This window comes from Spermophilus citellus (assembly GCF_964194105.1).
Source record: "Spermophilus citellus genome assembly, chromosome: 15".
Classification (NCBI taxonomy): Eukaryota; Metazoa; Chordata; class Mammalia; order Rodentia; family Sciuridae; genus Spermophilus; species Spermophilus citellus.
In genome coordinates this window covers 13,553,318-13,625,406 of record NC_138195.1, presented here as the reverse complement: position 1 = coordinate 13,625,406, position 72,089 = coordinate 13,553,318, and positions in this window count along the sequence as shown.

Genomic DNA, 72,089 nt, shown 5'->3' with positions numbered 1-72,089 from the left:
GGAAGCTTGGCAACCCCTTTCCATGAAAGTGATTTGCGCCAGTCTCTGCTTAGGACTACTTCAATAGGAAACAAACCATAGAGATAGAACTTGGAACTACTTGATTGTGTCAAGTTTCAAAGAGCTGGCACAAACCGTGTTTTATTTAGAGTTCCAACTACATGTATCCATATAGGAGAAAATAGCGTGTATCCTAAAATTAAAACTGTTACTGCAAACGAACGGTTTAACCTAGAAGAACGAAATTTGGTGAGCCAAGTGGGATTGGGGTACTGATCATTACCTGAAAGTGTCATCAATATTGGTTGAAAAAATGTGTGCAGAGATTTCAGGAAATTCGTAGTTTTTTGGAAGCTTGGCAACCCCTTTCCATGAAAGTGATTTTTGCCAGTCTCTGCTTAGGTCTACATCCTTAGGAAACAAACCATAGAGATAGAACTTGGAACTACTTTATTGTGTCAAATTTAAAAGAACTAGCACAAACCGTCTTTGATTTAGAGTTCCAACTACACGTATCCATATAGGAGAAAACAGAGTGAAACCTAAAAATTAAAACTGCTACTGCCACCGAACGGTTTAACCTAGAAGAACGAAATGTGGTGAGCCAAGTGGGATTGGGGTACTGATCATTACCTGAAAGTGTCATCAAGATTGGTGAAAAAATGTGTGCTGAGATTTCAGGAAACTCGTAGTTTTTTGGAAGGTTGACAACCCCTTACCATGAAAGTGATTTGCGCCAGTCTCTGCTTAGGGCTACATCAATAGGAAACAAACCATAGAGATAGATTTTGGAACTACTTGATTGTGTCAAGTTTGAAAGAGCTAGCACAAACCGTGTTTGATTTAGAGTTCCAACTACATATATCCATATAGGAGAATACAGAGTGAAACCTAAAAATTAAAACTGTTACTGTCAATGAATGGTTTAACCTAGAAGAACGAAATTTGGTGAGCCAAGTGGGATTGGGGTACTGATCATTACCTGAATGTGTCTTCAAGATTGGGTGAAAAAATATGTGCTGAGATTTCAGGAAACTCGTAGTTTTTTCGAAGCTTTGCAACCCTTTTCCATGAAAGTGATTTGTGCCAGTCTCTGCTTAGGGCTACATCAATAGGAAACAAACCATAGAGATAGAACTTGGAACTACTTGATTGTGTCAAGTTTCAAAGAGCTGGCACAAACCGTGTTTGATTTAGAGTTCCAACTACATGTATCCATATAGGAGAAAATAGCGTGTATCCTAAAATTAAAACTGTTACTGCCAACGAATGGTTTAACCTAGAAGAACGAAATTTGGTGAACCAAGTGGGATTGGGGTACTGATCATTACCTGAAAGTGGTAGCAAGATTGGGTGAAAAAATGTGTGCTGAGATTTCAGGAAAATCGTAGTTTTTTGGAAGTTTAGAAACCGCTTTCCATTAAAGTGATTTGCGCCAGTCTCTGCTTAGGGCTACATGAATAGGAAACAAACCATAGAGATGGAACTTGGAACTACTTGTTTGTGTGAAGTTTCAAAGAGCTAGCACAAACCGTGTTTGATTTAGAGTTCCAACTACATGTATCCATATAGGAGAAAATAGAGTGAAACATAAAAATTAAAACTGTTACTGCCAACGAACGGTTTAACCTAGAAGATCGAAATTTGGTGAGCCAAGTGGGATTGGGGTACTGATCATTACCTGAAAGTGTCATCAAGATTGGGTGAAAAAATATGTGCTGAGATTTCAGGAAACTCGCAGTTTTTTGGAAGCTTGGTAACCCCTTTCCATGAAAGTGATTTGCGCCAGTCTCTGCTTAGGGCTACATGAATAGGCAACAAACCATAAAGATAGAACTTGGAACTACTTGATTGTGTCAAGTTTGAAAGAGCTAGCACAAACCGTGTTTGATTTAGAGTTCCAACTAAATGTATCCATATAGGAGAAAACGAGTGAAAAATAAAAATTAAAACTGCTACTGACAATGAACGGTTTAACCTAGAATAACGAAATTCGGAGAGCGAAGTGGGATTGGGGTACTGATCATTACCTGAAAATGTCATGAAGATTGGGTGAAAAATGTGTGCTGAGATTTCAGGAAACTCGTAGTTTTTTGAAAGCTTGGCAACCCCTTTCCATGAAAGTGATTTGCGCCAGTCTCTGCTTAGGGCTACATCAATAGGAAACAAACCATAGAGATAGAACTTGGAACTACTTGATTGTGTCAAGTTTCAAAGAGCTAGCACAAACTGTTTTTGATTTAGAGTTCCAAATACATGTATCCATATAGGAGAAAACAGAATGAAACCTAAAATTTAGAACTGTTATTGCCAACGAACGGTTTAACCTAGAAGAATGAAATTTGGTGAGCCAAGTGGGATTGGGGTACTGATCATTACCTGAAAGTGTCATCAATATTGGTTGAAAAAATGTGTGCAGAGATTTCAGGAAATTCGTAGTTTTTTGGAAGCTTGGCAACCCCTTTCCATGAAAGTGATTTTTGCCAGTCTCTGCTTAGGGCTACATTAATAGGAAACAAACCATAGAGATAGAACTTGGAACTACTTGATTGTGTCAAGTTTAAAAGAACTAGCACAAACCGTCTTTGATTTAGAGTTCCAACTACACGTATCCATATAGGAGAAAACAGAGTGAAACCTAAAAATTAAAACTGCTACTGCCAACGAACGGTTTAACCTAGAAGAACGAACTGTGGTGAGCCAAGTGGGATTGGGGTACTGATCATTACCTGAATGTGTCTTCAAGATTGGGTGAAAAAATATGTGCTGAGATTTCAGGAAACTCGTAGTTTTTTCGAAGCTTTGCAACCCTTTTCCATGAAAGTGATTTGTGCCAGTCTCTGCTTAGGGCTACATCAATAGGAAACAAACCATAGAGATAGAACTTGGAACTACTTGATTGTGTCAAGTTTCAAAGAGCTGGCACAAACCGTGTTTGATTTAGAGTTCCAACTACATGTATCCATATAGGAGAAAATAGCGTGTATCCTAAAATTAAAACTGTTACTGCCAACGAACGGTTTAACCTAGAAGAACGAAATTTGGTGAACCAAGTGGGATTGGGGTACTGATCATTACCTGAAAGTGGTAGCAAGATTGGGTGAAAAAATGTGTGCTGAGATTTCAGGAAAATCGTAGTTTTTTGGAAGTTTGGAAACCGCTTTCCATTAAAGTTTTTTGCGCCAGTCTCTGCTTAGGGCTACATGAATAGAAAACAAACCATAGAGATGGAACTTGGAACTACTTGATTGTGTGAAGTTTCAAAGAGCTAGCACAAACCGTGTTTGATTTAGAGTTCCAACTACATGTATCCATATAGGAGAAAATAGAGTGAAACATAAAAATTAAAACTGTTACTGCCAACGAACGGTTTAACCTAGAAGATCGAAATTTGGTGAGCCAAGTGGGATTGGGGTACTGATCATTACCTGAAAGTGTCATCAAGATAGGGTGAAAAAATATGTGCTGAGATTTCAGGAAACTCGCAGTTTTTTGGAAGCTTGGTAACCCCTTTCCATGAAAGTGATTTGCGCCAGTCTCTGCTTAGGGCTACATGAATAGGTAACAAACCATAAAGATAGAACTTGGAACTACTTGATTGTGTCAAGTTTCAAAGAGCTAGCAGAAAACGTGTTTGATTTAGAGTTCCAACTACATGTATCCATATAGGAGAAAACAGAGTGAAACCTAAAAATTTAAACTGTTACTGCCAACGAACGGTTAAAACTAGAAGAACGAAATTTGGTGAGCCAAGTAGGATTGGGGTACTGATCATTAACTGAAAGTGTCATGAAGTTTGGGTGAAAAAATGTGTGCTGAGATTTCAGAAAACTCGTAGTTTTTTGGAAGCTTGATAACCCCTTTCCATGAAAGTGATTTGCGCCAGTCTCTGCTTAGGGCTACATCCTTAGGAAACAAACCATAGTGATAGAACTTGGAACTACTTTATTGTGTCAAGTTTGAAAGAGCTAGCACAAACCGTGTTTGATTTAGAGTTGCACTAAATGTATCCATATAGGAGAAAACGAGTGAAAAATAAAAATTAAAACTGCTACTGACAATGAACGGTTTAACCTAGAATAACGAAATTTGGAGAGCGAAGTGGGATTGGGGGACTGATCATTACCTGAAAATGTCATGAAGATTGGGTGAAAAATGTGTGCTGAAATTTCAGGAAACTCGTAGTTTTTTGGAAGCTTGGCAACCCCTTTCCATGAAAGTGATTTGCGCCAGTCTCTGCTTAGGGCTACATCAATAGGAAACAAACCATAGAGATAGAACTTGGAACTACTTGATTGTGTCAAGTTTGAAAGAGCTAGCACAAACTGTTTTTGATTTAGAGTTCCAAATACATGTATCCATATAGGAGAAAACAGAGTGAAACCTAAAATTTAGAACTGTTATTGCCAACGAACGGTTTAATCTAGAAGAATGAAATTTGGTGAGCCAAGTGGGATTGGGGTACTGATCATTACCTGAAAGTGTCATCAATATTGGTTGAAAAAATGTGTGCAGAGATTTCAGGAAATTCGTAGTTTTTTGGAAGCTTGGCAACCCCTTTCCATGAAAGTGATTTTTGCTAGTCTCTGCTTATGGCTACATTAATAGGAAACAAACCATAGAGATAGAACTTGGAACTACTTGATTGTGTCAAGTTTAAAAGAACTAGCACAAACCGTCTTTGATTTAGAGTTCCAACTACACGTATCCATATAGGAGAAAACAGAGTGAAACCTAAAAATTAAAACTGCTACTGCCAACGAACGGTTTAACCTAGAAGAACGAACTGTGGTGAGCCAAGTGGGATTGGGGTACTGATCATTACCTGAAAGTGTCATCAAGATTGGTGAAAAAATGTGTGCTGAGATTTCAGGAAACTCGTAGTTTTTTGGAAGCTTGGCAACCCCTTACCATGAAAGTGATTTGCGCCAGTCTCTGCTTAGGGCTACATCAATAGGAAACAAACCATAGAGATAGAACTTGGAACTACTTGATTGTGTCAAGATTCAAAGAGCTAGCACAAACTGTTTTTGATTTAGAGTTCCAAATACATGTATCCATATAGGAGAAAACAGAGTGAAACCTAAAATTTAGAACTGTTATTGCCAACGAACGGTTTAACCTAGAAGAATGAAATTTGGTGAGCCAAGTGGGATTGGGGTACTGATCATTACCTGAAAGTGTCATCAATATTGGTTGAAAAAATATGTGCAGAGATATCAGGAAAATCGTAGTTTTTTGGAAGCTTGGCCACCCCTTTCCATGAAAGGGATTTTTGCCAGTCTCTGCTTAGGGCTACATTAATAGGAAACAAACCATAGAGATAGAACTTGGAACTACTTGATTGTGTCAAGTTTAAAAGAACTAGCACAAACCGTCTTTCATTTAGAGTTCCAACTACATGTATCCATATAGGAGAAAACAGAGTGAAACCTAAAAATTAAAACTGCTAATGCCAACGAACGGTTTAACCTAGAAGAACGAAATGTGGTGAGCCAAGTGGGATTGGGGTACTGATCATTATCTGAAAGTGTCATCAAGATTGGTGAAAAAATGTGTGCTGAGATTTCAGGAAACTCATAGTTTTTTGGAAGCTTGACAACCCCTTACCATGAAAGTGATTTGCGCCAGTCTCTGCTTAGGGCTACATCAATAGGAAACAAACCATAGAGATAGAATTTGGAACTACTTGATTGTGTCAAGTTTGAAAGAGCTAGCACAAACCGTGTTTGATTTAGATTCCAACTACATGTATCCATATAGGAGAATACAGAGTGAAACCTAAAAATTAAAACTGTTACTGTCAATGAATGGTTTAACCTAGAAGAACGAAATTTGGTGAGCCAAGTGGGATTGGGGTACTGATCATTACCTGAATGTGTCTTCAAGATTGGGTGAAAAAATATGTGCTGAGATTTCAGGAAACTCGTAGTTTTTTCGAAGCTTTGCAACCCTTTTCCATGTAAGTGATTTGTGCCAGTCTCTGCTTAGGGCTACATCAATAGGAAACAAACCATAGAGATAGAACTTGGAACTACTTGATTGTGTCAAGTTTCAAAGAGGTAGCACAAACCGTGTTTGATTTAGAGTTCCAACTACATGTATCCATATAGGAGAAAATAGCGTGTATCCTAAAAATTAAAACTGTTACTGCCAACGAACGGTTTAACCTAGAAGAACGAAATTTGGTGAACCAAGTGGGATTGGGGTACTGATCATTACCTGAAAGTGGTAGCAAGATTGGGTGAAAAAATGTGTGCTGAGATTTCAGGAAAATTGTAGTTTTTTGGAAGCTTGGCAACCCCTTTCCATGAAAGTGATTTGTTCCAATCTCTGCTTAGGGCTACATCAATAGGAAACAAACCATAGAGATAGAACTTGGAACTACTTGATTGTGTCACGTTTCAAAGAGCTAGCACAAACCGTCTTTGATTTAGAGTTCCAACTACATGTATGCATATAGGAGAAAACAGAGTGAAACCTAAAAATTAAAACTCTTACTGCCAACGAACAGTTTAACCTAGAAGAACGAAATTTGGTGAGCCAAGTGGGATAGGGGTACTGATCGTTACCTGAAAGTGTCATCAAGATTGAGTGAGAAAATGTGTGCTGAGATTTCAGGAAACTCGTAGTTTTTGGAAGCTTGGCAACCCCTTTCCATGAAAGTGATTTGCGCCAGTCTCTGCTTAGGGCTACATCAATAGGAAACAAACCATAGAGATAGAACTTGGAACTACTTGATTGTGTCAAGTTTCAAAGAGCTAGCACAAACCGTGTTTGATTTAGAGTTCCAACTACATGTATCCATATAGGAGAAAACAGAGTGAAACCTAAAAATTAAAACTGTTACTGCCAACGAATGGTTTAATCTAGAAGAATGAAATTTGGTGAGCCAAGTGGGATTGGGGTACTGATCATTACCTGAAAGTGTCATCAAGATTGGGTGAAAAAACATGTGCTGAGATTTCAGGAAACTCGTAGTTTTTTGGAAGCTTGGCAACCCCTTTTCATGAAAGTGATTTGCGCCACTCTCTGCTTAGGACTTCTTCAATAGGAAACAAACCATAGAGATAGAACTAGGAACTACTTGATTGTGTCAAGTTTCAAAGAGCTCGCACAAACCGTGTTTGATTTAGAGTTCCAACTACATGTATCCATATAGGAGAAAACAGAGTGAAACCTAAAAATTAAAACTGCTACTGCCAACGAACGGTTTAACCTAGAAGAACGAAATTTGGTGAGCCAAGTGGGATTGGGGTACTGATCGTTACCTGAAAGTGTCATGAAGTTTGTGTGAAAAAATGTGTGCTGAGATTTCAGGAAACTCGTAGTTTTTTGGAAGCTTGGCATCCCCTTTCCATGAAAGTGTTTTGCGCCAGTCTCTGCTTAGGGGTACATGAATAGGAAACAAACCATAGTGATAGAATTTGAAACTACTTGATTGTGTCAAGTTTCAAAGAGGTAGCACAAACCGACTTTGATTTAGAGTTCCAACTACATGTATCCATATAGGAGAAAACAGAGTGAAACCTAAAGATTAAAACTGTTACTGCCAATGAACGGTTTAACCTAGAAGAACAAAATTTGGTGAGCCAAGTGGGATTCGGGTACTGATCATTACCTGAAAGTGTCATGAAGATCGGTGAAAAAATGTGTGCTGATTCCAGGAAACTCGTAGTTTTTTGGAAGCTTGGCAACCCCTTTCCATGAAAGTGATTTGTGCCAGTCTCTGCTTAGGGCTACATAAATAGGAAACAAACCGTAGAGATAGAACTTGGAACTACTTGATTGTGTCAAGTTTCAAAGAGCTAGCACAAACCGTGTTTGATTTAGAGTTCCAACTACATGTATCCATATAGGAGAAAACAGAGTGAAACCTAAAAATTAAAACTGTTGCTGCCAACGAATGGTTTAATCTAGAAGAATGAAATTTGGTGAGCCAAGTGGGATTGGGGTTCTGATCATTACCTGAAAGTGTCATGAAGTGTGGGTTAAAAAATGTGTGCTGAGATTTCAGGAAACTCGTAGTTTTTTGGAAGCTTGGCAAACCCTTTCCATGAAAGTGATTTGCGCCAGTCTCTGCTTAGGGCTACATCCTTAGGAAACAAACCATAGAGATAGAACTTGGAACTACTTTATTGTGTCAAGTTTGAAAGAGCTAGCACAAACCGTGTTTGATTTAGAGTTCCAACAAAATGTATCCATATAGGAGAAAACGAGTGAAAAATAAAAATTAAAACTGCTACTGACAATGAAAGGTTTAACCTAGAAGAACGAAATTTGGTGAGCCAAGTGGGATTGTGGTACTGATCATTACCTAAAAATGTCATGAAGATAGGGTGAAAAATGTGTGCTGAGATTTCAGGAAACTCGTAGTTTTTTGGAAGCATGGCAACCCCTTTCCATGAAAGTGATTTGCGCCAGTCTCTGCTTAGGGCTACATCCTTAGGAAACAAACCATAGAGATAGAACTTGGAACTACTTTATTGTGTCAAGTTTGAAATAGCTAGCACAAACCGTGTTTGATTTAGAGTTCCAACTAAATGTATCCATATAGGAGAAAACGAGTGAAAAATAAAAATTAAAACTGCTACTGACAATGAAATGTTTAACCTAGAAGAACGAAATTTGGTGAGCCAAGTGGGATTGGGGTACTGATCATTACCTGAAAATGTCATGAAGATAGGGTGAAAAATGTGTGCTGAGATTTCATGAAACTCGTAGTTTTTTGGAAGCTTGGCAACCCCTTTCCATGAAAGTGATTTGCGCCAGTCTCTGCTTAGGGCTACATCAATAGGAAACAAACCATAGAGATAGAACTTGGAACTACTTGATTGTGTCAATTTTCAAAGAGCTAGCACAAACCGTGTTTGATTTAGAGTTCCAACTACATGTATACATATAGAAGAAAACAGTGAAACCTAAAAATTAAAACTGTTACTGCCAACGAACGGTTTAACCTTGAAGAACGAAATTTGGTGAACCAAGTGGGATTGGGGTACTGATCATTACCTGAAAGTGGTAGCAAGATTGGGTGAAAAAATGTGTGCTGAGATTTCAGGAAAATTGTAGTTTTTTGGAAGCTTGGCAACCCCTTTCCATGAAAGTGATTTGTTCCAATGTCTGCTTAGGGCTACATCAATAGGAAACAAACCATAGAGATAGAACTTGGAACTACTTGATTGTGTCAAGTTTCAAAGAGCTAGCACAAACCGTCTTTGATTTAGAGTTCCAACTACATGTATCCATAGAGGAGAAAACAGAGTGAAACCTAAAAATTAAAACTCTTACTGCCAACGAACAGTTTAACCTAGAAGAACGAAATTTGGTGAGCCAAGTGGGATAGGGGTACTGATCGTTACCTGAAAGTGTCATCAAGATTGAGTGAGAAAATGTGTGCTGAGATTTCAGGAAACTCGTAGTTTTTTGGAAGCTTGGCAACCCCTTTCCATGAAAGTGATTTGCGCCAGTCTCTGCTTAGGGCTACATCAATAGGAAACAAACCATAGAGATAGAACTTGGAACTACTTGATTGTGTCAAGTTTCAAAGAGCTAGCACAAACCGTGTTTGATTTAGAGTTCCAACTACATGTATCCATATAGGAGAAAACAGAGTGAAACCTAAAAATTAAAACTGTTACTGCCAACGAATGGTTTAATCTAGAAGAATGAAATTTGGTGAGCCAAGTGGGATTGGGGTACTGATCATTACCTGAAAGTGTCATCAAGATTGGGTGAAAAACATGTGCTGAGATTTCAGGAAACTCGTAGTTTTTTGGAAGCTTGGCAACCCCTTTTCATGAAAGTGATTTGCGCCACTCTCTGCTTAGGACTACTTCAATAGGAAACAAACCATAGAGATAGAACTAGGAACTACTTGATTGTGTCAAGTTTCAAAGAGCTCGCACAAACCGTGTTTGATTTAGAGTTCCAACTACATGTATCCATATAGGAGAAAACAGAGTGAAACCTAAAAATTAAAACTGCTACTGCCAACGAACGGTTTAACCTAGAAGAACGAAATTTGGTGAGCCAAGTGGGATTGGGGTACTGATCGTTACCTGAAAGTGTCATGAAGTTTGTGTGAAAAAATGTGTGCTGAGATTTCAGGAAACTCGTAGTTTTTTGGAAGCTTGACAACCCCTTTCCATGAAAGTGATTTGCGCCAGTCTCTGCTTAGGGCTACATCAATAGGAAACAAACCATAGAGATAGAACTTGGGTCTACTTGATTGTGTCAAGTTTCAAATAGCTAGCACACACCTTGTTTGATTTAGAGTTCCAACTACATGTATCCATATAGGAGAAAACAGAGTGAAACCTAAAAATTAAAAGTGTTACTGCCAACGAATGGTTTAAACTAGAAGAACGAAATTTGGTGAGCCAAGTGGGATTGGGGTTCTGATCATTACCTGAAAGTGACATGAAGTGTGGGTTAAAAAATGTGTGCTGAGATTTCAGGAAACTCGTAGTTTTTTGGAAGCTTGGCATCCCCTTTCCATGAAAGTGATTTGCGCCAGTCTCTGCTTAGGGGTACATGAATAGGAAACAAACCATAGTGATAGAATTTGAAACTACTTGATTGTGTCAAGTTTCAAAGAGGTAGCACAAACCGACTTTGATTTAGAGTTCCAACTACATGTATCCATATAGGAGAAAACAGAGTGAAACCTAAAGACTAAAACTGTTACTGCCAATGAACGGTTTAACCTAGAAGAACAAAATTTGGTGAGCCAAGTGGGATTGGGGTACTGATCATTACCTGAAAGTGTCATGAAGATCGGTGAAAAAATGTGTGCTGATTCCAGGAAACACGTAGTTTTTTGGAAGCTTGGCAACCCCTTTCCATGAAAGTGATTTGCGCCAGTCTCTGCTTAGTGGTACATGAATAGGAAACAAACCATAGTGATAGAATTTGAAACTACTTGATTGTGTCAAGTTTCAAAGAGGTAGCACAAACCGACTTTGATTTAGAGTTCCAACTACATGTATCCATATAGGAGAAAACAGAGTGAAACCTAAAGACTAAAACTGTTACTGCCAATGAACGGTTTAACCTAGAAGAACAAAATTTGGTGAGCCAAGTGGGATTGGGGTACTGATCATTACCTGAAAGTGTCATGAAGATCGGTGAAAAAATGTGTGCTGATTCCAGGAAACACGTAGTTTTTTGGAAGCTTGGCAACCCCTTTCCATGAAAGTGATTTGCGCCAGTCTCTGCTTAGGGCTACATGAATAGGAAACAAACCATAGAGATAGAACTTGGAACTACTTGATTGTGTCAAGTTTCAAAGAGCTAGCACAAACCCCTTTGATTTAGAGTTCCAACTACACGTATCCATATAGGAGAAAACAGAGTGAAACCTAAAAATTAAAACTGCTACTGCCAACGAACGGTTTAACCTAGAAGAACGAAATTTGGTAAGCCAATTGGGATTGGGGTACTGTTCATTACCTGAAAGTGTCATCAAGATTGGGTGAAAAAACATGTGCTGAGATTTCAGGACACTCGTAGTCTTTTGGAAGCTTGGCAACCCCTTTTCATGAAAGTGATTTGCGCCACTCTCTGCTTAGGACTACTTCAATAAAAAACAAACCATAGAGATAGAACTAGGAACTACTTGATTGTGTCAAGTTTCAAAGAGCTCGCACAAACCGTGTTTGATTTAGAGTTCCAACTACATGTATCCATATAGGAGAAAACAGAGTGAAACCTAAAAATTAAAACTGCTACTGCCAACGAACGGTTTAACCTAGAAGAACGAAATTTGGTGAGCCAAGTGGGATTGGGGTACTGATCGTTACCTGAAAGTGTCATGAAGTTTGTGTGAAAAAATGTGTGCTGAGATTTCAGGAAACTCGTAGTTTTTTGGAAGCTTGACAACCCCTTTCCATGAAAGTGATTTGCTCCAGTCTCTGCTAAGGGCTACATCAATAGGAAACAAACCATAGAGATAGAACTTGGAACTACTTGATTGTGTCAAGTTTCAAATAGCTAGCACACACCTTGTTTGATTTAGAGTTCCAACTACATGTATCCATATAGGAGAGAACAGAGTGAAACCTAAAAATTAAAACTGTTACTGCCAACGAATGGTTTAATCTAGAAGAATGAAATTTAGTGAGCCAAGTGGGATTGGGGTTCTGATCATTACCTGAAAGTGTCATGAAGTGTGGGTTAAAAAATGTGTGCTGAGATTTCAGAAAACTCGTAGTTTTTTGGAAGCTTGGCAACCCCTTTACATGAAAGTGATTTTTGCCAGTCTCTGCTTAGGGCTACATCAATAGGAAACAAACCATAGAGATAGAACTTGGAACTACTTGATTGTGTCAAGTTTCAAAGAGCTAGCACAAACCGCCTTTGATTTAGAGTTCCAACTACACGTATCCATATAGGAGAAAACAGAGTGAAACCTAAAAATTAAAACTGCTACTGCCAACGAACGGTTTAACCTAGAAGAACGAAATTTGGTAAGCCAGTTGGGATTGGGGTACTGTTCATTACCTGAAAGTGTCATCAAGATTGGGTGAAAAAACTTGTGCTGAGATTTCAGGAAACTCGTAGTTTTTTGGAAGCTTGGCAACCCCTTTTCATGAAAGTGATTTGCGCCACTCTCTGCTTAGGACTACTTCAATAGGAAACAAACCATAGAGATAGAACTAGGAACTACTTGATTGTGTCAAGTTTCAAAGAGCTCGCACAAACCGTGTTTGATTTAGAGTTCCAACTACATGTATCCATATAGGAGAAAACAGAGTGAAACCTAAAAATTAAAACTGCTACTGCCAACGAACGGTTTAACCTAGAAGAACGAAATTTGGTGAGCCAAGTGGGATTGGGGTACTGATCGTTACCTGAAATTGTCATGAAGTTTGTGTGAAAAAATGTGTGCTGAGATTTCAGGAAACTCGTAGTTTTTTGGAAGCTTGACAACCCCTTTCCATGAAAGTGATTTGCGCCAGTCTCTGCTTAGGGTTACATCAATAGGAAACAAACCATAGAGATAGAACTTGGAACTACTTGATTGTGTCAAGTTTCAAATAGCTAGCACACACCTTGTTTTATTTAGAGTTCCAACTACATGTATCCATATAGGAGAAAACAGAGTGAAACCTAAAAATTAAAAGTGTTACTGCCAACGAATGGTTTAAACTAGAAGAACGAAATTTGGTGAGCCAAGTGGGATTGGAGTTCTGATCATTACCTGAAAGTGACATGAAGTGTGGGTTAAAAAATGTGTGCTGAGATTTCAGGAAACTCGTAGTTTTTTGGAAGCTTGGCAACCCCTTTTCATGAAAGTGATTTGCGCCAGTCTCTGCTTAGGGGTACATGAATAGGAAACAAACCATAGTGATAGAATTTGAAACTACTTGATTGTGTCAAGTTTCAAAGAGGTAGCACAAACCGACTTTGATTTAGAGTTCCAACTACATGTATCCATATAGGAGAAAACAGAGTGAAACCTAAAGATTAAAACTGTTACTGCCAATGAGCGGTTTAACCTAGAAGAACAAAATTTGGTGAGTCAAGTGGGATTGGGGTACTGATCATTACCTGAAAGTGTCATCAAGATCGGTGAATAAATGTGTGCTGATTTCAGGAAACTCGTAGTTTTTTGGAAGCTTGGCAACCCCTTTCCATGAAAGTGATTTGTGCCAGTCTCTGCTTAGGGCTACATCCTTAGGAAACAAACCATAGTGATAGAACTTGGAACTACTTTATTGTGTCAAGTTTGAAAGAGCTAGCACAAACCGTGTTTGATTTAGAGTTCCAACTAAATGTATCCATATAGGAGAAAACGAGTGAAAAATAAAAATTAAAACTGCTACTGACAATGAACGGTTTAACATAGAATATCGAAATTTGGAGAGCGAAGTGGGATTGGGGTACTGATCATTACCTGAAAATGTCATGAAGATTGGGTGAAAAATGTGTGCTGAGATTTCAGGAAACTCGTAGTTTTTTGGAAGCTTGGCAACCCATTTCCATGAAAGTGATTTGCGCCAGTCTCTGCTTAGGGCTACATCAATAGGAAACAAACCATAGAGATAGAACTTGGAACTACTTGATTGTGTCAAGTTTCAAAGAGCTAGCACAAACTGTTTTTGATTTAGAGTTCCAAATACATGTATCCATATAGGAGAAAACAGAGTGAAACCTAAAATTTAGAACTGTTATTGCCAACGAACGGTTTAACCTAGAAGAATGAAATTTGGTGAGCCAAGTGGGATTGGGGTACTGATCATTACCTGAAAGTGTCATCAATATTGGTTGAAAAAATGTGTGCAGAGATTTCAGGAAATTCGTAGTTTTTTGGAAGCTTGGAAACCCCTTTCCATGAAAGTGATTTTTGCCAGTCTCTGCTTAGGGCTACATTAATAGGAAACAAACCATAGAGATAGAACTTGGAACTACTTGATTGTGTCAAGTTTAAAAGAACTAGCACAAACCGTCTTTGATTTAGAGTTCCAACTACACGTATCCATATAGGAGGAAACAGCGTGAAACCTAAAAATTAAAACTGCTACTGCCAACGAACGGTTTAACCTAGAAGAACGAAATGTGGTGAGCCAAGTGGGATTGGGGTACTGATCATTACCTGAAAGTGTCATCAAGATTGGTGAAAAAATGTGTGCTGAGATTTCAGGAAACTCGTAGTTTTTTGGAAGCTTGACAACCCCTTACCATGAAAGTGATTTGCGCCAGTCTCTGCTTAGGGCTACATCAATAGGAAAAAAACCATAGGGATAGAACTTGGAACTACTTGATTGTGTCAAGTTTCAAAGAGCTAGCACAAACCGTGATTGATTTAGAGTTCCAACTACATGTATCCATATAGGAGAAAATAGAGTGAAACCTAAAAATTAAAACTGTTACTGCCAACGAACGGTTTAACCTAGAAGATCGAAATTTGGTGAGCCAAGTGGGATTGGGGTACTGATCATTACCTGAAAGTCTCATCAAGATTGGGTGAAAAAATGTGTGCTGAGATTTCAGGAAACTCGTAGTTTTTTGGAAGCTTGGTAACCCCTTTCCATGAAAGTGATTTGCGCCAGTCTCTGCTTAGGGCTACATGAATAGGCAACAAACCATAGAGATAGAACTTGGAACTACTTGATTGTGTCAAGTTTCAAAGAGCTAGCAGAAAACGTGTTTGATTTAGAGTTCCAACTACATGTATCCATATAGGAGAAAATAGAGTGAAACCTAAAAATTTAAACTGTTACTGCCAACGAACGGTTAAAACTCGAAGAACGAAATTTGGTGAGCCAAGTGGGATGGGGGTACTGATCATTACCTGAAAGTGTCATCAAGATTGGGTGAAAAAATGTGTGCTGAGATTTCAGGAAACTCGTACTTTTTTGGAAGCTTGACAACCCCTTTCCATGAAAATGATTTGCGCCAGTCTCTGCTTTGGGCTACATCAATAGGAAACAAACCATAGAGATAGAACTTGGAACTTCTTGATTGTGTCAAGTTATAAAGAGCTAGCACAAACCGTCTTTGATTTAGAGTTCCAACTACATGTATCCATATAGGAGAAAATAGAGTGAAACCTAAATATTTAAACTGTTACTGCCAACGAACGGTTAAACCTAGAAGAATGAAATTTGGTGAGCCAAGTGGGATTGGGGTACTGATCATTAACTGAAAGTGTCATGAAGTTTGGGTGAAAAAATGTGTGCTGAGATTTCAGGAAACTCGTAGTTTTTTGGAAGCTTGGCAACTCCTTTCCATGAAAGTGATTTGTGCCAGTCTCTGCTTAGGGCTACATGAATAGGAAACAATCCATAGAGAAAGAACTTGGAACTACTTGATTGTGTAAAATTTCAAAGAGCTAGCACAAACCGTGTTTTATTTAGAGTTCCAACTACATGTATCCATATAGGAGGAAACAGCGTGAAACCTAAAAATTAAAACTGTTACTGCCAACGAACGGTTTAACCTAGATGAACGAAATTTGGTGAGCCAAGTGGGATTGGGGTACTGATCATTACCTGAATGTGTCATCAAGATTGGTTGAAAAAATGTGTGCTGAGATTTCAGGAAACTCGTAGTTTTTTCGAAGTTTTGCAACCCCTTTCCATGTAAGTGATTTGCGCCAGTCTCTGCTTAGGGCTACATCAATAGGAAACAAACCATAGAGATACAACTTGGAACTACTTGATTGTGTCAAGTTTCAAAGAGGTAGCACAAACCGTGTTTGATTTAGAGTTCCAACTACATGTATCCATATAGGAGAAAACAGAGTGAAACCTAAAAATTAAAACTGCTACTGCCAACGAACGGTTAAACCTAGAAGAACGAAATTTGGTGAGCCATGTGGGATTGGCGTACTGATCATTACCTGAAAGTGTCATGAAGATTGGGTGAAAAAATATGTGCTGAGATATCAGGAAACTCGTAGTTTTTTGGAAGCTTGGCAACCCCTTTCCATGAAAGTGATTTGCGCCAGTCTCTGCTTAGGGCTACATCAATAGGAAACAAACCATAGGGATAGAACTTGGAACTACTTGATTGTGTCAAGTTTCAAAGAGCTAGCACAAACCGTGATTGATTTAGAGTTCCAACTACATGTATCCATATAGGAGAAAATAGAGTGAAACCTAAAAATTAAAACTGTTACTGCCAACGAACGGTTTAACCTAGAAGATCGAAATTTGGTGAGCCAAGTGGGATTGGGGTACTGATCATTACCTGAAAGTCTCATCAAGATTGGGTGAAAAAATGTGTGCTGAGATTTCAGGAAACTCGTTGTTTTTTGGAAGCTTGGTAACCCCTTTCCATGAAAGTGATTTGCGCCAGTCTCTGCTTAGGGCTACATGAATAGGCAACAAACCATAGAGATAGAACTTGGAACTACTTGATGGTGTCAAGTTTCAAAGAGCTAGCAGAAAACGTGTTTGATTTAGAGTTCCAACTACATGTATCCATATAGGAGAAAATAGAGTGAAACCTAAAAATTTAAACTGTTACTGCCAACGAACGGTTAAAACTCGAAGAACGAAATTTGGTGAGCCAAGTGGGATGGGGGTACTGATCATTACCTGAAAGTGTCATCAAGATTGGGTGAAAAAATGTGTGCTGAGATTTCAGGAAACTCGTACTTTTTTGGAAGCTTGACAACCCCTTTCCATGAAAATGATTTGCGCCAGTCTCTGCTTTGGGCTACATCAATAGGAAACAAACCATAGAGATAGAACTTGGAACTTATTGATTGTGTCAAGTTATAAAGAGCTAGCACAAACCGTCTTTGATTTAGAGTTCCAACTACATGTATCCATATAGGAGAAAATAGAGTGAAACCTAAATATTTAAACTGTTACTGCCAACGAACGGTTAAACCTAGAAGAATGAAATTTGGTGAGCCAAGTGGGATTGGGGTACTGATCATTAACTGAAAGTGTCATGAAGTTTGGGTGAAAAAATGTGTGCTGAGATTTCAGGAAACTCGTAGTTTTTTGGAAGCTTGGCAACTCCTTTCCATGAAAGTGATTTGTGCCAGTCTCTGCTTAGGGCTACATGAATAGGAAACAATCCATAGAGAAAGAACTTGGAACTACTTGATTGTGTAAAATTTCAAAGAGCTAGCACAAACCGTGTTTTATTTAGAGTTCCAACTACATGTATCCATATAGGAGGAAACAGCGTGAAACCTAAAAATTAAAACTGTTACTGCCAACGAATGGTTTAACCTAGAAGAACGAAATTTGGTGAGCCAAGTGGGATTGGGGTACTGATCATTACCTGAATGTGTCATCAAGATTGGTTGAAAAAATGTGTGCTGAGATTTCAGGAAACTCGTAGTTTTTTCGAAGTTTTGCAACCCCTTTCCATGTAAGTGATTTGCGCCAGTCTCTGCTTAGGGCTACATCAATAGGAAACAAACCATAGAGATACAACTTGGAACTACTTGATTGTGTCAAGTTTCAAAGAGGTAGCACAAACCGTGTTTGATTTAGAGTTCCAACTACATGTATCCATATAGGAGAAAACAGAGTGAAACCTAAAAATTAAAACTGTTACTGCCAACGAACGGTTAAACCTAGAAGAACGAAATTTGGTGAGCCATGTGGGATTGGCGTACTGATCATTACCTGAAAGTGTCATGAAGATTGGGTGAAAAAATATGTGCTGAGATATCAGGAAACTCGTAGTTTTTTGGAAGCTTGGCAACCCCTTTCCATGAAAGTGATTTGCGCCAGTCTCTGCTTAGGGCTACATCAATAGGAAACAAACCATAGGGATAGAACTTGGAACTACTTGATTGTGTCAAGTTTCAAAGAGCTAGCACAAACCGTGATTGATTTAGAGTTCCAACTACATGTATCCATATAGGAGAAAATAGAGTGAAACCTAAAAATTAAAACTGTTACTGCCAACGAACGGTTTAACCTAGAAGATCGAAATTTGGTGAGCCAAGTGGGATTGTGGTACTGATCATTACCTGAAAGTCTCATCAAGATTGGGTGAAAAAATGTGTGCTGAGAGTTCAGGAAACTCGTAGTTTTTTGGAAGCTTGGTAACCCCTTTCCATGAAAGTGATTTGCGCCAGTCTCTGCTTAGGGCTACATGAATAGGCAACAAACCATAGAGATAGAACTTGGAACTACTTGATTGTGTCAAGTTTCAAAGAGCTAGCAGAAAACGTGTTTGATTTAGAGTTCCAACTACATGTATCCATATAGGAGAAAATAGAGTGAAACCTAAAAATTTAAACTGTTACTGCCAACGAACGGTTAAAACTCGAAGAACGAAATTTGGTGAGCCAAGTGGGATGGGGGTACTGATCATTACCTGAAAGTGTCATCAAGATTGGGTGAAAAAATGTGTGCTGAGATTTCAGGAAACTCGTAGTTTTTTGGAAGCTTGACAACCCCTTTCAATGAAAATGATTTGCGCCAGTCTCTGCTTTGGGATACATCAATAGGAAACAAACCATAGAGATAGAACTTGGAACTTCTTGATTGTGTCAAGTTATAAAGAGCTAGCACAAACCGTCTTTGATTTAGAGTTCCAACTACATGTATCCATATAGGAGAAAATAGAGTGAAACCTAAATATTTAAACTGTTACTGCCAACGAACGGTTAAACCTAGAAGAATGAAATTTGGTGAGCCAAGTGGGATTGGGGTACTGATCATTAACTGAAAGTGTCATGAAGTTTGGGTGAAAAAATGTGTGTTGAGATTTCAGGAAACTCGTAGTTTTTTGGAAGCTTGGCAACTCCTTTCCATGAAAGTGATTTGTGCCAGTCTCTGCTTAGGGCTACATGAATAGGAAACAATCCATAGAGAAAGAACTTGGAACTACTTGATTGTGTAAAATTTCAAAGAGCTAGCACAAACCGTGTTTTATTTAGAGATCCAACTACATGTATCCATATAGGAGGAAACAGCGTGAAACCTAAAAATTAAAACTGTTACTGCCAACGAATGGTTTAACCTAGAAGAACGAAATTTGGTGAGCCAAGTGGGATTGGGGTACTGATCATTACCTGAATGTGTCATCAAGATTGGTTGAAAAAATGTGTGCTGAGATTTCAGGAAACTCGTAGTTTTTTCGAAGTTTTGCAACCCCTTTCCATGTAAGTGATTTGCGCCAGTCTCTGCTTAGGGCTACATCAATAGGAAACAAACCATAGAGATACAACTTGGAACTACTTGATTGTGTCAAGTTTCAAAGAGGTAGCACAAACCGTGTTTGATTTAGAGTTCCAACTACATGTATCCATATAGGAGAAAACAGAGTGAAACCTAAAAATTAAAACTGTTACTGCCAACGAACGGTTAAACCTAGAAGAACGAAATTTGGTGAGCCATGTGGGATTGGCGTACTGATCATTACCTGAAAGTGTCATGAAGATTGGGTGAAAAAATATGTGCTGAGATATCAGGAAACTCGTAGTTTTTTGGAAGCTTGGCAACCCCTTTCCATGAAAGTGATTTGCGCCAGTCTCTGCTTAGGGCTACATCAATAGGAAACAAACCATAGGGATAGAACTTGGAACTACTTGATTGTGTCAAGTTTCAAAGAGCTAGCACAAACCGTGATTGATTTAGAGTTCCAACTACATGTATCCATATAGGAGAAAATAGAGTGAAACCTAAAAATTAAAACTGTTACTGCCAACGAACGGTTTAACCTAGAAGATCGAAATTTGGTGAGCCAAGTGGGATTGTGGTACTGATCATTACCTGAAAGTCTCATCAAGATTGGGTGAAAAAATGTGTGCTGAGAGTTCAGGAAACTCGTAGTTTTTTGGAAGCTTGGTAACCCCTTTCCATGAAAGTGATTTGCGCCAGTCTCTGCTTAGGGCTACATGAATAGGCAACAAACCATAGAGATAGAACTTGGAACTACTTGATTGTGTCAAGTTTCAAAGAGCTAGCAGAAAACGTGTTTGATTTAGAGTTCCAACTACATGTATCCATATAGGAGAAAATAGAGTGAAACCTAAAAATTTAAACTGTTACTGCCAACGAACGGTTAAAACTCGAAGAACGAAATTTGGTGAGCCAAGTGGGATGGGGGTACTGATCATTACCTGAAAGTGTCATCAAGATTGGGTGAAAAAATGTGTGCTGAGATTTCAGGAAACTCGTAGTTTTTTGGAAGCTTGACAACCCCTTTCAATGAAAATGATTTGCGCCAGTCTCTGCTTTGGGATACATCAATAGGAAACAAACCATAGAGATAGAACTTGGAACTTCTTGATTGTGTCAAGTTATAAAGAGCTAGCACAAACCGTCTTTGATTTAGAGTTCCAACTACATGTATCCATATAGGAGAAAATAGAGTGAAACCTAAATATTTAAACTGTTACTGCCAACGAACGGTTAAACCTAGAAGAATGAAATTTGGTGAGCCAAGTGGGATTGGGGTACTGATCATTAACTGAAAGTGTCATGAAGTTTGGGTGAAAAAATGTGTGTTGAGATTTCAGGAAACTCGTAGTTTTTTGGAAGCTTGGCAACTCCTTTCCATGAAAGTGATTTGTGCCAGTCTCTGCTTAGGGCTACATGAATAGGAAACAATCCATAGAGAAAGAACTTGGAACTACTTGATTGTGTAAAATTTCAAAGAGCTAGCACAAACCGTGTTTTATTTAGAGATCCAACTACATGTATCCATATAGGAGGAAACAGCGTGAAACCTAAAAATTAAAACTGTTACTGCCAACGAATGGTTTAACCTAGAAGAACGAAATTTGGTGAGCCAAGTGGGATTGGGGTACTGATCATTACCTGAATGTGTCATCAAGATTGGTTGAAAAAATGTGTGCTGAGATTTCAGGAAACTCGTAGTTTTTTCGAAGTTTTGCAACCCCTTTCCATGTAAGTGATTTGCGCCAGTCTCTGCTTAGGGCTACATCAATAGGAAACAAACCATAGAGATACAACTTGGAACTACTTGATTGTGTCAAGTTTCAAAGAGGTAGCACAAACCGTGTTTGATTTAGAGTTCCAACTACATGTATCCATATAGGAGAAAACAGAGTGAAAACTAAAAATTAAAACTGTTACTGCCAACGAACGGTTAAACCTAGAAGAACGAAATTTGGTGAGCCATGTGGGATTGGCGTACTGATCATTACCTGAAAGTGTCATGAAGATTGGGTGAAAAAATATGTGCTGAGATATCAGGAAACTCGTAGTTTTTTGGAAGCTTGGCAACCCCTTTCCATGAAAGTGATTTGCGCCAGTCTCTGCTTAGGGCTACATCAATAGGAAACAAACCATAGGGATAGAACTTGGAACTACTTGATTGTGTCAAGTTTCAAAGAGCTAGCACAAACCGTGATTGATTTAGAGTTCCAACTACATGTATCCATATAGGAGAAAATAGAGTGAAACCTAAAAATTAAAACTGTTACTGCCAACGAACGGTTTAACCTAGAAGATCGAAATTTGGTGAGCCAAGTGGGATTGGGGTACTGATCATTACCTGAAAGTCTCATCAAGATTGGGTGAAAAAATGTGTGCTGAGATTTCAGGAAACTCGTAGTTTTTTGGAAGCTTGGCAACTCCTTTCCATGAAAGTGATTTGTGCCAGTCTCTGCTTAGGGCTACATGAATAGGAAACAATCCATAGAGAAAGAACTTGGAACTACTTGATTGTGTAAAATTTCAAAGAGCTAGCACAAACCGTGTTTTATTTAGAGTTCCAACTACATGTATCCATATAGGAGGAAACAGCGTGAAACCTAAAAATTAAAACTGTTACTGCCAACGAATGGTTTAACCTAGAAGAACGAAATTTGGTGAGCCAAGTGGGATTGGGGTACTGATCATTACCTGAATGTGTCATCAAGATTGGTTGAAAAAATGTGTGCTGAGATTTCAGGAAACTCGTAGTTTTTTCGAAGTTTTGCAACCCCTTTCCATGTAAGTGATTTGCGCCAGTCTCTGCTTAGGGCTACATCAATAGGAAACAAACCATAGAGATACAACTTGGAACTACTTGATTGTGTCAAGTTTCAAAGAGGTAGCACAAACCGTGTTTGATTTAGAGTTCCAACTACATGTATCCATATAGGAGAAAACAGAGTGAAACCTAAAAATTAAAACTGTTACTGCCAACGAACGGTTAAACCTAGAAGAACGAAATTTGGTGAGCCATGTGGGATTGGCGTACTGATCATTACCTGAAAGTGTCATGAAGATTGGGTGAAAAAATATGTGCTGAGATATCAGGAAACTCGTAGTTTTTTGGAAGCTTGGCAACCCCTTTCCATGAAAGTGATTTGCGCCAGTCTCTGCTTAGGGCTACATCAATAGGAAACAAACCATAGGGATAGAACTTGGAACTACTTGATTGTGTCAAGTTTCAAAGAGCTAGCACAAACCGTGATTGATTTAGAGTTCCAACTACATGTATCCATATAGGAGAAAATAGAGTGAAACCTAAAAATTAAAACTGTTACTGCCAACGAACGGTTTAACCTAGAAGATCGAAATTTGGTGAGCCAAGTGGGATTGGGGTACTGATCATTACCTGAAAGTCTCATCAAGATTGGGTGAAAAAATGTGTGCTGAGATTTCAGGAAACTCGTAGTTTTTTGGAAGCTTGGTAACCCCTTTCCATGAAAGTGATTTGCGCCAGTCTCTGCTTAGGGCTACATGAATAGGCAACAAACCATAGAGATAGAACTTGGAACTACTTGATTGTGTCAAGTTTCAAAGAGCTAGCAGAAAACGTGTTTGATTTAGAGTTCCAACTACATGTATCCATATAGGAGAAAATAGAGTGAAACCTAAAAATTTAAACTGTTACTGCCAACGAACGGTTAAAACTCGAAGAACGAAATTTGGTGAGCCAAGTGGGATGGGGGTACTGATCATTACCTGAAAGTGTCATCAAGATTGGGTGAAAAAATGTGTGCTGAGATTTCAGGAAACTCGTAGTTTTTTGGAAGCTTGACAACCCCTTTCCATGAAAATGATTTGCGCCAGTCTCTGCTTTGGGCTACATCAATAGGAAACAAACCATAGAGATAGAACTTGGAACTTCTTGATTGTGTCAAGTTATAAAGAGCTAGCACAAACCGTCTTTGATTTAGAGTTCCAACTACATGTATCCATATAGGAGAAAATAGAGTGAAACCTAAATATTTAAACTGTTACTGCCAACGAACGGTTAAACCTAGAAGAATGAAATTTGGTGAGCCACGTGGGATTGGGGTACTGATCATTAACTGAAAGTGTCATGAAGTTTGGGTGAAAAAAATGTGTGCTGAGATTTCAGGAAACTCGTAGTTTTTTGGAAGCTTGGCAACTCCTTTCCATGAAAGTGATTTGTGCCAGTCTCTGCTTAGGGCTACATGAATAGGAAACAATCCATAGAGAAAGAACTTGGAACTACTTGATTGTGTAAAATTTCAAAGAGCTAGCACAAACCGTGTTTTATTTAGAGTTCCAACTACATGTATCCATATAGGAGGAAACAGCGTGAAACCTAAAAATTAAAACTGTTACTGCCAACGAATGGTTTAACCTAGAAGAACGAAATTTGGTGAGCCAAGTGGGATTGGGGTACTGATCATTACCTGAATGTGTCATCAAGATTGGTTGAAAAAATGTGTGCTGAGATTTCAGGAAACTCGTAGTTTTTTCGAAGTTTTGCAACCCCTTTCCATGTAAGTGATTTGCGCCAGTCTCTGCTTAGGGCTACATCAATAGGAAACAAACCATAGAGATACAACTTGGAACTACTTGATTGTGTCAAGTTTCAAAGAGGTAGCACAAACCGTGTTTGATTTAGAGTTCCAACTACATGTATCCATATAGGAGAAAACAGAGTGAAACCTAAAAATTAAAACTGTTACTGCCAACGAACGGTTAAACCTAGAAGAACGAAATTTGGTGAGCCATGTGGGATTGGCGTACTGATCATTACCTGAAAGTGTCATGAAGATTGGGTGAAAAAATATGTGCTGAGATATCAGGAAACTCGTAGTTTTTTGGAAGCTTGGCAACCCCTTTCCATGAAAGTGATTTGCGCCAGTCTCTGCTTAGGGCTACATCAATAGGAAACAAACCATAGGGATAGAACTTGGAACTACTTGATTGTGTCAAGTTTCAAAGAGCTAGCACAAACCGTGATTGATTTAGAGTTCCAACTACATGTATCCATATAGGAGAAAATAGAGTGAAACCTAAAAATTAAAACTGTTACTGCCAACGAACGGTTTAACCTAGAAGATCGAAATTTGGTGAGCCAAGTGGGATTGGGGTACTGATCATTACCTGAAAGTCTCATCAAGATTGGGTGAAAAAATGTGTGCTGAGATTTCAGGAAACTCGTAGTTTTTTGGAAGCTTGGTAACCCCTTTCCATGAAAGTGATTTGCGCCAGTCTCTGCTTAGGGCTACATGAATAGGCAACAAACCATAGAGATAGAACTTGGAACTACTTGATTGTGTCAAGTTTCAAAGAGCTAGCAGAAAACGTGTTTGATTTAGAGTTCCAACTACATGTATCCATATAGGAGAAAATAGAGTGAAACCTAAAAATTTAAACTGTTACTGCCAACGAACGGTTAAAACTCGAAGAACGAAATTTGGTGAGCCAAGTGGGATGGGGGTACTGATCATTACCTGAAAGTGTCATCAAGATTGGGTGAAAAAATGTGTGCTGAGATTTCAGGAAACTCGTAGTTTTTTGGAAGCTTGACAACCCCTTTCCATGAAAATGATTTGCGCCAGTCTCTGCTTTGGGCTACATCAATAGGAAACAAACCATAGAGATAGAACTTGGAACTTCTTGATTGTGTCAAGTTATAAAGAGCTAGCACAAACCGTCTTTGATTTAGAGTTCCAACTACATGTATCCATATAGGAGAAAATAGAGTGAAACCTAAATATTTAAACTGTTACTGCCAACGAACGGTTAAACCTAGAAGAATGAAATTTGGTGAGCCAAGTGGGATTGGGGTACTGATCATTAACTGAAAGTGTCATGAAGTTTGGGTGAAAAAATGTGTGCTGAGATTTCAGGAAACTCGTAGTTTTTTGGAAGCTTGGCAACTCCTTTCCATGAAAGTGATTTGTGCCAGTCTCTGCTTAGGGCTACATGAATAGGAAACAATCCATAGAGAAAGAACTTGGAACTACTTGATTGTGTAAAATTTCAAAGAGCTAGCACAAACCGTGTTTTATTTAGAGTTCCAACTACATGTATCCATATAGGAGGAAACAGCGTGAAACCTAAAAATTAAAACTGTTACTGCCAACGAATGGTTTAACCTAGAAGAACGAAATTTGGTGAGCCAAGTGGGATTGGGGTACTGATCATTACCTGAATGTGTCATCAAGATTGGTTGAAAAAATGTGTGCTGAGATTTCAGGAAACTCGTAGTTTTTTCGAAGTTTTGCAACCCCTTTCCATGTAAGTGATTTGCGCCAGTCTCTGCTTAGGGCTACATCAATAGGAAACAAACCATAGAGATACAACTTGGAACTACTTGATTGTGTCAAGTTTCAAAGAGGTAGCACAAACTGTGTTTGATTTAGAGTTCCAACTACATGTATCCATATAGGAGAAAACAGAGTGAAACCTAAAAATTAAAACTGTTACTGCCAACGAACGGTTAAACCTAGAAGAACGAAATTTGGTGAGCCATGTGGGATTGGCGTACTGATCATTACCTGAAAGTGTCATGAAGATTGGGTGAAAAAATATGTGCTGAGATATCAGGAAACTCGTAGTTTTTTGGAAGCTTGGCAACCCCTTTCCATGAAAGTGATTTGCGCCAGTCTCTGCTTAGGGCTACATCAATAGGAAACAAACCATAGGGATAGAACTTGGAACTACTTGATTGTGTCAAGTTTCAAAGAGCTAGCACAAACCGTGATTGATTTAGAGTTCCAACTACATGTATCCATATAGGAGAAAATAGAGTGAAACCTAAAAATTAAAACTGTTACTGCCAACGAACGGTTTAACCTAGAAGATCGAAATTTGGTGAGCCAAGTGGGATTGGGGTACTGATCATTACCTGAAAGTCTCATCAAGATTGGGTGAAAAAATGTGTGCTGAGATTTCAGGAAACTCGTAGTTTTTTGGAAGCTTGGTAACCCCTTTCCATGAAAGTGATTTGCGCCAGTCTCTGCTTAGGGCTACATGAATAGGCAACAAACCATAGAGATAGAACTTGGAACTACTTGATTGTGTCAAGTTTCAAAGAGCTAGCAGAAAACGTGTTTGATTTAGAGTTCCAACTACATGTATCCATATAGGAGAAAATAGAGTGAAACCTAAAAATTTAAACTGTTACTGCCAACGAACGGTTAAAACTCGAAGAACGAAATTTGGTGAGCCAAGTGGGATGGGGGTACTGATCATTACCTGAAAGTGTCATCAAGATTGGGTGAAAAAATGTGTGCTGAGATTTCAGGAAACTCGTAGTTTTTTGGAAGCTTGACAACCCCTTTCCATGAAAATGATTTGCGCCAGTCTCTGCTTTGGGCTACATCAATAGGAAACAAACCATAGAGATAGAACTTGGAACTTCTTGATTGTGTCAAGTTATAAAGAGCTAGCACAAACCGTCTTTGATTTAGAGTTCCAACTACATGTATCCATATAGGAGAAAATAGAGTGAAACCTAAATATTTAAACTGTTACTGCCAACGAACGGTTAAACCTAGAAGAATGAAATTTGGTGAGCCAAGTGGGATTGGGGTACTGATCATTAACTGAAAGTGTCATGAAGTTTGGGTGAAAAAATGTGTGCTGAGATTTCAGGAAACTCGTAGTTTTTTGGAAGCTTGGCAACTCCTTTCCATGAAAGTGATTTGTGCCAGTCTCTGCTTAGGGCTACATGAATAGGAAACAATCCATAGAGAAAGAACTTGGAACTACTTGATTGTGTAAAATTTCAAAGAGCTAGCACAAACCGTGTTTTATTTAGAGTTCCAACTACATGTATCCATATAGGAGGAAACAGCGTGAAACCTAAAAATTAAAACTGTTACTGCCAACGAATGGTTTAACCTAGAAGAACGAAATTTGGTGAGCCAAGTGGGATTGGGGTACTGATCATTACCTGAATGTGTCATCAAGATTGGTTGAAAAAATGTGTGCTGAGATTTCAGGAAACTCGTAGTTTTTTGGAAGCTTGACAACCCCTTTCGATGAAAGTGATTTGCGCCAGTCTCTGCTTAGGGCTACATCAATAGGAAACAAACCATAGAGATAGAACTTGGAACTACTTTATTGTGTCAAGTTTGAATGAGCTAGCACAAACCGTGTTTGATTTAGATTTCCATCTACATGAATCCATATAGGAGAAAACAGAGTGAAACCTAAAAATTAAAACTGTTACTGCCAACGAAAAGTTTAACCTAGAAGAACGAAATTCGGTGAGCCAAGTGGGATTGGGGTACTGATCATTACCTGAAAATGTCATGAAGATAGGGTGAAAAATGTGTGCTGAGATTTCAGGAAACTCGTAGTTTTTTGGAAGCTTGGCAACCCCTTTCCATGAAAGTGATTTGCGCCAGTCTCTGCTTAGGGCTACATGAATAGGAAACAAACCATAGAGATAGAACTTGGAACTACTTGATTGTGTCAAGTTTCAAAGAGGTAGCACAAACTGTTTTTGATTTAGAGTTCCAACTACACGTATCCATATAGGAGAAAACAGAGTGAAACCTAAAAATTAAAACTGCTACTGCCAACGAACGGTTTAACCTAGAAGAACGAAATGTGGTGAGCCAAGTGGGATTGGGGTACTGATCATTATCTGAAAGTGTCATCAAGATTCGTGAAATAATGTGTGCTGAGATTTCAGGAATCTCGTAGTTTTTTGGAAGCTTGACAACCCCTTACCATGAAAGTGATTTGCGCCAGTCTCTGCTTAGGGCTACATCAATAGGAAACAAACCATAGAGATAGAATTTGGAACTACTTGATTGTGTCAAGTTTGAAAGAGCTAGCACAAACCGTGTTTGATTAAGAGTTCCAACTACATGTATCCATATAGGAGAATACAGAGTGAAACCTAAAAATTAAAACTGTTACTGTCAATGAATGGTTTAACCTAGAAGAACGAAATTTGGTGAGCCAAGTGGGATTGGGGTACAGATCATTACCTGAATGTGTCTTCAAGATTGGGTGAAAAAATATGTGCTGAGATTTCAGGAAACTCGTAGTTTTTTCGAAGCTTTGCAACCCTTTTCCATGAAAGTGATTTGTGCCAGTCTCTGCTTAGGGCTACATCAATAGGAAACAAACCTTAGAGATAGAACTTGGAACTACTTGATTGTGTCAAGTTTCAAAGAGGTAGCACAAACCGTGTTTGATTTAGAGTTCCAACTACCTGTATCCATATAGGAGAAAATAGCGTGTATCCTAAAATTAAAAATGTTACTGCCAAAGAACGGTTTAACCTAGAAGAACGAAATTTGGTGAACCAAGTGGGATTGGGGTACTGATCATTACCTGAAAGTGGTAGAAAGATTGGGTGAAAAAATGTGTGCTGAGATTTCAGGAAAATTGTAGTTTTTTGGAAGCTTGGCAACCCCTTTCCATGAAAGTGATTTGTTCCAATCTCTGCTTAAGGCTACATCAATAGGAAACAAACCATAGAGATAGAACTTGGAACTACTTGATTGTGTCAAGTTTCAAAGAGCTAGCACAAACCGTCTTTGATTTAGAGTTCCAACTACATGTATGCATATAGGAGAAAACAGAGTGAAACCTAAAAATTAAAACTGTTACTGCCAACGAACAGTTTAACCTAGAAGAACGAAATTTGGTGAGCCAAGTGGGATAGGGGTACTGATTGTTACCTGAAAGTGTCATCAAAATTGAGTGAAAAAATGTGTGCTGAGATTTCAGGAAACTCGTAGTTTTTTGGAAGCTTGGCAACCCCTTTCCATGAAAGTGATTTGCGCCAGTCTCTGCTTAGGGCTACATCAATAGGAAACAAACCATAGAGATAGAACTTGGAACTACTTGATTGTGTCAAGTTTCAAAGAGCTAGCACAAACCGTGTTTGATTTAGAGTTCCAACTACATGTATCCATATAGGAGAAAACAGAGTGAAACCTAAAAATTAAAACTGTAACTGCCAACGAATGGTTTAATCTAGAAGAATGAAATTTGGTGAGCCAAGTGGGATTGGGGTTCTGATCATTACCTGAAAGTGTCATGAAGTGTGGGTTAAAAAATGTGTGCTGAGATTTCAGGAAACTCGTAGTTTTTTGGAAGCTTGGCAACCCCTTTCCATGAAAGTGATTTGCGCCAGTCTCTGCTTAGGGCTACATCCTTAGGAAACAAACCATAGAGATAGAACTTGGAACTACTTTATTGTGTCAAGTTTGAAAGAGCTAGCACAAACCGTGTTTGATTTAGAGTTCCAACTAAATGTATCCATATAGGATAAAACGAGTGAAAAATTAAAATTAAAACTGCTACTGACAATGAAAGGTTTAAACTAGAAGAACGAAATTTGGTGAGCCAAGTGGGATTGAGGTACTGATCATTACCTGAAAATGTCATGAAGATAGGGTGAAAAATGTGTGCTGAGATTTCAGGAAAATCGTAGTTTTTTGGGAGCTTGGCAACCCCTTTCCATGAAAGTGATTTGCGCCAGTCTCTGCTTAGGGCTACATCAATAGGAAACAAACCATAGAGATAGAACTTGGAACTACTTGATTTTGTCAATTTTCAAAGAGCTAGCACAAACTGTTTTTGATTTAGAGTTCCAAATACATGTATCCATATAGGAGAAAACAGAGTGAAACCAAAAATTTAGAACTGTTATTGCCAACGAACGGTTTAACTTAGAAGAATGAAATTTGGTGAGCCAAGTGGGATTGGGGTACTGATCATTACCTGAAAGTGTCATCAATATTGGTGAAAAAATTTGTGCAGAGATGTCAGGAAATACGTAGTTTTTTAGAAGCTTGTCAACCCCTTTCCATGAAAGTGATTTTTGCCAGTATCTGCTTAGGGCTACATGAATAGGAAACAAACCATAGAGATAGAACTTGGAACTACTTGATTGTGTCAAGTTTCAAAGAGCTAGCACAAACCGCCTTTGATTTAGAGTTCCAACTACACGTATCCATATAGGAGAAAACAGAGTGAAACCTAAAAATTAAAACTGCTACTGCCAACGAACGGTTTAACCTAGAAGAACGAAATTTGGTAAGCCAATTGGGATTGGGGTACTGTTCATTACCTGAAAGTGTCATCAAGATTGGGTGAAAAAACATGTGCTGAGATTTCAGGAAACTCGTAGTTTTTTGGAAGCTTGGCAACCCCTTTTCATGAAAGTGATTTGCGCCACTCTCTGCTTAGGACTACTTCAATAGGAAACAAACCATAGAGATAGAACTAGGAACTACTTGATTGTGTCAAGTTTCAAATAGCTCGCACAAACCGTGTTTGATTTAGAGTTCCAACTACATGTATCCATATAGGAGAAAATAGAGTGAAACCTAAAAATTTAAACTGTTACTGCCAACGAACGGTTTAATCTGGAAGAACAAAATTTGGTGAGCCAAGTGGGATTGGGGTACTGATCGTTACCTGAAAGTGTCATGAAGTTTGTGTGAAAAAATGTGTGCTGAGATTTCAGGAAACTCGTAGTTTTTTGGAAGCTTGACAACCCCTTTCCATGAAAGTGATTTGCGCCAGTCTCTGCTTAGGGCTATGTCAATAGGAAACAAACCATAGAGATAGAACTTGGAACTACTTGATTGTGTCAAGTTTCAAAGAGCTAGCACAAACCTTGTTTGATTTAGAGTTCCAACTACATGTATCCATATAGGAGAAAACAGAGTGAAACCTAAAAATTAAAAGTGTTACTGCCAACAAATGGTTTAAACTAGAAGAACGAAATTTGGTGAGCCAAGTGGGATTGGGGTTCTGATCATTACCTGAAAGTGTCATGAAGTGTGGGTTAAAAAATGTGTGCTGAGATTTCAGGAAACTCGTAGTTTTTTGGAAGCTTGGCAACCCCTTTCCATGAAAGTGATTTGCGCCAGTCTCTGCTTAGGGGTACATGAATAGGAAACAAACCATAGTGATAGAAATTGAAACTACTTGATTGTGTCAAGTTTCAAAGAGGTAGCACAAACCGACTTTGATTTAGAGTTCCAACTACATGTATCCATATAGGAGAAAACAGAGTGAAACCTAAAGATTAAAACTGTTACTGCCAACGAACGGTTTAACCTAGAAGAACAAAATTTGGTGAGCCAAGTGGGATTGGGGTAATGATCATTACCTGAAAGTGTCATGAAGATCGGTGAAAAAATGTGTGCTGATTTCAGGAAACTCGTAGTTTTTTGGAAGCTTGGCAACCCCTTTCCATGAAAGTGATTTGTGCCAGTCTCTGCTTAGGTCTACATCCTTAGGAAACAAACCATAGAGATAGAACTTGGAACTACTTTATTGTGTCAAGTCTGAAAGAGCTAGCACAAACCGTGTTTGATTTAGAGTTCCTACTAAATGTATCCATATAGGAGAAAACAGAGTGAAACCTAAAAATTAAAACTGTTACTGGCAACGAACGGTTTAACCTAGAAGAACGAAATTTGGTGAGCCAAGTGGGATTGGGGTACTGATCATTACCTGAAAGTGTCATCAAGATTGGGTGAAAAAATGTGTGCTGAGATTTCAGAAAACTCGTAGTTTTTTGGAAGCTTGGCAACCCCTTTCCATGAAAGTGATTTGCGCCAGTCTCTGCTTAGGGCTACATCAATAGGAAACAAACCATAGAGATAGAACTTGGAACTAATTTATGGTGTCAAGTTACAAAGAGCTAGCACAAACCGTGTTTGATTTAGAGTTCCAACTACATGTATCCATATAGGAGAAAACAGAGTGAAACCTAAAAATTAAAACTCTTACTGCCAACAAACGGTTTAAAATAGAATAACGAAATTTGGTGAGCCAAGTGAGATTGGGGTACTGATCATTACATGAAAGTGTCATCAAGATTGGGTGAAAAAATGTGTGCTGAGATTTCCTGAAATTCATAGTTTTTTGGAAGCTTGGCAACTCCTTTCAATGAAAGTGATTTGCACCACTCTCTGCTTAGGGCTACATCAATAGGAAACAAACCATAGAGATAGAACTTGGAACTACTTGGTTGTGTCAAGTTTCAAAGAGGTAGCACAAACCGTGTTTGATTTAGAGTTCCAACTACATGTATCCATATAGGAGAAAACAGAGTGAAACCTAAAAATTAAAACTGTTATTGCCAATGAACGGTTTAACCTAGAAGAATGAAATTTGGTGAGCCAAGTGGGATTGGGGTACTGATCATTACCTGAAAGTGTCATCAAGATTGGTTTAAAAAATGTGTGCTGAGATTTCAGGAAACTCGTAGTTTTTTGGAAGCTTGGCAACCCCTTTCCATGAAAGTGATTTGTTCCAGTCTCTGCTTAGGGCTACATGAATAGGAATCAAACCATAGAGATAGAACTTGGAACTACTTGATTGTGTCAAGTTTCAAAGAGCTAACACAAACCGTCTTTGATTTAGTGTTCCAACTACACGTATCCATATAGGAGAAAACAGAGTGAAACCTAAAAATTAAAACAGCTACTGCCAACGATCGGTTTAACCTAGAAGAACGAAATGTGGTGAGCCAAGTGGGATTGGGGTACTTATCATTACCTGAAAGTGTCAACAAGATTGGGTGAAAAAATGTGTGCTAAGATTTCAGGAAACTCGTAGTTTTTTGGAAGCTTGGCAACCCCTTTCCATGAAAGTGATTTGCGCCAGTCTCTGCTTAGGGCTACATCAATAGGAAACAAACCATAGAGATAGAACTTGGAACTATTTTATTGTGTCAAGTTTCAAAGAGCTAGCACAAACCGTGTTTGATTTAGAGTTCCAACTACATGTATCCATATAGGAGAAACCAGAGTGAAACCTAAAAAATTAAAACTGTTATTGCCAACGAACTGTTTAACCTAGAAGAATGAAATTTGGTGAGCCAAGTGGGATTGGGGTACTGATCATTACCTGAAAGTGTCATCAATATTGGTTGAAAAAATGTTTGCTGAGATTTCAGGAAACTCATAGTTTTTTGGAAGCTTGGCAACCCCTTTCCATGAAAGTGATTTGCGCCAGTCTCTGCTTAGGGCTACATGAATAGGAAACAAACCATAGAGATAGAACTTGGAACTACTTGATTGTGTCAAGTTTAAAAGAGCTAGCAAAAACTGTCTTAGATTTAGCGTTCCAACTACACGTATCCATATAGGAGAAAACAGTGTGAAACCTAAAAATTTAAACTGCTTCTACCAACGAACGGTTTAACCTAGAAGAACGAAATGTGGTGAGCCAAGTGGGATTGGGGTACTGATCATTATCTGAAAGTGTCATCAAGATTGGGTGAAAAAATGTGTGCTGAGATTTCAGGAAACTCATAGTTTTTTGGAAGCTTGGCAACTCATTTCAATGAAACTGTTTTGCACCACTCTCTGCTTAGGGCTACATCAATAGGAAACAAACCATATAGATAGAACTTGGAACTACTTGGTTGTGTCAAGTTTCAAAGAGGTAGCACAAACCGTGTTTGATTTTGAGTTCCAACTACATGTATCCATATAGGAGAAAACAGAGTGAAACCTAAAAATTAAAAGTGTTACTGCCAACGAATGGTTTAAACTAGAAGAACGAAATTTGGTGAGCCAAGTGGGATTGGGGTTCTGATCATTACCTGAAATTGTCATGAAGTGTGGGTTAAAAAATGTGTGCTTAGATTTCAGGAAACTCGTAGTTTTTTGGAATCTTGGCAACCCTTTTCCATGAAAGTTATTTGCGCCATTCTCTACTTAGGGGTACATGAATAGGAAACAAACCTTAGTGATAGAAATTGAAACTACTTGATTGTGTCAAGTTTCAAAGAGGTAGCACAAACCGACTTTGATTTAGAGTTCCAACTACATGTATCCATATAGGAGAAAACAGAGTGAAACCTAAAGATTAAAACTGTTACTGCCAACGAACGGTTTAACCTAGAAGAACAAAATTTGGTGAGCCAAGTGGGATTGCGGTAATGATCATTACCTGAAAGTGTCATGAAGATCGGTGAAAAAATGTGTGCTGATTTCAGGAAACTCGTAGTTTTTTGGAAGCTTGGCAACCCCTTTCCATGAAAGTGATTTGTGCCAGTCTCTGCTTAGGTCTACATCCTTAGGAAACAAACCATAGAGATAGAACTTGGAACTACTTTATTGTGTCAAGTCAGAAAGAGCTAGCACAAACCGTGTTTGATTTAGAGTTCCTACTAAATGTATCCATATAGGAGAAAACAGAGTGAAACCTAAAAATTAAAACTGTTACTGCCAACGAACGGTTTAACCTAGAAGAACGAAATTTGGTGAGCCAAGTGTGATAGGGGTACTGATCCTTACCTGAAAGTGTCATCAAGATTGGTTGAAAAAATGTGTGCTGAGATTTCAGGAAACTCGTAGTTTTTTGGAAGCTTGGCAACCCCTTTCCATGAAAGTGATTTGTGCCAGTCTCTGCTTAGGGCTACATGAATAGGAAACAAACCATAGAGATAGAACTTGGAACTACTTGATTGTGTCAAGTTTCAAAGAGGTAGCACAGACCGTGTTTGATTTAGAGATCGAACTACATGTATCCATATAGGAGAAAACAGAGTGAAACCTAAAAATTAAAACTGTTCCTGCCAACGAACGGTTTAACCTAGAAGAACGAAATTTGGTGAGCCAAGTGGGATTGGGGTACTGATCATTACCTGAAAGTGTCATCAAGATTGGGTGAAAAAATGTGTGCTGAGATTTCAGAAAACTCGTAGTTTTTTGGAAGCTTGGCAACCCCTTTCCATGAAAGTGATTTGCGCCAGTCTCTGCTTAGGGCTACATCAATAGGAAACAAACCATAGAGATAGAACTTGGAACTAATTTATGGTGTCAAGTTACAAAGAGCTAGCACAAACCGTGTTTGATTTAGAATTCCAACTACATGTATCCATATAGGAGAAAACAGAGTGAAACCTAAAAATTAAAACTGTTATTGCCAATGAACGGTTTAACCTAGAATAACGAAATTTGGTGAGCCAAGTGAGATTGGGGTACTGATCATTACATGAAAGTGTCATCAAGATTGGGTGAAAAAATGTGTGCTGAGATTTCCTGAAATTCATAGTTTTTTGGAAGCTTGGCAACTCCTTTCAATGAAAGTGATTTGCACCACTCTCTGCTTAGGGCTACATCAATAGGAAACAAACCATAGAGATAGAACTTGGAACTACTTGGTTGTGTCAAGTTTCAAAGAGGTAGCACAAACCGTGTTTGATTTAGAGTTCCAACTACATGTATCCATATAGGAGAAAACAGAGTGAAACCTAAAAATTAAAACTGTTATTGCCAATGAACGGTTTAACCTAGAAGAATGAAATTTGGTGAGCCAAGTGGGATTGGGGTACTGATCATTACCTGAAAGTGTCATCAAGATTGGTTTAAAAAATGTGTGCTGAGATTTCAGGAAACTCGTAGTTTTTTGGAAGCTTGGCAACCCCTTTCCATGAAAGTGATTTGTTCCAGTCTCTGCTTAGGGCTACATGAATAGGAAACAAACCATAGAGATAGAACTTGGAACTCTTTGATTGTGTCAAGTTTCAAAGAGCTAGCACAAACCGTCTTTGATTTAGTGTTCCAACTACACGTATCCATATAGGAGAAAACAGAGTGAAACCTAAAAATTAAAACAGCTACTGCCAATGATCGGTTTAACCTAGAAGAACGAAATGTGGTGAGCCAAGTGGGATTGGGGTACTTATCATTACCTGAAAGTGTCATCAAGATTGGGTGAAAAAATGTGTGCTAAGATTTCAGGAAACTCATAGTTTTTTGGAAGCTTGGCAACCCCTTTCCATGAAAGTGATTTGCACCAGTCTCTGCTTAGGGCTACATCAATAGGAAACAAACCATAGAGATAGAACTTGGAACTATTTTATTGTGTCAAGTTTCAAAGAGCTAGCACAAACCGTGTTTGATTTAGAGTTCCAACTACATGTATCCATATAGGAGAAAACAGAGTGAAACCTAAAAATTAAAACTGTTATTGCCAACGAACTGTTTAACCTAGAAGAATGAAATTTGGTGAGCCAAGTGGGATTAGGGTACTGATCATTACCTGAAAGTGTCATCAATATTGGTTGAAAAAATGTGTGCTGAGATTTCAGGAAACTCATAGTTTTTTGGAAGCTTGGCAACCCCTTTCCATGAAAGTGATTTGCGCCAGTCTCTGCTTAGGGCTACATGAATAGGAAACAAACCATAGAGATAGAACTTGGAACTACTTGATTGTGTCAAGTTTAAAAGAGCTAGCACAAACTTTCTTAGATTTAGCGTTCCAACTACACGTATCCATATAGGAGAAAACAGTGTGAAACCTAAAAATTTAAACTGCTTCTACCAACGAACGGTTTAACCTAGAAGAACGAAATGTGGTGAGCCAAGTGGGATTGGGGTACTGATCATTACCTGAAAGTGTCATCAAGATTGGGTGAAAAAATGTGTGCTGAGATTTCAGGAAACTCATAGTTTTTTGGAAGCTTGGCAACTCATTTCAATGAAACTGTTTTGCACCACTCTCTGCTTAGGGCTACATCAATAGGAAACAAACCATATAGATAGAACTTGGAACTACTTGGTTGTGTCAAGTTTCAAAGAGGTAGCACAAACCGTGTTTGATTTTGAGTTCCAACTACATGTATCCATATAGGAGAAAACAGAGTGAAACCTCAAAATTAAAAGTGTTACTGCCAACGAATGGTTTAAACTAGAAGAACGAAATTTGGTGAGCCAAGTGGGATTGGGGTTCTGATCATTACCTGAAATTGTCATGAAGTGTGGGTTAAAAAATGTGTGCTTAGATTTCAGGAAACTCGTAGTTTTTTGGAATCTTGGCAACCCCTTTCCATGAAAGTGATTTGCGCCATTCTCTGCTTAGGGGTACATGAATAGGAAACAAACCATAGTGATAGAAATTGAAACTACTTGATTGTGTCAAGTTTCAAAGAGGTAGCACAAACCGACTTTGATTTAGAGTTCCAACTACATGTATCCATATAGGAGAAAACAGAGTGAAACCTAAAGATTAAAACTGTTACTGCCAACGAACGGTTTAATCTAGAAGAACAAAATTTGGTGAGCCAAGTGGGATTGGGGTAATGATCATTACCTGAAAGTGTCATGAAGATCGGTGAAAAAATGTGTGCTGATTTCAGGAAACTCGTAGTTTTTTGGAAGCTTGGCAACCCCTTTCCATGAAAGTGATTTGTGCCAGTCTCTGCTTAGGTCTACATCCTTAGGAAACAAACCATAGAGATAGAACTTGGAACTACTTTATTGTGTCAAGTCTGAAAGAGCTAGCACAAACCGTGTTTGATTTAGAGTTCCTACTAAATGTATCCATATAGGAGAAAACAGAGTGAAACCTAAAAATTAAAACTGTTACTGCCAACGAACGGTTTAAACTAGAAGAACGAAATTTGGTGAGCCAAGTGGGATTGGGGTACTGATCATTACCTGATAGTGTCATCTAGATTGGGTGAAAAATTGTGTGCTGTGATTTCAGGAAACTCGTAGGTTTTTGGAAGCTTGGCAACCCCTTTCCATGAAAGTGGTTTGCTCCAGTCTCTGCTTAGGGCTACATCAATCGGAAACAAACCATAGAGATAGAACTTGGAACTACTTTATTGTGTAAAGTTACAAAGAGCTAGCACAAACCGTCTTTGATTTAGAGTTCCAACTACATGTACCCACATAGGAGAAAACAGAGTGAAACCTAAAAATTAAAACTGTTACTGCCAACGAACGGTTTAACCTAGCAGAACGAAATGTGGTGAGCCAAGTGGGATTGGGGTACTGATCATTACCTGAAAGTGTCATGACGTTTAAGTGAAAAAATGTGTGCTGAGATTTCAGGAAACTCGGAGTTTTCTGGAAGCTTGGCAACCCCTTTCCATGAAAGTGATTTGCGCCAGTCTCTGCTTAAGGCTACATCAATAGGAAACAAAACATAGGGATAGAACTTCGAACTATTTGATTGTGTCAAGTTTCAAAGAGGTAGCACAGACCGTGTTTGATTTAGAGATCGAACTACATGTATCCATATAGGAGAAAACAGAGTGAAACCTAAAAATTAAAACTCTTCCTGCCAACGAACGGTTTAAACTAGAAGAACGAAATTTGGTGAGCCAAGTGGGATTGGGGTACTGATCATTACCTGAAAGTGTCATAAAGATTGGGTGAAAAAATGTGTGCTGATATTTCAGGAAACTCGTAGTTTTTTGGAAGCTTGGCAAGCCCTTTCCATGAAAGTGATTTGCACCAGTCTCTGCTTAGGTCTACATCAATAGGAAACAAACCATAGAGATAGAACTTGGAACTACTTGATTGTGTCAAGTTTCAAAGAGCTAGCACAAACCGTGATTGATTTAGAGTTCCAACTACAGGTATCCATATAGGAGACAACACAGTGAAACCTAAAAATTAAAACTGTCACTGCCAACGATCGGTTTAACATAGAAGAATGAAATTTGGTGAGACAAGTGGGATTGGGGAATTGATCATTACCTGAAAGTGTCATAAAGATTGGTTTAAAAAATGTGTGCTGAGATTTCAGAAAACTCGTAGTTTTTTGGAAGCTTAGCAACCCCTTTCCATGAAAGTGATTTGCGCCAGTCTCTGCTTAGGGCTACATCAATAGGAAACAAACCATAGAGATAGAACTTGGAACTACTTTATGGTGTCAAGTTACAAAGAGCTAGCACAAACCGTGTTTGATTTAGAGTTCCAACTACATGTATCCATATAGGAGAAAACAGAGTGAAGCCTAAAAATTAAAACTGTTACTGCCAACGAACGGTTTAACCTAGAAGAACGAAATTTGGTGAGCCAAGTGGGATTGGGGTACTGATCATTACCTGAAAGTGTCATGAAATTTGGTTGAAAAAAATGTGTGCTGAGATTTCAGGAAACTCGTAGGTTTTTGGAAGATTGGGAAACCCTTTCCATGAAAGTGAAATGCGCCAGTCTCTGCTTAGGGGTATATCAATAAGAAACATACCATAGAGATAGAACTTGGAACTACTTTATTGTGTCAAGTTTCAAAGAGCTAGCACAAACCGTGTTTGATTTAGAGTTCCAACTACATGTATCCATGTATGAGAAAACAGAGTGAAACCTAAAAATTTAAACTGTTACTGCCAACGAACGGTTTAAACTAGAAGAACGAAATGTGGTGAGCCAAGTGGGATTGGGGTACTGATCATTACCTGAAAGTGTCATCAATATTGGTTGAAAAAATGTGTGCTGAGATTTCAGGAAACTCGTAGTTTTTTGGAAGCTTGGCAACCCCTTTCCATGAAAGTGATTTGCACCAGTCTCTGCTTAGGGCTACATCAGTAGGAAACAAACCATAGAGATAGAACTTGGAACTACTTGATTGTGTCAAGTATCAAAGAGCTAGCACAAACCGTGATTGATTTAGAGTTCCAACTACAGGTATCCATATAGGAGAAAACACAGTGAAACCTAAAAATTAAAACTGTCACTGCCAACGATCGGTTTAACCTAGAAGAATGAAATTTGGTGAGACAAGTGTGATTGGGGTACTGTTCATTACCTGAAAGTGTCATCAAGATTGGTTTAAAAAATGTGTGCTGAGATTTCAGAAAACTCGTAGTTTTTTGGATGCTTGGCAACCCCTTTCCATGAAAGTGAAATGCGCCAGTCTCTGCTTAGGGGTATATCAATAGGAAACATACCATAGATATAGAACTTGGAACTACTTTATTGTGTCAAGTTTCAAAGAGCTAGCACAAACCGTGATTGATTTAGACTTCCAACTACAGGTATTCATATAGGAGAAAACACAGTGATACCTAAAAATTAAAATTGTCACTGCCAACGATCGGTTTAACCTAGAAGAATGAAATTTGGTGAGACAAGTGGGATTGGGGTACTGATCATTACGTGAAAGTGTCATCAAGATTGGTTTAAAAAATGTGTGCTGAGATTTCAGGAAACTCTTAGTTCTTTGGAATCTTGGCAACCCCTTTCCATGAAAGTGATTTGCGCCAGTCTCTGCTTAGGGCTACATCAATAGGAAACAAACCATAGAGATAGAACTTGGAACTACTTGATTGTGTCAAGTATCAAAGAGCTAGCACAAACCGTGTTTGATTTAGAGTTCCAACTACATGTATGCATATAGGAGAAAAGAGAGTGAAACCTAAAAATTAAAACTGTTACGGTCAATGAACGGTTAAACCTAGAAGAACGAAATTTGGTGAGCCAAGTGGTATTGGGGTACTGATCATTACCTGAAAGTGTCATCAAGGTTGGGTGAAAAATTGTGTGCTGAGATTTCAGGAAACTCGTAGTTTTTTGGAAGCATGGCAACCCCTTTCCATGAAAGTGATTTGCGTCAGTCTCTGCTTAGGGCTACATCAATAGGAAACAAACCATAAAGATAGAACTTCGAACTACTTGAGTGTGTCAAGTTTCAAAGAGCTAGCACAAACCGTGATTGATTTAGACTTCCAACTACAGGTATCCATATAGGAGAAAACACAGTGAAACCTAAAAATTAAAACTGTCACTGCCAACGATCGGTTTAACCTAGAAGAATGAAATTTGGTGAGACAAGTGGGATTGGGGTACTGATCATTACCTGAAAGTGTCATCAAGATTGGTTTAAAAAATGTGTGCTGAGATTTCAGGAAACTCGTAGTTTTTTGGAAGCTTGGCAAGCCCTTTCCATGAAAGTGATTTGCGCCAGTCTCTGCTTAGGGCTACATCAATAGGAAACAAACCATAGAGATAGAACTTGGAACTACTTTATTGTGTCAAGTTTCAAAGAGCTAGCACAAACCGTGTTTGATTTAGTGTTCCAAATACATGTATTCATATAGGAGAAAACAGAGTGATACCTAAAAATTAAAAATGTTACTGCCAACGAACGGTTTAACCTAGAAGAACGAAATTTGGTGAGCCACGTGGGATTGGGGTACTGATCATTACCTGAAAGTGTCATCAAGATTGGGTGAAAAAATGTGTGCTGAGATTTCAGGAAACTCGTAGTTTTTTGGAAGCTTGGCAACTCCTTACAATGAAAGTGATTTGCACCAGTCTCTGCTTAGGGCTAAATCTCTAGGAACCGAAATAGAACTTGGAACTACTTGGTTGTGTCAAGTTTCAAAGAGGTAGCACAAACCATGTTTTATCTAGAGTTCCAACTACATGTATCCATATAGGAGAAAACAGAGTGAAGCCTAAAAATTAAAACTGTTACTGCCAACGAACGGTTTAACCTAGAAGAACGAAATTTGGTGAGCCAAGTGGGATTGGGGTACTGATCATTACCTGAAAGTATCATAAAGTTCGGTTGAAAAAAATGTGTGCTGAGATTTCAGGAAACTCGTAGTTTTTTGGAAGCTTGTCCACCCCTTTCCATGAAAATGATTGGCGCCAGTCTCTGCATAGGGTTACATCAATAGGAAACAAACCATAGAAATAGAACTTGGAACTACTTGATTGTGTCAAGTTTCAAAGAGGTAGCACAAACCGTGTTTGATTTAGAGTTCCAACTACATGTATCCATATAGGAGAAAACAGAGTGAAATCTAAAATTAAAACTGTTACTGCCAACGAACGGTTTAACCTAGAAGAACGAAATTTGGTGAGCCAAGTGGGACTGGGGTACTGATCATTACCTGAAAGTGTCATGAAGTTTGGGTGAAAAAATGTGTGCTGAGATTTCAGGAAACTCGTAGTTTTTTGGAAGCTTGGCAACTCCTTTCAATGAAAGTGATTTGCACCAGTCTCTGCTTCGGGCTACATCAATAGGAAAAAAACCATAGAGATACAACTTGGAACTACTTGATTGTGTCAAGTATCAAAGAGCTAGCACAAACCGTGTTTGATTTAGAGTTCCAACTACATGTATGCATATAGGAGAAAAGAGAGTGAAACCTAAAAATTAAAACTGTTACGGTCAATGAACGGTTAAACCTAGAAGAACGAAATTTGGTGAGCCAAGTGGTATTGGGGTACTGATCATTACCTGAAAGTGTCATCAAGGTTGGGTGAAAAATTGTGTGCTGAGATTTCAGGAAACTCGTAGTTTTTTGGAAGCATGGCAACCCCTTTCCATGAAAGTGATTTGCGTCAGTCTCTGCTTAGGGCTACATCAATAGGAAACAAACCATAAAGATAGAACTTCGAACTACTTGAGTGTGTCAAGTTTCAAAGAGCTAGCACAAACCGTGATTGATTTAGACTTCCAACTACAGGTATCCATATAGGAGAAAACACAGTGAAACCTAAAAATTAAAACTGTCACTGCCAACGATCGGTTTAACCTAGAAGAATGAAATTTGGTGAGACAAGTGGGATTGGGGTACTGATCATTACCTGAAAGTGTCATCAAGATTGGTTTAAAAAATGTGTGCTGAGATTTCAGGAAACTCGTAGTTTTTTGGAAGCTTGGCAAGCCCTTTCCATGAAAGTGATTTGCGCCAGTCTCTGCTTAGGGCTACATCAATAGGAAACAAACCATAGAGATAGAACTTGGAACTACTTTATTGTGTCAAGTTTCTAAGAGCTAGCACAAACCGTGTTTGATTTAGAGTTCCAACAACATGTATCCATATAGGAGAAAACAGAGTGAAACCTAATAATTAAAACTGTTACTGCCAACGAACGGTTTAACCTAGAAGAACGAAATGTGGTGAGCCAAGTGGGATTGAGGTACTGATGATTACCTGAAAGTGTCATCAAGATTGGGTGAAAAAATGTGTGCTGAGATTTAAGGAAACTCGTAGTTTTTTGGAAGCTTGGCAACCCCTTTCCATGAAAGTGATTTGCGCCAGTCTCAGCTTAGGGCTACATCAATAGGAAACAAACCATAGAGATAGAACTTGGAACTACTTTATTGTGTCAAGTTTCAAAGAGCTAGCACAAACCGTGTTTGATTTAGTGTTCCAAATACATGTATTCATATAGGAGAAAACAGAGTGATACCTAAAAATTAAAAATGTTACTGCCAACGAACGGTTTAACCTAGAAGAACGAAATTTGGTGAGCCACGTGGGATTGGGGTACTGATCATTACCTGAAAGTGTCATCAAGATTGGGTGAAAAAATGTGTGCTGAGATTTCAGGAAACTCGTAGTTTTTTGGAAGCTTGGCAACTCCTTACAATGAAAGTGATTTGCACCAGTCTCTGCTTAGGGCTAAATCTCTAGGAACCGAAATAGAACTTGGAACTACTTGGTTGTGTCAAGTTTCAAAGAGGTAGCACAAACCATGTTTTATCTAGAGTTCCAACTACATGTATCCATATAGGAGAAAACAGAGTGAAGCCTAAAAATTAAAACTGTTACTGCCAACGAACGGTTTAACCTAGAAGAACGAAATTTGGTGAGCCAAGTGGGATTGGGGTACTGATCATTACCTGAAAGTATCATAAAGTTCGGTTGAAAAAAATGTGTGCTGAGATTTCAGGAAACTCGTAGTTTTTTGGAAGCTTGTCCACCCCTTTCCATGAAAATGATTGGCGCCAGTCTCTGCATAGGGTTACATCAATAGGAAACAAACCATAGAAATAGAACTTGGAACTACTTGATTGTGTCAAGTTTCAAAGAGGTAGCACAAACCGTGTTTGATTTAGAGTTCCAACTACATGTATCCATATAGGAGAAAACAGAGTGAAATCTAAAATTAAAACTGTTACTGCCAACGAACGGTTTAACCTAGAAGAACGAAATTTGGTGAGCCAAGTGGGACTGGGGTACTGATCATTACCTGAAAGTGTCATGAAGTTTGGGTGAAAAAATGTGTGCTGAGATTTCAGGAAACTCGTAGTTTTTTGGAAGCTTGGCAACTCCTTTCAATGAAAGTGATTTGCACCAGTCTCTGCTTCGGGCTACATCAATAGGAAAAAAACCATAGAGATACAACTTGGAACTACTTGATTGTGTCAAGTTTCCAAGAGCTAGCACAAACCGTGTTTGATTTAAGGTTCCAACTACATGTATCCATATAGGAGAAAACAGAGTGAAATCTAAAAATTAAACTGTTAATGCCAACGAACGGTTTAACCTAGAAGAACGAAATTTGGTGAGCCATGTGGGATTGGGGTACTGATCCTTACCTGAAAGTGTCATCAAGATTGAGTGAAAAAATGTGTGCTGAGATTTCAGGAAACTCGGAGTTTTTTGGAAGCTTTGCAACCCCTTTCGATGAAAGTGATTTGCGCCAGTCTCTGCTTAGGGCTGCATGAATAGGAAGCAAACCATAGAGATAGAAATTGGAACTACTTGATAGTATCAAGTTTCAAAGAGCTAGCACAAACCGTCTTTGATTTAGAGTTCCAACTACACGTATCCATATAGGAGAAAACAGAGTGAAACCTAAAAATTAAAACTGTTACTGCCAACGAACGGTTTAACCTAGAAGAACGAAATTTGGTAAGCCAAGTGGAATTGGGGTACTGATTATTATCTGAAAGTGTCATCAAGATTGGGTGAAAAAATGTGTGCTGAGATTTCAGGAAACTCGTAGTTTTTTGGAAGCTTGGCAACTCCTTACAATGAAAGTGATTTGCACCAGTCTCTGCTTAGGGCTACGTCAATAGGAACCGAAATAGAACTTGGAACTACTTGGTTGTGTCAAGTTTCAAAGAGGTAGCACAAACCATGTTTTATCTAGAGTTCCAACTACATGTATCCATATAGGAGAAAACAGAGTGAAGCCTAAAAATTAAAACTGTTACTGCCAACGAACGGTTTAACCTAGAAGAATGAAATTTGGTGAGCCAAGTGGGATTGGGGTACTGATCATTACCTGACAGTGTCATCAAGATTGGGTGAAAAAATGTGTGCTGAGATTTCAGGAAACTCGTAGTTTTTTGGAAGCTTGGCAACTCCTTACAATGAAAGTGATTTGCACAAGTCTCTGCTTAGGGCTACATCAATAGAAACCGAAATAGAACTTGGAACTACTTGGTTGTGTCAAGTTTCAAAGAGGTAGCACAAACCATGTTTTATCTAGAGTTCCAAATACATGTATCCATATAGGAGAAAACAGAGTGAAGCCTAAAAATTAAAACTGTTACTGCCAACGAACGGTTTAACCTAGAAGAACGAAATTTGGTGAGCCAAGTGGGATTGGGGTACTGATCATTACCTGAAAGGGTCATCAAGATTGGGTGAAAAAATGTGTGCTGAGATTTCAGGAAACTCGTAGTTTTTTGGAAGCTTGGCAACCCCTTTCCATGAAAGTGATTTGTGCCTTTCTCTGCTTAGGGCTACATCAATAGGAAACAAACCATAGAGATAGAACATGAAACTACTTGATTGTGTCAAGTTTCAAAGAGCTAGCACAAACCGTGTTTGATTTAGAGTTCCAACTACATGTACCCACGTAGGAGAAAACAGAGTGAAACCTAAAAATTAAAACTCTTACTGCCAACGAACGGTTTAACACAGAAGAACGAAATGTGGTGAGCCAAGTGGGATTGGGGTACTGATCATTACCTGAAAGTGTCATCAAAATTGGGTGAAAAAATGTGTGCTGAGATGTCAGGAAACTCGTAGGTTTTTGGAAGCTTGGCAACCCCTTTCCATGTAAGTGATTTTTGCCAGTCTCTGCTTAGGGCTACATCAATAGGAAACAAACCATAGAGATAGAACTTGGAACTACTTCATTGTGTCAAGTTTCAAAGAGCTAGCACAAACCGTGTTTGATTTAGAGTTCCAAATACATGTATCCATGTAGGAGAAAACAGAGTGAAACCTAAAAATTAAAACTGTTACTGCCAACGAACGGTTTAACCTAGAAGAACGAAATGTGGTGAGCCAAGTGGGATTGGGGTACTGATCATTACCTGAAAGTGTCATCAAGACTGGGTGAAAAAATGTGTGCTGAGATTTCAGGAAACTCGTAGTTTTTTGGAAGCTTGGCAACCCCTTTCCATGAAAGTGATTTGCGCCAGTCTCTGCTTTGGGCTACATCAATAGGAAACAAACCATAGAGATAGAACTTGGAACTACTTTATTTTGTCAAGTTTCAAAGAGGTAGCACAAACCGTGTTTGATTTAGAGTTCCAACTACATGTATCCATATAGGAGAAATCAGAGTGAAATCTAAAATTAAAACTGTTACTGCCAACGAACGGTTTAACCTAGAAGAACGAAATTTGGTGAGCCAAGTGGGACTGGGGTACTGATCATTACCTGAAAGTGTCATGAAGTTTGGGTGAAAAAATGTGTGCTGAGATTTCAGGAAACTCGTAGTTTTTTGGAAGCTTGGCAACCCCTTTCCATGAAAGTGATTTGCACCAGTCTCTGCTTCGGGCTACATCAATAGGAAACAAACCATAGAGATACAACTTGGAACTACTTGATTGTGTCAAGTTTCCAAGTGCTAGCACAAACCGTGTTTGATATAGAGTTCCAACTACATGTATCCATATAGGAGAAAACAGAGTGAAACCTAAAAATTAAAAGTGTTACTGCCAACGAATGGTTTAACCTAGAAGAACGAAATTTGGTGAGCCAAGTGGGATTGCGGTACTGATCATTACCTGAAAGTGTCATGAAATTTGGTTGAAAAAAATGTGTGCTGAGATTTCAGGAAAATCATAGTTTTTTGGAAGCTTGGCAACCCCTTTCCATGAAAGTGATTTGCGCCAGTCTCTGCTTAGGGCTACATCAATAGGAAACAAAGCATAGAGATAGAACTTGGAACTACTTGATTGTGTCAAGTTTCAAAGAGCTAGCACAAACCGACTTTGATTTAGAGTTCCAACTACATGTATGCATATAGGAGAAAACAGAGTGAAACCTAAAAATTAAACTGTTACTGCCAACGAACGGTTTAACCTAGAAGAACGAAATTTGGTGAGCCAAGTGGGATCGGGGTACTGATCGTTACCTGAAAGTGTCATCAAGATTGAGTGAAAAAATGTGTGCTGAGATTTCAGGAAACTCGGAGTTTTTGGAAGTTTTGCCACCCCTTTCCATGAAAGTGATTTGCTCCAGTCTCTGCTTAGGGCTACATGAATACGAAGCAAACCATAGAGAGAGAAATTGGAACTACTTGATAGTGTCAAGTTTCAAAGAGCTAGCACAAACCGTCTTTGATTTAGAGTTCCAACTACACGTATCCATATAGGAGAAAACAGAGTGAAACCTAAAAATTAAAACTGTTACTGCCAACGAACGGTTTAACCTAGAAGAACGAAATTTGGTAAGCCAAGTGGGATTGGGGTAGTGATTATTATCTGAATGTGTCATCAAGATTGGGTGAAAAATGTTTGCTGAGATTTCAGGAAACTCGTAGTTTTTTGGAAGCTTGGCAACCCCTTTCCATGAAAGTGACTTGGCCAGTCTCTGCTTAGGGCTACATCAATAGGAAACAAACCATAGAGATAGAACTTGGAACTACTTTATTGTGTAAAGTTATAAAGAGCTAGCACAAACCGTGTTTGATTTAGAGTTCCAACTACACGTATCCATATAGGAGAAAACAGAGTGAAACCTAAAAATTAAAACTGTTACTGCCAATGAACGGTTTAACCTAGAAGAACAAAATGTCTTGAGCCAAGTGGGATTGGGGTACTAATCATTACCTGAAAGTGTCATCAAGATTCGGTGAAAAAATGTGTGCTGAGATTTCAGGAAACTCGTAGTTTTTTGGAAGCTTGGCGACCCCTTTTTATATAAGTGATTTGCGCCAGTGTCTGCTTAGGGCTACATCAATAGGAAACAAACCATAGAGATAGAACTTGGAACTACTTTATTGTGTCAAGTTTCAAAGAGCTAGCACAAACCATGTTTTATCTAGAGTTCCAACTACATGTATCCATATAGGAGAAAACAGAGTGAAGCCTAAAAATTAAAACTGTTACTGCCAACGAACGGATTAACCTAGAAGAACGAAATGTGGTGAGCCAATTGGGATTGGGGTACTGATCATTACCTGAAAGTGTCATCAAGATTGGGTGAAAAAATGTGTGCTGAGATTTCAGGAAACTCGTAGTTTTTTGGAAGCTTGGCAACCCCTTTCCATTAAAGTGATTTGCACCAGTCTCTGCTTAGGGCTACATCAATAGGAAACAAACCATAGAGATAGAACTTGGAACTACTAGATTGTGTCAAGTTTCAAAGAGCTAGCACAAACCGTGATTGATTTAGACTTCCAACTACAGGTATCCATATAGGAGAAAACACAGTGAAACCTAAAAATTAAAACTGTCACTGCCAACGATCGGTTTAACCTAGAAGAATGAAATTTGGTGAGACAAGTGGGATTGGGGTACTGATCATTACCTGAAAGTGTCATCAAGATTGGTTTAAAAAATGTGTGCTGAGATTTCAGGAAACTCGTAGTTTTTTGGAAGCTTGGCAAGCCCTTTCCATGAAAGTGATTTGCGCCAGTCTCTGCTTAGGGCTACATCAATAGGAAACAAACCATAGAGATAGAACTTGGAACTACTTTATTGTGTCAAGTTTCTAAGAGCTAGCACAAACCGTGTTTGATTTAGAGTTCCAACAACATGTATCCATATAGGAGAAAACAGAGTGAAACCTAATAATTAAAACTGTTACTGCCAACGAACGGTTTAACCTAGAAGAACGAAATGTGGTGAGCCAAGTGGGATTGAGGTACTGATGATTACCTGAAAGTGTCATCAAGATTGGGTGAAAAAATGTGTGCTGAGATTTAAGGAAACTCGTAGTTTTTTGGAAGCTTGGCAACCCCTTTCCATGAAAGTGATTTGCGCCAGTCTCAGCTTAGGGCTACATCAATAGGAAACAAACCATAGAGATAGAACTTGGAACTACTTTATTGTGTCAAGTTTCAAAGAGCTAGCACAAACCGTGTTTGATTTAGTGTTCCAAATACATGTATTCATATAGGAGAAAACAGAGTGATACCTAAAAATTAAAAATGTTACTGCCAACGAACGGTTTAACCTAGAAGAACGAAATTTGGTGAGCCACGTGGGATTGGGGTACTGATCATTACCTGAAAGTGTCATCAAGATTGGGTGAAAAAATGTGTGCTGAGATTTCAGGAAACTCGTAGTTTTTTGGAAGCTTGGCAACTCCTTACAATGAAAGTGATTTGCACCAGTCTCTGCTTAGGGCTAAATCTCTAGGAACCGAAATAGAACTTGGAACTACTTGGTTGTGTCAAGTTTCAAAGAGGTAGCACAAACCATGTTTTATCTAGAGTTCCAACTACATGTATCCATATAGGAGAAAACAGAGTGAAGCCTAAAAATTAAAACTGTTACTGCCAACGAACGGTTTAACCTAGAAGAACGAAATTTGGTGAGCCAAGTGGGATTGGGGTACTGATCATTACCTGAAAGTATCATAAAGTTCGGTTGAAAAAAATGTGTGCTGAGATTTCAGGAAACTCGTAGTTTTTTGGAAGCTTGTCCACCCCTTTCCATGAAAATGATTGGCGCCAGTCTCTGCTTAGGGTTACATCAATAGGAAACAAACCATAGAAATAGAACTTGGAACTACTTGATTGTGTCAAGTTTCAAAGAGGTAGCACAAACCGTGTTTGATTTAGAGTTCCAACTACATGTATCCATATAGGAGAAAACAGAGTGAAATCTAAAATTAAAACTGTTACTGCCAACGAACGGTTTAACCTAGAAGAACGAAATTTGGTGAGCCAAGTGGGACTGGGGTACTGATCATTACCTGAAAGTGTCATGAAGTTTGGGTGAAAAAATGTGTGCTGAGATTTCAGGAAACTCGTAGTTTTTTGGAAGCTTGGCAACTCCTTTCAATGAAAGTGATTTGCACCAGTCTCTGCTTCGGGCTACATCAATAGGAAAAAAACCATAGAGATACAACTTGGAACTACTTGATTGTGTCAAGTTTCCAAGAGCTAGCACAAACCGTGTTTGATTTAAGGTTCCAACTACATGTATCCATATAGGAGAAAACAGAGTGAAACCTAAAAATTAAACTGTTAATGCCAACGAACGGTTTAACCTAGAAGAACGAAATTTGGTGAGCCATGTGGGATTGGGGTACTGATCCTTACCTGAAAGTGTCATCAAGATTGAGTGAAAAAATGTGTGCTGAGATTTCAGGAAACTCGGAGTTTTTTGGAAGCTTTGCAACCCCTTTCGATGAAAGTGATTTGCGCCAGTCTCTGCTTAGGGCTGCATGAATAGGAAGCAAACCATAGAGATAGAAATTGGAACTACTTGATAGTATCAAGTTTCAAAGAGCTAGCACAAACCGTCTTTGATTTAGAGTTCCAACTACACGTATCCATATAGGAGAAAACAGAGTGAAACCTAAAAATTAAAACTGTTACTGCCAACGAACGGTTTAACCTAGAAGAACGAAATTTGGTAAGCCAAGTGGAATTGGGGTACTGATTATTATCTGAAAGTGTCATCAAGATTGGGTGAAAAAATGTGTGCTGAGATTTCAGGAAACTCGTAGTTTTTTGGAAGCTTGGCAACTCCTTACAATGAAAGTGATTTGCACCAGTCTCTGCTTAGGGCTACGTCAATAGGAACCGAAATAGAACTTGGAACTACTTGGTTGTGTCAAGTTTCAAAGAGGTAGCACAAACCATGTTTTATCTAGAGTTCCAACTACATGTATCCATATAGGAGAAAACAGAGTGAAGCCTAAAAATTAAAACTGTTACTGCCAACGAACGGTTTAACCTAGAAGAATGAAATTTGGTGAGCCAAGTGGGATTGGGGTACTGATCATTACCTGAAAGTGTCATCAAGATTGGGTGAAAAAATGTGTGCTGAGATTTCAGGAAACTCGTAGTTTTTTGGAAGCTTGGCAACTCCTTACAATGAAAGTGATTTGCACAAGTCTCTGCTTAGGGCTACATCAATAGAAACCGAAATAGAACTTGGAACTACTTGGTTGTGTCAAGTTTCAAAGAGGTAGCACAAACCATGTTTTATCTAGAGTTCCAAATACATGTATCCATATAGGAGAAAACAGAGTGAAGCCTAAAAATTAAAACTGTTACTGCCAACGAACGGTTTAACCTAGAAGAACGAAATTTGGTGAGCCAAGTGGGATTGGGGTACTGATCATTACCTGAAAGGGTCATCAAGATTGGGTGAAAAAATGTGTGCTGAGATTTCAGGAAACTCGTAGTTTTTTGGAAGCTTGGCAACCCCTTTCCATGAAAGTGGTTTGCGCCAGTCTCTGCTTAGGACTACATCAATAGGAAAAAAAACATAGAGATAGAACTTGGAACTACTTCATTGTGTAAAGTTATAAAGAGCTAGCACAAACCGTGTTTGATTTAGAGTTCCAAATACATGTATCCATGTAGGAGAAAACAGAGTGAAACCTAAAAATTAAAACTGTTACTGCCAACGAACGGTTTAACCTAGAAGAACGAAATGTGGTGAGCCAAGTGGGATTGGGGTACTGATCATTACCTGAAAGTGTCATCAAGACTGGGTGAAAAAATGTGTGCTGAGATTTCAGGAAACTCGTAGTTTTTTGGAAGCTTGGCAACCCCTTTCCATGAAAGTGATTTGCGCCAGTCTCTGCTTTGGGCTACATCAATAGGAAACAAACCATAGAGATAGAACTTGGAACTACTTTATTTTGTCAAGTTTCAAAGAGGTAGCACAAACCGTGTTTGATTTAGAGTTCCAACTACATGTATCCATATAGGAGAAATCAGAGTGAAATCTAAAATTAAAACTGTTACTGCCAACGAACGGTTTAACCTAGAAGAACGAAATTTGGTGAGCCAAGTGGGACTGGGGTACTGATCATTACCTGAAAGTGTCATGAAGTTTGGGTGAAAAAATGTGTGCTGAGATTTCAGGAAACTCGTAGTTTTTTGGAAGCTTGGCAACCCCTTTCCATGAAAGTGATTTTGCACCAGTCTCTGCTTCGGGCTACATCAATAGGAAACAAACCATAGAGATACAACTTGGAACTACTTGATTGTGTCAAGTTTCCAAGTGCTAGCACAAACCGTGTTTGATATAGAGTTCCAACTACATGTATCCATATAGGAGAAAACAGAGTGAAACCTAAAAATTAAAAGTGTTACTGCCAACGAATGGTTTAACCTAGAAGAACGAAATTTGGTGAGCCAAGTGGGATTGCGGTACTGATCATTACCTGAAAGTGTCATGAAATTTGGTTGAAAAAAATGTGTGCTGAGATTTCAGGAAAATCATAGTTTTTTGGAAGCTTGGCAACCCCTTTCCATGAAAGTGATTTGCGCCAGTCTCTGCTTAGGGCTACATCAATAGGAAACAAAGCATAGAGATAGAACTTGGAACTACTTGATTGTGTCAAGTTTCAAAGAGCTAGCACAAACCGACTTTGATTTAGAGTTCCAACTACATGTATGCATATAGGAGAAAACAGAGTGAAACCTAAAAATTAAACTGTTACTGCCAACGAACGGTTTAACCTAGAAGAACGAAATTTGGTGAGCCAAGTGGGATCGGGGTACTGATCGTTACCTGAAAGTGTCATCAAGATTGAGTGAAAAAATGTGTGCTGAGATTTCAGGAAACTCGGAGTTTTTGGAAGTTTTGCCACCCCTTTCCATGAAAGTGATTTGCTCCAGTCTCTGCTTAGGGCTACATGAATACGAAGCAAACCATAGAGAGAGAAATTGGAACTACTTGATAGTGTCAAGTTTCAAAGAGCTAGCACAAACCGTCTTTGATTTAGAGTTCCAACTACACGTATCCATATAGGAGAAAACAGAGTGAAACCTAAAAATTAAAACTGTTACTGCCAACGAACGGTTTAACCTAGAAGAACGAAATTTGGTAAGCCAAGTGGGATTGGGGTAGTGATTATTATCTGAATGTGTCATCAAGATTGGGTGAAAAATGTTTGCTGAGATTTCAGGAAACTCGTAGTTTTTTGGAAGCTTGGCAACCCCTTTCCATGAAAGTGACTTGGCCAGTCTCTGCTTAGGGCTACATCAATAGGAAACAAACCATAGAGATAGAACTTGGAACTACTTTATTGTGTAAAGTTATAAAGAGCTAGCACAAACCGTGTTTGATTTAGAGTTCCAACTACACGTATCCATATAGGAGAAAACAGAGTGAAACCTAAAAATTAAAACTGTTACTGCCAATGAACGGTTTAACCTAGAAGAACAAAATGTCTTGAGCCAAGTGGGATTGGGGTACTAATCATTACCTGAAAGTGTCATCAAGATTCGGTGAAAAAATGTGTGCTGAGATTTCAGGAAACTCGTAGTTTTTTGGAAGCTTGGCGACCCCTTTTTATATAAGTGATTTGCGCCAGTGTCTGCTTAGGGCTACATCAATAGGAAACAAACCATAGAGATAGAACTTGGAACTACTTTATTGTGTCAAGTTTCAAAGAGCTAGCACAAACCATGTTTTATCTAGAGTTCCAACTACATGTATCCATATAGGAGAAAACAGAGTGAAGCCTAAAAATTAAAACTGTTACTGCCAACGAACGGATTAACCTAGAAGAACGAAATGTGGTGAGCCAATTGGGATTGGGGTACTGATCATTACCTGAAAGTGTCATCAAGATTGGGTGAAAAAATGTGTGCTGAGATTTCAGGAAACTCGTAGTTTTTTGGAAGCTTGGCAACCCCTTTCCATTAAAGTGATTTGCACCAGTCTCTGCTTAGGGCTACATCAATAGGAAACAAACCATAGAGATAGAACTTGGAACTACTAGATTGTGTCAAGTTTCAAAGAGCTAGCACAAACCGTGATTGATTTAGACTTCCAACTACAGGTATCCATATAGGAGAAAACACAGTGAAACCTAAAAATTAAAACTGTCACTGCCAACGATCGTTTTAACCTAGAAGAATGAAATTTGGTGAGACAAGTGGGATTGGGGTACTGATCATTACCTGAAAATATCATCAAGATTGGTTTAAAAAATGTGTGCTGAGATTATAGGAAACTCGTAGTTTTTTGGAAGCTTGGCAACCCCTTTCCATGAAAGTGATTTGCGCCAGTCTCTGCTTAGGGCTACATCAATAGGAAACAAAGCATAGAGATAGAACTTGGAACTACTTGATTGTGTCAAGTTTCAAAGAGCTAGCACAAACCGACTTTGATTTAGAGTTCCAACTACATGTATGCATATAGGAGAAAACAGAGTGAAACCTAAAAATTAAACTGTTACTGCCAACGAACGGTTTAACCTAGAAGAACGAAATTTGGTGAGCCAAGTGGGATTGGGGTACTGATCGTTACCTGAAAGGGTCATCAAGATTGAGTGAAAAAATGTGTGCTGAGATTTCAGGAAACTCGTAGTTTCTTGGAAGCTTTGCCACCCCTTTCCATGAAAGTGATTTGCTCCAGTCTCTGCTTAGGGCTACATGAATACGAAGCAAACCATAGAGATAGAAATTGGAACTACTTGATAGTGTCAAGTTTCAAAGAGCTAGCACAAACCGTCTTTGATTTAGAGTTCCAACTACACGTATCCATATAGGAGAAAACAGAGTGAAACCTAAAAATTAAAACTGTTACTGCCAACGAACGGTTTAACTAGAAGAACGAAATTTGGTAAGCCAAGTGGGATTGGGGTAGTGATTATTATCTGAATGTGTCATCAAGATTGGGTGAAAAATGTTTGCTGAGATTTCAGGAAACTCGTAGTTTTTTGGAAGCTTGGCAACCCCTTTCCATGAAAGTGATTTGGCCAGTCTCTGCATAGGGCTACATCAATAGGAAACAAACCATAGAGATAGAACTTGGAACTACTTTATTGTGTAAAGTTATAAAGAGCTAGCACAAACCGTGTTTGATTTAGAGTTCCAACTACATGTATCCATGTAGGAGAAAACAGAGTGAAACCTAAAAATTAAAACTGTTACTGCCAACGAACGGTTTAACCTAGAAGAACGAAATGTGGTGAGCCAAGTGGTCTTGGGGTACTGATAATTACCTGAAAGTGTCATCAAGACTGGGTGAAAAAATGTGTGCTGAGATTTCAGGAAACTCGTAGTTTTTTGGAAGCTTGGCAACCCCTTTCCATGAAAGTGATTTGCGCCAGTCTCAGCTTTGGGCTACATCAATAGGAAACAAACCATAGAGATAGAACTTGGAACTACTTTATTGTGTCAAGTTTCAAAGAGGTAGCACAAACCGTGTTTGATTTAGAGTTCCAACTACATGTATCCATATAGGAGAAATCAGAGTGAAAACTAAAAATTAAAACTGTTACTGCCAACGAAAGGTTTAACCTAGAAGAACGAAATTTGGTGAGCCAAGTGGGATTGGGGTACAGATCATTACCTGAAAGTGTCATCAAGTTTGGGTGAAAAAATGTGTGCTGAGATTTCAGGAAACTCGTAGTTTTTTGGAAGCTTGGCCACCCCTTACCATGAAAATGATTTGCGCCAGTCTCTGCTTAGGGTTACATCAATAGGAAACAAACCATAGAGATAGAACTTGGAACTACTTGATTGTGTCAAGTTTCAAAGAGGTAGCACAAACCGTGTTTGATTTAGAGTTCCAACTACATGTATGCATATAGGAGAAAACAGAGTGAAATCTAAAAATTTAAACTGTTACTGCCAACGAACGGTTTAACATAGAAGAACGAAATTTGGTGAGCCAAGTGGGACTGGGGTACTGATCATTACCTGAAAGTGTCATGAAGTTTGGGTGAAAAAATGTGTGCTGAGATTTCAGGAAACTCGTAGTTTTTTGGAAGCTTGGCAACTCCTTTCAATGAAAGTGATTTGCACCAGTCTCTGCTTCGGGCTACATCAATAGGAAACAAACCATGGAGATACAACTTGGAACTACTTGATTGTGTCAAGTTTCCAAGAGCTAGCAAAAACCGTGTTTGATTTAGAGTTCCAACTACATGTATCCATATAGGAGAAAACAGAGTGAAACCTAAAAATTAAAACTGTTACTGCCAACGAATGGTTTAAAATAGAAGAACGAAATTTGGTGAGCCAAGTGGTATTGGGGTACTGATCGTTACCTGAAAGTGTCATCAAGATTGAGTGAAAAAATGTGTGCTGAGATTTCAGGAAACTCATAGTTTTTTGGAAGCTTTGCAACCCCTTTCCATGAAAGTGATTTGCGCCAGTCTCTGCTTAGGGCTACATGAATAGGAAGCAAACCATAGAGATAGAAATTGGAACTACTTGATAGTGTCAAGTTTCAAAGAGCTAGCACAAACCGTCTTTGATTTAGAGTTCCAACTACACGTATCCATATAGGAGAAAACAGAGTGAAACCTAAAAGTTAAAACTGTTACTGCCAACGAACGGTTTAACCTAGAAGAACGAAATTTGGTAAGCCAAGTGGGATTGGGGTAGTGACTATTATCTGAAAGTGTTATCAAGATTGGGTGAAAAATGTTTGCTGAGATTTCAGGAAACTCGTAGTTTTTTTGAAGCTTGGCAACCACTTTCCATGAAAGTGATTTGGCCAGTCTCTGCTTAGGGCTACATCAATAGGAACCGAAATAGAACTTGGAACTACTTGGTTGTGTCAAGTTTCAAAGAGGAGGCACAAACCATGTTTTATCTAGAGTTCCAACTACATGTATCCATATAGGAGAAAACAGAGTGAAGCCTAAAAATTAAAACTGTTACAGCCAACGAATGGTTTAACCTAGAAGAACGAAATTTGGTGAGCCAAGTGGGATTGTGGTACTGATCATTACCTGAAAGTGTCATGAAGTTCGGTTGAAAAAAATGTGTGCTGAGATTTCAGGAAACTCGTAGTTTTTTGGAAGCTTGGCAACCCCTTTCCATGAAAGTGATTTGCACCAGTCTCTGCTTAGGGATACATCAATAGGAAACAAACCATAGAGATAGAACTTGGAACTACTTTATTGTGTCAAGTTTCAAAGAGGTAGCAAAAACCGTGTTTGATTTAGAGTCCCAACTACATGTATCCATATAGGAGAAATCAGAGTGAAACCTAAAAATTAAAACTGTTACTGCCAACGAACGGTTTAACCTAGAAGAACGAAATTTGGTGAGCCAAGTGGGATTGGGGTACAGATCATTACCTGAAAGTGTCATCAAGTTTGGGTGAAAAAATGTGTGCTGAGATTTCAGGAAACTCGTAGTTTTTTGGAAGCTTGGCCACCCCTTACCATGAAAATGATTTGCGCCAGTCTCTGCTTAGGGTTACATCAATAGGAAACAAACCATAGAGATAGAACTTGGAACTACTTGATTGTGTCAAGTTTCAAAGAGGTAGCACAAACCGTGTTTGATTTAGAGTTCCAACTACATGTATGCATATAGGAGAAAACAGAGTGAAATCTAAAAATTAAAACTGTTACTGCCAACGAACGGTTTAACCTAGAAGAACGAAATGTGGTGAGCCAAGTGGTATTGGGGTACTGATCATTACCTGAAAGTGTCATCAAGATTGGGTGAAAAAATGTGTGCTGAGATTTCAGGAAACTCGTAGTTTTTTGGAAGCTTGGCAACCCCTTTCCATGAAAGTGATTTGCGCCAGTCTCTGCTTTGGGCTACATCAATAGGAAACAAACCATAGAGATAGAACTTGGAACTACTTGATTGTGTCAAGTTTCAAAGAGCTAGCACAAACCGTGTTTGATTTAGAGTTCCAACTACATGTATCCATGTAGGAGAAAACAGAGTGAAACCTAAAAATTAAAACTGTTACTGCCAACGAATGGTTTAAAATAGAAGAACGAAATTTGGTGAGCCAAGTGGTATTGGGGTACTGATCGTTACCTGAAAGTGTCATCAAGATTGAGTGAAAAAATGTGTGCTGAGATTTCAGGAAACTCGTAGTTTTTTGGAAGTTTTGCAACCCCTTTCCATGAAAGTGATTTGCGCCAGTCTCTGCTTAGGGCTACATGAATAGGAAGCAAACCATAGAGATAGAAATTGGAACTACTTGATAGTGTCAAGTTTCAAAGAGCTAGCACAAACCGTCTTTGATTTAGAGTTCCAACTACACGTATCCATATAGGAGAAAACAGAGTGAAACCTAAAAATTAAAACTGTTACTGCCAACGAACGGTTTAACCTAGAAGAACGAAATTTGGTAAGCCAAGTGGGATTGGGGTAGTGATTATTATCTGAAAGTGTTATCAAGATTGGATGAAAAATGTTTGCTGAGATTTCAGGAAACTCGTAGTTTTTTGGAAGCTTGGCAACCACTTTCCATGAAAGTGATTTGGCCAGTCTCTGCTTAGGGCTACATCAATAGGAACCGAAATAGAACTTGGAACTACTTGATTGTGTCAAGTTTCAAAGAGCTAGCACAAACCGTGTTTGATTTAGTGTTCCAACTACATGTATCCATATAGGAGAAAACAGAGTGAAACCTAAAAATTAAAACTGTTACTGCCAATGAACGGTTTAACCTAGAAGAACAAAATGTCTTGAGCCAAGTGGGATTGGGGTACTAATCATTACCTGAAAGTGTCATCAACATTCGGTGAAAAAATGTGTGCTGAGATTTCAGGAAACTCGTAGTTTTTGGAAGCTTGGCAACCCCTTTCTATGAAAGTGATTTGCGCCAGTCTCTGCTTAGGGCTACATCAATAGGAAACAAACCATAGGGATAGAACTTGGAACTACTTTATTGTGTCAAGTTTCAAACAGCTAGCACAAACCGTGTTTGATTTAGAGTTCCAACTACATGTATCCATGTAGGAGAAAACAGAGTGAAACCTAAAAATTAAAACTGTTACTGCCAACGAACGGTTTAACCTAGAAGAACGTAATGTGGTGAGCCAAGTGGTAATGGGGTACTGATCATTACCTGAAAGTGTCATCAAGATTGGGTGAAAAAATGTGTGCTGAGATTTCAGGAAACTCGTAGTTTTTTGGAAGCTTGGCAACCCCTTTCCATGAAAGTGATTTGCGCCAGTCTCTGCTTTGGGCTACATCAATAGGAAACAAACCATAGAGATAGAACTTGGAACTACTTGATTGTGTCAAGTTTCAAAGAGCTAGCACAAACCGTGTTTGATTTAGAGTTCCAACTACATGTATCCATGTAGGAGAAAACAGAGTGAAACCTAAAAATTAAAACTGTTACTGCCAACGAACGCTTTTAACCTAGAAGAAATAAATTTGGTTAGCCAAGTGGGATTGGGGTACTGATCATTACCTGAAAGTGTCATCAAGATTGGGTGAAAAAATGTGTGCTGAGATTTCAGGAAACTCGTAGTTTTTTGGAAGCTTGGCGACCCCTTTTTATATAAGTGATTTGCGCCAGTGTCTGCTTAGGGCTACATCAATAGGAAACAAACCATAGAGATAGAACTTGGAACTACTTTATTGTGTCAAGTTTCAAAGAGCTAGCACAAACCATGTTTTATCTAGAGTTCCAACTACATGTATCCATATAGGAGAAAACAGAGTGAAGCCTAAAAATTAAAACTGTTACTGCCAACGAACGGTTTAACCTAGAAGAACGAAATGTGGTGAGCCAAGTGGGATTGGGGTACTGATCATTACCTGAAAGTGTCATCAAGATTGGGTGAAAAAATGTGTGCTGAGATTTCAGGAAACTCGTATTTTTTTGGAAGCTTGGCAACCCCTTTCCATTAAAGTGATTTGCACCAGTCTCTGCTTAGGGCTACATCAACAGGAAACAAACCATAGAGATAGAATTTGGAACTACTAGATTGTGTCAAGTTTCAAAGAGCTAGCACAAACCGTGATTGATTTAGACTTCCAACTACAGGTATCCATATAGGAGAAAACACAGTGAAACCTAAAAAATAAAACTGTCACTGCCAACGATCGTTTTAACCTAGAAGAATGAAATTTGGTGAGACAAGTGGGATTGGGGTACTGATCATTACCTGAAAATGTCATCAAGATTGGTTTAAAAAATGTGTGCTGAGATTATAGGAAACTCGTAGTTTTTTGGAAGCTTGGCAACCCCTTTCCATGAAAGTGATTTGCGCCAGTCTCTGCTTAGGGCTACATCAATAGGAAACAAAGCATAGAGATAGAACTTGGAACTACTTGATTGTGTCAAGTTTCAAAGAGCTAGCACAAACCGACTTTGATTTAGAGTTCCAACTACATGTATGCATATAGGAGAAAACAGAGTGAAACCTAAAAATTAAACTGTTACTGCCAACGAACGGTTTAACCTAGAAGAACGAAATTTGGTGAGCCAAGTGGGATTGGGGTACTGATCGTTACCTGAAAGTGTCATCAAGATTGAGTGAAAAAATGTGTGCTGAGATTTCAGGAAACTCGTAGTTTCTTGGAAGCTTTGCCACCCCTTTCCATGAAAGTGATTTGCTCCAGTCTCTGCTTAGGGCTACATGAATACGAAGCAAACCATAGAGATAGAAATTGGAACTACTTGATAGTGTCAAGTTTCAAAGAGCTAGCACAAACCGTCTTTGATTTAGAGTTCCAACTACACGTATCCATATAGGAGAAAACAGAGTGAAACCTAAAAATTAAAACTGTTACTGCCAACGAACGGTTTAACCTAGAAGAACGAAATTTGGTAAGCCAAGTGGGATTGGGGTAGTGATTATTATCTGAATGTGTCATCAAGATTGGGTGAAAAATGTTTGCTGAGATTTCAGGAAACTCGTAGTTTTTTGGAAGCTTGGCAACCCCTTTCCATGAAAGTGATTTGGCCAGTCTCTGCTTAGGGCTACATCAATAGGAAACAAACCATAGAGATAGAACTTGGAACTACTTTATTGTGTTAAGTTATAAAGAGCTAGCACAAACCGTGTTTGATTTAGAGTTCCAACTACATGTATCCATGTAGGAGAAAACAGAGTGAAACCTAAAAATTAAAACTGTTACTGCCAACGAACGGTTTAACCTAGAAGAACGAAATGTGGTGAGCCAAGTGGTCTTGGGGTACTGATAATTACCTGAAAGTGTCATCAAGTCTGGGTGAAAAAATGTGTGCTGAGATTTCAGGAAACTCGTAGTTTTTTGGAAGCTTGGCAACCCCTTTCCATGAAAGTGATTTGCGCCAGTCTCAGCTTTGGGCTACATCAATAGGAAACAAACCATAGAGATAGAACTTGGAACTACTTTATTGTGTCAAGTTTCAAAGAGGTAGCACAAACCGTGTTTGATTTAGAGTTCCAACTACATGTATCCATATAGGAGAAATCAGAGTGAAACCTAAAAATTAAAACTGTTACTGCCAACGAACGGTTTAACCTAGAAGAACGAAATTTGGTGAGCCAAGTGGGATTGGGGTACAGATCATTACCTGAAAGTGTCATCAAGTTTGGGTGAAAAAATGTGTGCTGAGATTTCAGGAAACTCGTAGTTTTTTGGAAGCTTGGCCACCCCTTACCATGAAAATGATTTGCGCCAGTCTCTGCTTAGGGTTACATCAATAGGAAACAAACCATAGAGATAGAACTTGGAACTACTTGATTGTGTCAAGTTTCAAAGAGGTAGCACAAACCGTGTTTGATTTAGAGTTCCAACTACATGTATGCATATAGGAGAAAACAGAGTGAAATCTAAAAATTAAAACTGTTACTGCCAACGAACGGTTTAACATAGAAGAAAGAAATTTGGTGAGCCAAGTGGGACGGGGGTACTGATCATTACCTGAAAGTGTCATGAAGTTTGGGTGAAAAAATGTGTGCTGAGATTTAAGGAAACCCGTAGTTTTTTGGAAGCTTGGCAACTCCTTTCAATGAAAGTGATTTGCACCAGTCTCTGCTTCGGGCTACATCAATAGGAAACAAACCATGGAGATACAACTTGGAACTACTTGATTGTGTCAAGTTTCCAAGAGCTAGCACAAACCGTGTTTGATTTAGAGTTCCAACTACATGTATCCATATAGGAGAAAACAGAGTGAAACCTAAAAATTAAAACTGTTACTGCCAACGAATGGTTTAAAATAGAAGAACGAAATTTGGTGAGCCAAGTGGTATTGGGGTACTGATCGTTACCTGAAAGTGTCATCAAGATTGAGTGAAAAAATGTGTGCTGAGATTTCAGGAAACTCGTAGTTTTTTGGAAGCTTGGCCACCCCTTACCATGAAAATGATTTGCGCCAGTCTCTGCTTAGGGCTACATCAATAGGAACCGAAATAGAACTTGGAACTACTTGGTTGTGTCAAGTTTCAAAGAGGAGGCACAAACCATGTTTTATCTAGAGTTCCAACTACATGTATCCATATAGGAGAAAACAGAGTGAAGCCTAAAAATTAAAACTGTTACAGCCAACGAACGGTTTAACCTAGAAGAACGAAATTTGGTGACCCAAGTGGGAATGTGGTACTGATCATTACCTGAAAGTGTCATGAAGTTCGGTTGAAAAAAATGTGTGCTGAGATTTCAGGAAACTCGTAGTTTTTTGGAAGCTTGGCAACCCCTTTCCATGAAAGTGATTTGCGCCAGTCTCTGCTTAGGGATACATCAATAGGAAACAAACCATAGAGATAGAACTTGGAACTACTTTATTGTGTCAAGTTTCAAAGAGCTAGCACAAACCATGTTTTATCTAGAGTTCCAACTACATGTATCCATATAGGAGAAAACAGAGTGAAGCCTAAAAATTAAAACTGTTACTGCCAACGAACGGTTTAACCTAGAAGAACGAAATGTGGTGAGCCAAGTGGGATTGGGGTACTGATCATTACCTGAAAGTGTCAACCAGACTGGGTGAAAAAATGTGTGCTGAGATTTCAGGAAACTCGTAGTTTCTTGGAAGCTTTGCCACCCCTTTCCATGAAAGTGATTTGCTCCAGTCTCTGCTTAGGGCTACATGAATACGAAGCAAACCATAGAGATAGAAATTGGAACTACTTGATAGTGTCAAGTTTCAAAGAGCTAGCACAAACCGTCTTTGATTTAGAGTTCCAACTACACGTATCCATATAGGAGAAAACAGAGTGAAACCTAAAAATTAAAACTGTTACCGCCAACGAACGGTTTAACCTAGAAGAACGAAATTTGGTAAGCCAAGTGGGATTGGGGTAGTGATTATTATCTGAATGTGTCATCAAGATTGGGTGAAAAATGTTTGCTGAGATTTCAGGAAACTCGTAGTTTTTTGGAAGCTTGGCAACCCCTTTCCATGAAAGTGACTTGGCCAGTCTCTGCTTAGGGCTACATCAATACTAAACAAACCATAGAGATAGAACTTGGAACTACTTTATTGTGTAAAGTTATAAAGAGCTAGCACAAACCGTGTTTGATTTAGAGTTCCAACTACATGTATCCATGTAGGAGAAAACAGAGTGAAACCTAAAAATTAAAACTGTTACTGCCAACGAACGGTTTAACCTAGAAGAACGAAATGTGGTGAGCCAAGTGGGATTGGGGTACTGATAATTACCTGAAAGTGTCAACCAGACTGGGTGAAAAAATGTGTGCTGAGATTTCAGGAAACTCGTAGTTTTTTGGAAGCTTGGCAACCCCTTTCCATGAAAGTGATTTGCGCCAGTCTCAGCTTTGGGCTACATCAATAGGAAACAAACAATAGAGATAGAACTTGGAACTACTTTATTGTGTCAAGTTTCAAAGAGGTAGCACAAACCGTGTTTGATTTAGAGTTCCAACTACATGTATCCATATAGGAGAAATCAGAGTGAAACCTAAAAATTAAAACTGTTACTGCCAACGAACGGTTTAACCTAGAAGAACGAAATTTGGTGAGCCAAGTGGGATTGGGGTACAGATCATTACCTGAAAGTGTCATCAAGTTTGGGTGAAAAAATGTGTGCTGAGATTTCAGGAAACTCGTAGTTTTTTGGAAGCTTGGCCACCCCTTACCATGAAAATGATTTGCGCCAGTCTCTGCTTAGGGTTACATCAATAGGAAACAAACCATAGAGATAGAACTTGGAACTACTTGGTTGTGTCAAATTCAAAGAGGAGGCACAAACCATGTTTTATCTAGAGTTCCAACTACATGTATCCATATAGGAGAAAACAGAGTGAAGCCTAAAAATTAAACTGTTACTGCCAACGAACGGTTTAACCTAGAAGAACGAAATTTGATGAGCCAAGTGGGATTGTGGTACTGATCATTACCTGAAAGTGTCATGAAGTTCGGTTGAAAAAAATGTGTGCTGAGATTTCAGGAAACTCGTAGTTTCTTGGAAGCTTGGCAACCCCTTTCCATGAAAGTGATTTGCGCCAGTCTCTGCTTAGGGATACATCAATAGGAAACAAACCATAGAGATAGAACTTGGAACTACTTGATAGTGTCAAGTTTCAAAGAGGTAGCACAAACCGTGTTTGATTTAGAGTCCCAACTACACGTATCCATATAGGAGAAATCAGAGTGAAACCTAAAAATTAAAACTGTTACTGCCAACCAACGGTTTAACCTAGAAGAACGAAATTTGGTGAGCCAAGTGGGATTGGGGTACAGATCATTACCTGAAAGTGTCATCAAGTTTGGGTGAAAAAATGTGTGCTGAGATTTCAGGAAACTCGTAGTTTTTTGGAAGCTTGGCCACCCCTTACCATGAAAATGATTTGCACCAGTCTCTGCTTAGGGTTACATCAATAGGAAACAAACCATAGAGATAGAACTTGGAACTACTTGATTGTGTAAAGTTATAAAGAGCTAGCACAAACCGTGTTTGATTTAGAGTTCCAACTACATGTATGCATATAGGAGAAAACAGAGTGAAACCTAAAAATTAAAACTGTTACTGCCAACGAACGGTTTAACATAGAAGAACGAAATGTGGTGAGCCAAGTGGGACTGGGGTACTGATCATTACCTGAAAGTGTCATGAAGTTTGGGTGAAAAAATGTGTGCTGAGATTTCAGGAAACTCGTAGTTTTTTGGAAGCTTGGCAACTCCTTTCAATGAAAGTGATTTGCACCAGTCTCTGCTTCGGGCTACATCAATAGGAAACAAACCATGGAAATACAACTTGGAACTACTTGATTGTGTCAAGTTTCAAAGAGGTAGCACAAACCGTGTTTGATTTAGAGTTCCAACTACATGTATCCATATAGGAGAAAACAGAGTGAAACCTAAAAATTAAAACTGTTACTGCCAACGAATGGTTTAAAATAGAAGAACGAAATTTGGTGAGCCAAGTGGTATTGGGGTACTGACCGTTACCTGAAAGTGTCATCAAGATTGAGTGAAAAAATGTGTGCTGAGATTTCAGGAAACTCGTAGTTTTTTGGAAGCTTTGCAACCCCTTTCCATGAAAGTGATTTGCGCCAGTCTCTGCTTAGGGCTACATGAATACGAAGCAAACCATAGAGATAGAAATTGGAACTACTTGATAGTGTCAAGTTTCAAAGAGCTAGCACAAACCGTCTTTGATTTAGAGTTCCAACTACACGTATCCATATAGGAGAAAACAGAGTGAAACCTAAAAGTTAAAACTGTTACTGCCAACGAACGGTTTAACCTAGAAGAACGAAATTTGGTAAGCCAAGTGGGATTGGGGTAGTGACTATTATCTGAAAGTGTTATCAAGATTGGTTGAAAAATGTTTGCTGAGATTTCAGGAAACTCGTAGTTTTTTGGAAGCTTGGCAACCACTTTCCATGAAAGGGATTTGGCCAGTCTCTGCTTAGGGCTACATCAATAGGAACCGAAATAGAACTTGGAACTACTTGGTTGTGTCAAGTTTCAAAGAGGAGGCACAAACCATGTTTTATCTAGAGTTCCAACTACATGTATCCATATAGGAGAAAACAGAGTGAAGCCTAAAAATTAAAACTGTTACAGCCAACGAACGGTTTAACCTAGAAGAACGAAATTTGGTGAGCCAAGTGGGATTGTGGTACTGATCATTACCTGAAAGTGTCATGAAGTTCGGTTGAAAAAAATGTGTGCTGAGATTTCAGGAAACTCGTAGTTTTTTGGAAGCTTGGCAACCCCTTTCCATGAAAGTGATTTGCACCAGTCTCTGCTTAGGGATACATCAATAGGAAACAAACCATAGAGATAGAACTTGGAACTACTTTATTGTGTCAAGTTTCAAAGAGGTAGCACAAACCGTGTTTGATTTAGAGTCCCAACTACATGTATCCATATAGGAGAAATCAGAGTGAAACCTAAAAATTAAAACTGTTACTGCCAACGAACGGTTTAACCTAGAAGAACGAAATTTGGTGAGCCAAGTGGGATTGGGGTACAGATCATTACCTGAAAGTGTCATCAAGTTTGGGTGAAAAAATGTGTGCTGAGATTTCAGGAAACTCGTAGTTTTTTGGAAGCTTGGCCACCCCTTACCATGAAAATGATTTGCGCCAGTCTCTACTTAGGGTTACATCAATAGGAAACAAACCATAGAGATAGAACTTGGAACTACTTGATTGTGTCAAGTTTCAAAGAGGTAGCACAAACCGTGTTTGATTTAGAGTTCCAACTACATGTATGCATATAGGAGAAAACAGAGTGAAATCTAAAAATTAAAACTGTTACTGCCAACGAACGGTTTAACATAGAAGAATGAAATTTGGTGAGCCAAGTGGGACTGGGGTACTGATCATTACCAGAAAGTGTCATGAAGTTTGGGTGAAAAAATGTGTGCTGAGATTTAAGGAAACTCGTAGTTTTTTGGAAGCTTGGCAACTCCTTTCAATGAAAGTGATTTGCACCAGTCTCTGCTTCGGGCTACATCAATAGGAAACAAACCATGGAGATACAACTTGGAACTACTTGATTGTGTCAAGTTTCCAAGAGCTAGCACAAACCGTGTTTGATTTAGAGTTCCAACTACATGTATCCATATAGGAGAAAACAGAGTGAAACCTAAAAATTAAAACTGTTACTGCCAACGAATGGTTTAAAATAGAAGAACGAAATTTGGTGAGCCAAGTGGTATTGGGGTACTGATCGTTACCTGAAAGTGTCATCAAGATTGAGTGAAAAAATGTGTGCTGAGATTTCAGGAAACTCGTAGTTTTTTGGAAGCTTTGCAACCCCTTTCCATGAAAGTGATTTGCGCCAGTCTCTGCTTAGGGCTACATGAATAGGAAGCAAACCATAGAGATAGAAATTGGAACTACTTGATAGTGTCAAGTTTCAAAGAGCTAGCACAAACCGTCTTTGATTTAGAGTTCCAACTACACGTATCCATATAGGAGAAAACAGAGTGAAACCTAAAAGTTAAAACTGTTACTGCCAACGAACGGTTTAACCTAGAAGAACGAAATTTGGTAAGCCAAGTGGGATTGGAATAGTGATTATTATCTGAAAGTGTTATCAAGATTGGGTGAAAAATGTTTGCTGAGATTTCAGGAAACTCGTAGTTTTTTGGAAGCTTGGCAACCACTTTCCATGAAAGTGATTTGGCCAGTCTCTGCTTAGGGCTACATCAATAGGAACCGAAATAGAACTTGGAACTACTTGGTTGTGTCAAGTTTCAAAGAGATAGCACAAACCGTGTTTGATTTAGAGTTCCAAATACATGTATCCACATAGGAGAAATCAGAGTGAAACCTAAAAATTAAAACTGTTACTGCCAACGAACGGTTTAACCTAGAAGAACGAAATTTGGTGAGCCAAGTGTGATTGGGGTACTGATCATTACCTGAAAGTGGTAGCAAGATTGAGTGAAAAAATGTGTGCTGAGATTTCAGGAAAATCGTAGTTTTTTGGAAGCTTGGCAACCCCTTTCCATGAAAGTGATTTGCGGCAGTCTCTGCTTAGGGCTACATTAATAGGAAACAAACCATAGTGATAGAATATGGAACTACTTGATTGTGTCAAGTTTCAAAGAGGTAGCACAAACCGTGTTTGATTTAGAGTTCCAACTACATGTATCCATATAGGAGAAAACAGAGTGAAAAATAAAAATTAAAACTGTTACTGCCAACGAACGGTTTAACCTAGAAGAACGAAATTTGGTGAGCCAAGTGGGATTGGGGTACTGATCATTACCTGAAAGTGTCATCAAGATTGGGTGAAAAAATGTGTGCTGAGATTCCAGGAAACTCGTAGTTTTTTGGAAGATTGGCTACCCCTTTCCATGAAAGTGATTTGCGCCAGTCTCTGCTTAGGGCTACATCCATAGGAAACAAACAATAGAGATAGAACTTGGAACTACTTTATTGTGTCAAGTTTCAAAGAGGTAGCACAAACCGTGTTTGATATAGCGTTCCAACTACATGTATCCATATAGGAGAAATCAGAGTGAAACCTAAAAATTAAAATTGTTACTCCCAACGAACGGTTTAACCTAGAAGAAGAAAATTTGGTGAGCCAAGTGGGATTGGGGTACTGATCAGTACCTAAAAGTGTCATCAAGATTGGGTGAAAAAATGTGTGCTGAGATTTCAGGAAACTCGTAGTTTTTTGGAAGCTTGGCAACCCCTTTCCATGAAAGTGATTTGCGCCAGTCTCTGCTTTGGGCTACATCAATAGGAAACAAACCATAGAGATAGAACTTGGAACTACTTGATTGTGTCAAGTTTCAAAGAGCTAGCACAAACCGTGTTTGATTTAGTGTTCCAACTACATGTATCCATATAGGAGAAAACAGAGTGAAACCTAAAAATTAAAACTGTTACTGCCAATGAACGGTTTAACCTAGAAGAACAAAATGTGTTGAGCCAAGTGGGATTGGGGTACTAATCATTACCTGAAAGTGTCATCAAGATTCGGTGAAAAAATGTGTGCTGAGATTTCAGGAAACTCGTAGTTTTTGGAAGCTTGGCAACCCCTTTCTATGAAAGTGATTTGCGCCAGTCTCTGCTTAGGGCTACATCAATAGGAAACAAACCATAGGGATAGAACTTGGAACTACTTGATTGTGTCAAGTTTCAAACAGCTAGCACAAACCGTGTTTGATTTAGAGTTCCAACTACATGTATCCATGTAGGAGAAAACAGAGTGAAACCTAAAAATTAAAACTGTTACTGCCAACGATCGGTTTAACCTAGAAGAACGAAATTTGGTTAGCCAAGTGGGATTGTGGTACTGATCATTACCTGAAAGTGTCATCAAGATTGGGTGAAAAAATGTGTGCTGAGATTTCAGGAAACTCGTAGTTTTTTGGAAGCTTGGCAACCCCTTTCCATGAAAGTGATTTGCGCCAGTCTCTGCTTAGGGCTACATGAATAGGAAACAAACCATAGAGATAGAACATGGAACTACTTTATTGTGTCAAGTTTCAAAGAGCTAGCACAAACCGTGTTTGATTTAGTGTTCCAACTACATGTATTCATATAGGAGAAAACAGAGTGATACCTAAAAATTAAAAATGTTACTGCCAACGAACGGTTTAACCTAGAAGAACGAAATTTGGTGAGCCACGTGGGATTGGGGTACTGATCATTACCTGAAAGTGTCATCAAGATTGGGTGAAAAAATGTGTGCTGAGATTTCAGGAAACTCGTAGTTTTTTGGAAGCTTGGCAACTCCTTACAATGAAAGTGATTTGCACAAGTCTCTGCTTAGGGCTACATCAATAGGAACCGAAATAGAACTTGGAACTACTTGGTTGTGTCAAGTTTCAAAGAGGTAGCACAAACCATGTTTTATCTAGAGTTCCAAGTACATGTATCCATATAGGAGAAAACAGAGTGAAGCCTAAAAATTAAAACTGTTACTGCCAACGAACGGTTTAACCTAGAAGAACGAAATTTGGTGAGCCAAGTGGGATTGGGGTACTGATCATTACCTGAAAGTGTCATGAAGTACGGTTGAAAAAAATGTGTGCTGAGATTTCAGGAAACTCGTAGTTTTTTGGAATCTTGGCAACCCCTTTCAATGAAAGTGATTTGCGCCAGTCTCTGCTTAGGGCTACATCAATAGGAAACAAACCATAGAAATAGAACTTGAAACTACTTTATTGTGTCAAGTTTCAAACAGCTAGCACAAACCGTGTTTGATTTAGAGTTAAAACTACATGTGTCCATGTAGGAGAAAACAGAGTGAAACCTAAAAATTAAAACTTTTACTGCCAACGAACGGTTTAAACTAGAAGAACGAAATGTGGTGAGCCAAGTGGGATTGGGGTACTGATCATTACCTGAAAGTGTCATGAAGTTTGGTTGAAAAAAATGTGTGCGGAGATTTCAGGAAACTCGTAGTTTTTTGGAAGCTTGGCAACCCCTTTACATGAAAGTGATTTGTGCCAGTCTCTGCTTATGGCAACATCAATAGGAAACAAACAATAGAGATAGAACTTGGAACTACTTTATTGTGTCAAGTTTCAAAGAGGTAGCACAAACCGTGTTTGATTTAGCGTTCCAACTACATGTATCCATATAGGAGAAATCAGAGTGAAACCTAAAAATTAAAATTGTTACTGCCAACGAACGGTTTAACCTAGAAGTACGAAATTTGGTGAGCCAAGTGGGATTGGGGTACTGATCAGTACCTAAAAGTGTCATCAAGATTGGGTGAAAAAATGTGTGCTGAGATTTCAGGAAACTCGTAGTTTTTTGGAAGCTTGGCAACCCCTTTCCATGAAAGTGGTTTGCGCCAGTCTCTGCTTAGGGCTACATCAATAGGAAACAAAACATAGAGATAGAACTTGGAACTACATTATTGTGTAAAGTTATAAAGAGCTAGCACAAACCGTGTTTGATTTAGAGTTCCAACTACATGTATCCATATAGGAGAAATCAGAGTGAAACCTAAAAATTAAAATTGTTACTCCCAACGAACGGTTTAACCTAGAAGAACAAAATTTGGTGAGCCAAGTGGGATTGGGGTACTAATCAGTACCTAAAAGTGTCATCAAGATTGGGTGAAAAAATGTGTGCTGAGATTTCAGGAAACTCGTAGTTTTTTGGAAGCTTGGCAAACACTTTCCATGAAAGTGATTTGCGCCAGTATCTGCTTAGGGCTACATCAAGAGGAAACAAACCATAGACATAGAACTTGGAACTACATGATTGTGTCAAGTTTCAAAGAGCTAGCACAAACCGTCTTTGATTTAGCGTTCCAACTACATGTATGCATATAGGAGAAAACAGAGTGAAACCTAAAAATTAAAACTGTTACTGCCAACGAACGGTTTAACCTAGAAGAACGAAATTTGGTGAGCCAAGTGGGATTGGGGTACTGATCATTACCTGAAAGTGTCATCAAGATTGGTTGAAAAAATGTGTGCTGAGATTTCAGGAAACTCGTATTTTTTTGGAAGCTTGGCAACCCCTTTCCATAAAAGTGGTTTGCGCCAGTCTCTGCTTAGGGCTACATCAATAGGAAACAAACCGTAGAGATAGAACATGGACTACTTTATTGTGTAAAGTTACAAAGAGCTAGCACAAACTGTGTTTGATTTAGAGTTCCAACTACATGTATCCACATAGGAGAAAACAGAGTGAAACCTAAAAATTAAAACTGTTACTGCCAACGAACGGTTTAACCTAGAAGAACGAAATGTGGTGAGCCAAGTGGGATTGGGCTACTGATCATTACCTGAAAGTGTCATCAAGATTGGGTGAAAATATGTGTGCTGAGATTTCAGGAAACTCGTAGTTTTTTGGAAGGTTGGCAACCCCTTTCCATGAAAGTGATTTGTGCCAGTCTCTGCTTAGGGCTACATGAATAGGAAACAAACCATAGAGATACAACTTGGAACTACGTGATTGTGTCAAGTTTCCAAGAGCTAGCACAAACCGTGTTTGATTTAGAGTTCCAAATACATGT